At 41.4% G+C, this 72,089-nt stretch overlaps 2 protein-coding genes and 1 long non-coding RNA gene across 3 annotated transcripts in view; 2 read left to right on the plus strand and 1 right to left on the minus strand.

Moving 5' to 3' along the window:
• The first annotated feature begins 5,401 nt into the window (after positions 1 to 5,401).
• Positions 5,402 to 42,475, plus strand: entpd5b (ectonucleoside triphosphate diphosphohydrolase 5b). Its single transcript, XM_060917784.1, has 14 exons — positions 5,402 to 5,922; positions 17,384 to 17,646; positions 17,792 to 17,871; positions 20,769 to 20,912; positions 21,052 to 21,127; positions 21,721 to 21,756; positions 28,816 to 28,898; positions 32,235 to 32,314; positions 32,397 to 32,458; positions 32,573 to 32,674; positions 32,758 to 32,898; positions 38,183 to 38,239; positions 38,664 to 38,779; positions 42,262 to 42,475. Exons 2-14 carry the CDS (start codon positions 17,424 to 17,426, stop codon positions 42,343 to 42,345), a joined length of 1,284 nt encoding a protein of 427 aa, XP_060773767.1. The 5' UTR covers positions 5,402 to 5,922; positions 17,384 to 17,423; the 3' UTR covers positions 42,346 to 42,475.
• An 8,883-nt stretch (positions 42,476 to 51,358) lies between these two features.
• On the plus strand, positions 51,359 to 56,493 carry LOC132882989 (uncharacterized). The gene is made up of 3 exons (XR_009654268.1): positions 51,359 to 51,456; positions 52,036 to 52,144; positions 56,209 to 56,493. It is a non-coding gene; the product is annotated as an uncharacterized LOC132882989 (long non-coding RNA).
• An 8,137-nt stretch (positions 56,494 to 64,630) lies between these two features.
• znf410 (zinc finger protein 410) overlaps positions 64,631 to 72,089 on the minus strand; it is a 21,989-nt gene continuing 14,530 nt past the window's right edge. Inside the window, exons 9-12 of the mRNA XM_060917785.1 lie at positions 71,272 to 71,361; positions 65,157 to 65,276; positions 64,853 to 64,969; positions 64,631 to 64,767 (exon numbers count right to left, since the gene is read on the minus strand). Coding sequence (XP_060773768.1) covers positions 64,667 to 64,767; positions 64,853 to 64,969; positions 65,157 to 65,276; positions 71,272 to 71,361 — 428 coding nt within the window. The 3' untranslated portion in view covers positions 64,631 to 64,666. The remainder of the gene's footprint in view (positions 64,768 to 64,852; positions 64,970 to 65,156; positions 65,277 to 71,271; positions 71,362 to 72,089) is intronic.

Consider the following 72,089-nt stretch of genomic DNA (forward strand, 5'->3'; position numbering starts at 1 on the left):
GGAAAACCATACTGGGTGCCTGTGATCTTCGGGCCCTTAGATGGCACTGCATCACAGACAGGCATGCTTCTGTATTGGAAATCACAAAATGGGCTCAGGAATATTTCCAGAGAACATTATCTGTGAACACAATTCACCGTGCCATCCGCCGTTGCCAGCTAAAACTCTATAGTTCAAAGAAGAAGCCGTATCTAAACATGATCCAGAAGCGCAGACGTCTTCTCTGGGCCAAGGCTCATTTAAAATGGATTGTGGCAAAGTGGAAAACTGTTCTGTGGTCAGACGAATCAAAATTTGAAGTTCTTTATGGAAATCAGGGACGCCGTGTCATTCGGACTAAAGAGGAGAAGGACGACCCAAGTTGTTATCAGCGCTCAGTTCAGAAGCCTGCATCTCTGATGGTATGGGGTTGTATTAGTGCGTGTGGCATGGGCAGCTTACACATCTGGAAAGACACCATCAATGCTGAAAGGTATATCCAGGTTCTAGAGCAACATATGCTCCCATCCAGACGACATCTCTTTCAGGGAAGACCTTGCATTTTCCAACATGACAATGCCAAACCACATACTGCATCAATTACAGCATCATGGCTACATAGAAGAAGGGTCCGGATACTGAACTGGCCAGCCTGCAGTCCAGATCTTTCACCCATAGAAAACATTTGGCACATCATAAAACGGAAGATACGACAAAAAAGACCTAAGACAGTTGAGCAACTAGAATCCTACATTAGACAAGAATGGGTTAACATTCCTATCCCTAAACTTGAGCAACTTGTCTCCTCAGTCCCCAGACGTTTACAGACTGTTGTAAAGAGAAAAGGGGATGTCTCACAGTGGTAAACATGGCCTTGTCCCAACTTTTTTGAGATGTGTTATTGTCATGAAATTTAAAATCACCTAATTTTTCTCTTTAAATGATACATTTTCTCAGTTTAAACATTTGATATGTCATCTATGTTCTATTCTGAATAAAATATGGAATTTTGAAACTTCCACATCATTGCATCCCGTTTTTATTTACAATTTGTACTTTGTCCCAGCTTTTTTGGAATCGGGATTGTAGAAATCCCTTCTACCTTTGACAGTAAGACTCTGCCTCTCAAAGAAAGGTCTCTAAGTAACCACTGATTCAATTTTTTTCTAGTCTTTTCAATAATAGGGTTAAAGTTAACAGAAGACCTTTGAGAGTCATTTTTATCTATAGTGATACCTAAGTACATAACAGCATCTTTTACAGGAATGTTTGAAATAGAGCCAGCATTACATTCTTTTATAGCCAACAGCTCACATTTCTTTAAGTTCAGATGGAGACCTGAAGCCTTAGTGAATAAGTTTATGATATCAATGGCTAGAGGAACTTGTGAGCTGTCTTTTAAGAACAACGTTGTATCGTCAGCCAACTGACTAATAGTGAACGTTCGGTCAGCAATAGCGATGCCCTCCAAGTTGCTTAACTTGAGATGAGTACACAAAAGTTGGGCTGCCAGCAAAAACAAATAGGGCGATATAGGACATCCTTGTCTAATGCCTCACTGTACATTAAATCTCGCAGAAGATCCAAATTTAAGATTAATAGAACTATGAGCATTATTGTACAGGGTTCTGATGACATTACAAAAGTAATCCCCAAATCCAAATTTCTTCAGTGAATGAAAAAGAAAATGATGTTCCACCGTGTCAAAAGCCTTAAAAAAAATCTAAGAAAAAAAATGAGACTGTCATCTAAAATTAAGTGAGAGTAATCAAGTAAATCTAAGACCAATCTTATATTATCAGCAATATGTCTATTAGGGGGCGGCATGGTGGTGTAGTGGTTAGCGCTGTCGCCTCACAGCAAGAAGGTCCGGGTTCGAGCCCCGTGGCCGACGAGGGCCTTTCTGTGCGGAGTTTGCATGTTCTCCCCGTGTCCGCGTGGGTTTCCTCCGGGTGCTCCGGTTTCCCCCACAGTCCAAAGACATGCAGGTTAGGTTAACTGGTGACTCTAAATTGACCGTAGGTGTGAATGTGAGTGTGAATGGTTGTCTGTGTCTATGTGTCAGCCCTGTGATGACCTGGCGACTTGTCCAGGGTGTACCCCGCCTTTCGCCCGTAGTCAGCTGGGATAGGCTCCAGCTTGCCTGCAATCCTGTAGAACAGGATAAAGCGGCTAGAGATAATGAGATGAGATGTCTATTAGGCATGAACCCAGAATGCTCTTCATCAATAATGGAGGGCAGAACTCCTTTAATCCTCTTGGCAAAAATAAGAGCCATTATTTTTTTCACGGTCCAAATCCTGCGCTCTGATTGGCTGACGAGCGGGTCTGTATCCTACGGTATGGACCCCAGTTACGGACCCCGGTTATGGACCTGTGGCAACTCGCTCGTTTACAACAACAAACATAGTAGCATTTTTTGGTCAACATTTATCTTTTTTTAATAAGATTTATTTATAAGATTATCAAAAATCTTATAAATTTTTGTCAGCATTTCTCAGGAGAATAGCATTAATTTTACAGCATGGATAGCGATAGCGACAGTGTTCGCAGTGAAAGCGAGTTTTACTACCCTGAGGAAGACGAAATAAAAGAGAACATTTCAGGAGAAAGCTAAAAACCTGTAATTTGGAGCAAAAACATGGCTGAATCCTGAATGACTCATATTTGTATAAATAGGGGACTACATAGGCAGCAGAATGTAGTTTTTTTCCTGCCATGGAAGTACACTTGTGTAGTGGTTAGCACGGTCACATGGGTGGAACGGTGGTGTAGTGGTTAGCACGGTTGCCTCACAGCAAGAAGGTTCTGGGTTTGAACCCAGTAAGGGCCTTTCTGTGTGGAGTTTGCATGTTCTCCCCGTGTCTGCGTGGGTTTCCTCTGGGTGCTCCGATTTCCCCCGCAGTAATATGGGACCGCCTTGGGCTGAGGTGCCCTTGAGCGAGGCACCTAGCTCCCAACTGCTCCCTGGGCGCTGTTAGTATGGCTGCCCACTGCTCTGGGTATGTGTGTGTGTGTGTGTGTTCACTGCTGCAGATGGGTTAAATGCAGAGAGGAAATTTCACAAGTGTGTGATGAATAAAATTGTGCTTTCTTTCTTGTATACGAGGAGGAAGCAATTTGCATTACAGCCATGAATGAGGATTCAAAATAGCATTAATTTTACATCACGAATAGAGGTAACGACAGTGTTCACAGCGAAAGCGAGTTTTACTACCCTGAGGAGGACAAAATAAAATAAAACATTTCAGGAGAAAACTAAAAACCTCTAACTTGCTAACGCCGAGCAAAAACATAGCTGAATCCTGAATGACTCAATTTTGTATAAATAGGTGACTACATAGGCGGCAAAATGTAATTTTTTTTTTCCTGCCATGGAAGTGCACTTGTATACCGAGGAGGAAGCAATTAGCATTACAGCCGTGAATGAGGATTCAAAATGGCGGCTTGGCTCGGTTTTCCCTTTTGGGCGCTCTCGTTTTCTGTTAGAATTTGGTAAAGAAAAAAATAAATATATTATTTACCAGCTTAAGGTCGGTCCGTATGGTGAAATACCGTGACCTCGGCCTTGAATACTGACCTCGGCCCAGAGGACCTCGCTCAGTACTTTCAAGACCTTGGTCACGGTATTTCACGATATGGACCTCCCAGCTGGTAAATAACATTTATGTATTTTATAGTCATTGTTCAACAAGCAGATAGGATGCCAGTTATCAATAAAAAGCAGGTCTTTACGAGGTTTTGGTATAAGAGTTATTAACCCCTGAGTCATGCTCCATGGTAGAGTGTTGCCTGAAATACTTTCATTAAATACTTGTAATAAGAAAGGAGCCAACTGCAAAGAAAAAGTTTTGTAAAATTCCAGCATTAAACCGTCAGTTCCAGGTGATTTATTGTCTTTAAGAAGGCTTATGCAACTACTGACCTCCGTAAGAGATAAGGGAGAATCACAAATATCTCTGTCTGACTCATTCAGCTGGGGGATCTCATCTCATCTCATCTCATTATCTGTAGCCGCTTTATCCTTCTACAGGGTCGCAGGCAAGCTGGAGCCTATCCCAGCTGACTACGGGCGAAAGGCGGGGTACACCCTGGACAAGTCGCCAGGTCATCACAGGGCTGACACAGACACAGACAACCATTCACACACCTTCACATTCACACCTACGGTCAATTTAGAGTCACCAGTTAACCTAACCTGCATGTCTTTGGACTGTGGGGGAAACCAGAGCACCCGGAGGAAACCCACACGGACACGGGGAGAACATGCAAACTCCGCACAGAAAGGCCCTCGCCAGCCACGGGGCTCGAACCCGGACCTTCTTGCTGTGAGGCAACAGCGCTAACCACTACACCACCGTATATGAGTTCTGGTAAAACGTGGAACAAAATTTAGAGGTGCATTTTGGGTCATCAGTTACTGCACCATCAATGTTCAGTTGGTCGACGGTGTTAAGCTTAACACGGTATTTTTCTAGCTTAAAAAAACAAGCAGAATTTTGTTCTCCTTCCTTAAGCCACCGTCTTCGCGACCGGAAGTGGACTCAACTCAAGCGGTTTGTTTGGCTTAAATGACGTCACGCACCGAGCGGTCACGGAAATAGCCGACAGAAATTCGCCACGATCCGCGCTTACTTCTCATCTCATTATCTCTAGGCGCTTTATCCTGTTCTACAGGGTCGCAGGCAAGCTGGAGCCTATCCCAGCTGACTACGGGCGAAAGGCGGGGTACACCCTGGACAAGTTGCCAGGTCATCACAGGGCTGACACATAGACACAGACAACCATTCACACTCACATTCACACCTACGGTCAATTTAGAGTCCCCAGTTAACCTAACCTGCATGTCTTTGGACTGTGGGGGAAACCGGAGCACCCGGAGGAAACCCACGCGGACACGGGGAGAACATGCAAACTCCACACAGAAAGGCCCTCGCCGGCCACGGGGCTCGAACCTGGACCTTCTTGCTGTGAGGCGACAGCGCTAACCACTACACCACCGTGCCGCCCCCCCGCGCTTACTTATTTTAATTATTACTTATTAACAATACTTCTTGGGACCAGAACAAAATTACAGAGGTTTTTTTTTTAACATATAAAGTTTCAAATGTGCATTAAATGAAAACCGTTTCCTATGAGCTTTAAGTATGATGTAAGAACACCATTTCCCAGAATTCCATTGGGTTTTTCTGCGTCGCATGTTTTTTACGTAAGCCCGTTCGTTGTTTATCAACACGAAATAAAAAGCAATATTTATTAGTAGCGGATTTTTTTTACTACTACTACTGCTAATAATAATAATAATAATAATAATAAAAATAATAATAAAAGTGGCTTTGAGAATGCGTTGAATAAGTGGGCGGGATCAAGCGCTTTAACGGATTCAGCTGTAGCTGTCAATCAAAACTCCAAGCGAGTTGAATTTGCTGACTCATTGTTTTGTATCTGTGCCGCTAAAACTAACTAATGAGTCCAGAGTCAGCTAGTTTCATTTTACGCTACAGTATAGTATAGGAGAAAAGTGCAGCTTGTTAGTAGGTATTTCTAGCTAGCTCGTCATGTCATAGTTGCGTTTGCTAAGAATGTTTATAGTAAATAAACTGCAGGCACCAGTTATAGCAGCTAGCTAGTTAGCTAACATGCTAAAAAACACAGACTCATGATGTCTTGGTCAGCACAGTGAGATAATTTATCACCCACACAAGCGCCATCCTTTTGGTTTCACTTAACAAATAATCTTATTCATTTTCTCAACCAGCTCAACTTACTTCCTGGGAGGAATGTGGATGGTTTGTGTGTCTATAGTTTGCATCTCAGTGTAGTTTATTTACAACTTAACCTGAAAATGCTGCTGAAGAAGTGAGACGCCATGCCAGGGACATCACCAGGGTTAGCTTCCACTTATTACCTGGCTGTTTTACAGACAGTTTGGATTACACACAGGTATGCGCTCATTAAACCCTCTGGAGTCTTTCAGGCACTAAACTAATTCAAATGCACCTTCAGTGGTGCTTGAAAGTTTGTGAACCCTTTAGAATTTTCTATATTTCTGCATAATGATGACCTAAAACATCATCAGATTTTCACCCAAGTCCTAAAAGTAGATAAAGAGAACCCAGTGAAACAAGTGAGACAAAAAATATTATACTCGGTCATTTATTTGTTGAGGAAAATAATCCAATGTAACATATCTGTGAGTGGCAAAAGTATGTGAACCTCTAGGATTTGCAGTTAATTTGAAGGTGAAATTAGAGTCAGGTGTTTTCAATCAATGGGATGACAATCAGGTGTGAGTGGGCACCCGGTTTTATTTAAAGAACAGGGATCTATCAAAGTCTGATCTTCACAACGCATGTTTGTGGAAGTGTATCATGGCACGAACAAAGGAGATTTCTGAGAACCTCAGAAAAAGCGTTGTTGATGCTCATCAGGCTGGAAAAGGTTACAGAACCATCTCTAAAGAGTTTGGACTCCTCCAATCCACAGTCAGACAGATTGTGTACAAACGGAGGAAATTCAAGACCATTGTTACCCTCCCTGGGAGTGGTCGACCAACAAAGATCACTCCAAGAGCAAGGTGTGTAATAGTCGGCGAGGTTATAAAGGACCTCAGGATAACTTCTAAGCAACTGAAGGCCTCTCTCACATTGGCTAATGTTCATGAGTCCATGATCAGGAGAATACTGAACAGCAATGGTGTGCATGGCAGGGTTGCAAGGAGAAAGCCACTGCTCTCCAAAAAGAACATTGCTGCTCGTCTGCAGTTTGCTAAAGATCACGTGGACAAGCCAGAAGGCTATTGGAAAAATGTTTTCTGGATGGATGAGACCAAAATAGAACTTTTTGGTTTAAATGAGAAGCGTTATGTTTGGAGAAAGGAAAACACTGCATTCCAGCATAAGAACCTTATCCCATTTGTGAAACATGGTGGTGGTGGTAGTATCATGGTTTGGGCCTGTTTTGCTGCAGAACGGCTTGCCATCATTGATGGAACAATGAATTCTGAATTATAGCAGCGAATTCTAAAGGAAAATGTCAGGACATCTGTCCATGAACTGAATCTCAAGAGAAGGTGGGTCATGCAGCAAGACAACGACCCTAAGCACACAAGTCGTTTTACCAAAGAATGGTTAAAGAAGAATAAAGTTAATGTTTTGGAATGGCCAAGTCAAAGTCCTGACCTTAATCCAATCGAAATGTTGTGGAAGGACCTGAAGCGAGCAGTTCATGTGAGGAAACCCACCAACATCCCAGAGTTGAAGCTGTTCTGTACGGAGGAATGGGCTAAAATCCCTCCAAGCCGGTGTGCAGGACTGATCAACAGTTACCGGAAACGTTTAGTTGCAGTTATTGCTGCACAAGGGGGTCACACCAGATACTGAAAGCAAAGGTTCACATACTTTTGTCACTCACAGATATGTAATATTGGCTCATTTTCCTCAATAAATAAATGACCAAGTATAATATTTTTCTCATTTGTTTAACTGGGTTCTCTTCATCTACTTTTAGGACTTGTGTGAAAATCTGATGATGTTTTAGGTCATATTTATGCAGAAATATAGAAAATTCTAAAGGGTTCACAAACATTCAAGCACCACTGTATGAATAATAATAATAATATGGGCTGGCTTTTTTTAGTGGTCTATCAGATATATTCTATTCAGCTAGCATGATATTGAACTCTTCAGTATCTTGGTAGCTGAATGGAGTATATCTGATATACCACTCAAAGCCAGCCAATATTATTTAAATAATAACCTTGGCAAAGTCAAGGTTATTATTCAGCAATATTCACTGAGCCTGAGGTCGATAACTGTTTTAGTCTAAATACATAGGTGATTATTTTTAAAAAATCATTTATTTCAATCTTCAAAAGTGGCATGCAAATGTAATAAGGGCACGGCACAGACTCATCGTTATCTACGCCGAGTCACATAAAATACTTTAGTTTTGAAATCGATAAAATAAATCACAATTCCACCTTACCTTTGAATAGTTTTAGACTGAACTTCGTAGCATCTTTAGTGCTTTTAGGAACAGCATTTTCTTTCATAATTTGTAATTCTTCCTCACTTCTGGTGACAGCGATTGGCCGCCATTTTGCCGAGTCGCTTGAGGTAATTATCGAGAAATAGTCTGAATTTCTCGACCAATCAGTGCTCGTGAATTTCCTTTAATCACCTCTGTATTTATGCTAATTCTCGATAATCACCTCAAGCGACTCGGCAAAATGGCGGCCAATCGCTTTGTCCCTGTAAGTGAGGAAGAATTACAAATTATGAACGAAAATGCTGTTCTTAAAAGCACTAAAGATGCTACGAAGTTTGGTCTAAAACTATTCAAAGGTAAGATGGTACTGTGATTTATTTTATCTATTTCAAAACAAAGTATTTTGTGTGACTCTGTTTAGATAAGTGAGAAGTCTGCCCTGCGCCTTTATTACATTTGTATGCTGCTTTTGAAGTTTGAAAGAATTGATTTAATACGATTTTAACTTTTTTTTTTTTAAATAATCACCATTGTTTTTATAATAAAACAATTATTCGCCTCAGGCTCGGTGAATATCGGTGAGTAATAACCGAGATGAAGTTGAGATTATTATTCAGCGATATGCACTGAGCCTGAGGCGAATAATTGTTATTGTCATTATTCTGTTGAACTGCACACGGGTTTATTCCAAACATTAATAATCCTCAAACGAGTTAGGTATGCTCATACACATAATGCCAGCTTGTGAGTGGAAAGTAAAGGACTAAAACAAATGAAATAATTTAGTGGTGAATGAGTTTGTGGAGTTTATATATTTATCTTTTGCAGTTAAAAAGGTGAACAAGGAAGTTGATGATTCAGTTTGTCCCTTTATTTCACATCAGCGCTGTTCCGCTTATGAAAAACCCACTTGCAAGATCATGGAACATATCTCAAGAGGACAATGGTTCAAGGACAGGTTTAAGCTTTTTAAGAAATAATAATAGGTACCCTGTGGGTACATGTGGCTACTGCTTATACAGTGGTGCTTGAAAGTTTGTGAACCCTTTAGAATTTTCTATATTTCTGCATAAATATGACCAAAAACAACATCAGATTTTCACAGAAGTCCTAAAAGTAGATAAAGAGAACCCAGTTAAACAAATGAGACATAAATATTATATTTGGTCATTTATTTATTGAGGAAAATTATCCAAAATTACATATCTGTGAGTGGCAAAAGTATGTGAACCTTTGCCATAGCAATGGGATGGGATAAGGTTCTTATGCTGGAATGCAATGTTTTCCTTTCTTCAAACATAACACTTCTCATTTAAACCAAAAAGTTCTATTTTGGTCTCATCTGTCCACAAAACATTTTTCTAATAGCCTTCTGGCTTGTCCAATGATCTTCAGCAAACTGTAGACGAGTAGCCATGTTCTTTTTGGAGAGCAGTAAATAAAATTATTTTCTGCTGCCATGTCCATACAGTAAATATAGCATATATATTTACTCTATGAGACAGTAGCCACAAAAATGAAGCGTAATCCAAAAATGAATAATTTAAATATCACAGAAGTAGTTTTCGAAACTGAAACCTCCAAACCGAGGCCGACATACACACGCTGTCACCATGACCCAAACTCTTATTTCCCAGAAATGGCCTGGCGCTAGAGCTCAGTGGTCTCGATACTCTTTTTGACAACTTCCTGTAACAACTTGGAAGTGCATCACATCTACATCACGCGTGGGACCACTGGCCGAAGAAGGCGAGGAAAGGGGGACGGCCTGGAGTATATTTAAAAATAGGAACACACTTTCCCTCTGTAATACGCATAAACATGTCTGAAAGCAGGTGGCATGGTGGCGTAGTGGTTAGCGCTGTCGCCTCACAGCAAGAAGGTCCGGTTTCGAGCCCCGTGGCCGACGAGGGCCTTTCTGTGCGGTGTTTGCATGTTCTCCCCGTGTCCGCGTGGGTTTCCTCTGAGTGCTCCGGTTTCCCCCACAGTCCAAAGACATGCAGGTTAGGTTAACTGGTGACTCTAAATTGACCGTACAGTGGTGCTTGAAAGTTTGTGAACCCTTTAGAATTTTCTATATTTCTGCATAAATATGACCTAAAACATCAGATTTTCACACAAGTCCTAAAAGTAGATAAAGAGAACCCAGTTAAACAAATCAGACAAAAATATTATACTTGGTCATTTATTTATTGAGGAAAATGATCCAATATTACATATCTGTGAGTGGCAAAAGTATGTGAACCTTTGCTTTCAGTATCTGGTGTGACCCCCTTGTGCAGCAATAACTGCAACTAAACATTTCCGGTAACTGTTGATCAGTCCTGCACACTGGCTTGGAGGACTTTTAGCCCATTCCTCCATGCAGAACAGCTTCAACTCTGGGATGTTGGTGGGTTTTCTCACATGAACTGCTCGCTTCAGGTCCTTCCACAACATTTCAATTGGATTAAGGTCAGGACTTTGACTTGGCCATTTCAAAACATTAGCTTTATTCTTCTTTAACCATTCTTTGGTAGAACGACTTGTGTGCTTAGGGTCGTTGTCTTGCTGCATGACCCACCTTCTCTTGAGATTCAGTTCATGGACAGATGTCCTGACATTTTCCTTTAGAATTTGCTGGTATAATTCAGAATTCATTGTTCCATCAATGATGGCAAGCCGTCCTGGCCCAGATGCAGCAAAACAGGCCCAAACCATGATACTACCATCACCATGTTTCACAGATGGGATAAGGTTCTTATGCTGGAATGCAGTGTTTTTCTTTCTCCAAACATAACACTTCTCATTTAAACCCAAAAGTTCTATTTTGGTCTCATCCATCCAGAAAACATTTTTCCAATAGCCTTCTGGCTTGTCCATGTGATCTTTAGCAAACTTCAGACAAGCAGCAATGGTTTTTTTGGAGAGCAGTGGCTTTCTCCTTGCAACCCTACCATGCACACCATTGCTGTTCAGTGTTCTGCTGATGGTGGACTCATGAACATTGGCTAATGTTAATGTGAGAGAGGCCTTCAGTTGCTTAGAAGTTACCCTGGGGTTCTTTGTGACCTCACCAACTATTACACGCCTTGCTCTTGGAGTGATCTTTGTTGGTCGACCACTCCTGGGGAGGGTAACAATGGACTTGAATTTCCTCCATTTGTACACAATCTGTCTGACTGTGGATTGGTGGAGTCCAAACTCTTTAGAGATGGTTTTGTAACCTTTTCCAGCCTGATGAGCATCAACAACGCTTTTTCTGAGGTCCTCAGAAATCTCCTTTGTTTGTGCCATGATACGCTTCCACAAACATGTGTTGTGAAGATCAGACTTTGATAGATCCCTGTTCTTTAAATAAAACAGGGTGCCCACCCATTTCACCTTCAAATTAACTGTTAATCCTAGAGGTTCACATACTTTTGCCACTCGCAGATATGTAATATTGGTTCATTTTCCTCAATAAATAAATGACCAAGTATAATATTTTTATCTCATTTGTTTAACTGGGTTCTCTTTATCTACTTTTAGGACTTGTGTGAAAATCTGATGACGTTTTAGGTCATATTTATGCAGAAATATAGAAAATTCTAAAGGGTTCACAAACTTTCAAGCACCACTGTAAGTGTGAGTGTGAGTGTGTATGGTTGTCTGTGTCTATGTGTCAGCCCTGTGATGACCTGGCGACTTGTCCAGGGTGTACCCCGCCTCTCGCCCGTAGTCAGTTGGGATAGGCTCCAGCTTGCCTGCAACCCTGTAGAGCAGGATAAAGCGGCTAGAGATAATGAGATAAGATGAGATGTCTGAAAGCGATTTCTTTAGTCTAGTCCATTTATTTTGAATGGTGAACCAAATTGTATACACTCACTGGCCATTTTAATACGAATACCTGTATGCGCATGCGCAGTGCGTGATTGTTACACGATGACATAGTGGCTATATGAGGCAGTAGCCACAACAATAATAATAATAATGTTCCAAGCCATTTTCTAGCACAGCAGTGTCCATTTGTGGCTGCTAAACTGTTCAAAACCATGAGATTACATGTAATGTTATATTGCTACAGCCATATCAGGTTTGTCACCTAATTACACAAAACCTCAAGATGTTTACAACAGCTGGAAAGTGCTACCTTATCACAAATAAGCCACCCCTCGCTCACTCACCGTTAGCTACTTTAAGACTGTTTTGAATCAAAACCACCAAACACGGTTTCCATTTCAACAGATAAATGTACATCCTTAGAATGAAGCATGCATTAGTAACTAATACAAAGTTATATGCAAATAACACCATACTGATTAATAAACTGACTTGTTGGCTTGCTTGTTATAAGATAAAGTCTCAGTTGGTGTTCTACTGTTAAATTTACTGGGTAATAGAATCTCTATTTTAATACTAAACCTCTGTTTGTTTGGTTTTTTTAATTGTTAAATGTGCATTGTCTTGAGTTCCAGTGTATCGCAGTGTTTAATGCTCATTCTTTTGTCAGATTCCAAATGACTGATTTTGTTGGTTAAAATGAACACTTCATAACATGCCGTATTATGAACATAAAAACACAAAACGAACTTATGAGTTTAGTTTTTATTATGCCCCTGCTCCAAAGGAGGGGGGTATACTGGTTTACCTCTGTCCGTCTGTATTTCTGTCCGTCCGAAACACCCTTTTTCTCAGCAACCACAAATCATAGCTACTTGGTACCAAAATTCAGTTTGGGGTAGAGGTCTGCGCGGGTCGGATTTTTCAGTCCCGCCCGCGCCCGCATTGTGCAGTCCCGCCTGCGCCCGCAAAGAATTATGATTTTCAGTCCCGCTCCCGCTCCCACCCGCGCCCACAAAAAAATTACGATTTTCAGTCCCGCCCGCGCCTGCCATATTTTGTCCCGCCCCCGCCCGCAAATCCCACATGATGCAGATGTTCGCGTTATTTCTCAGGAAAGTTCTTGTCTTGACACAGCATGATGGTGCCCCGCCCCCTACTTTGAGTGGATTTGAGCATAAATATCTACAACTCACGTTCACGTTTGTTATTATTTATCTTGTTTCTGAATTCAGCATGTAGTGTCTCTAATAATAATAATTAGTGCTGTCAAGCGATTAAAATATTTAATCGCGAATCGCACATTTTTATCACATGAGAAACCATTGTAATTCTCTGATCAGCATAAAAAAGTGAATGGGCTTGCTTTGTACCAATATTGTTTTTTTTTTATTTTTATTGCAAAGCAGAGCTAGTAAGAGAAGTGAATTGATTTACTGCTTGAGTTAGTCTACAACTCTAATCAGAGAGACAGGTTACACAGTGACGGTAGGCTTGACTCAATGCTATCCCAGAAATCCTTCCTGTAATATGCAAATTTGGCCGCCTCTGATTGGACAGCCAAATTTGCATATTACAGGAAGGATTTCTGGGATAGCATTGAGTCAAGCCTACCGTCACTGTGTAACCTGTCTCTCTGATTAGAGTTGTAGACTAACGCAAGCAGTAAATCACTTCACTCATGGTTCTCTTGCTAGCTAGGTGTGAACTGCGAGTCATTAGAGTGATCAAAGGCTTTCCTGTTAGGGTGATCAGTGGCAAATTTAAGATGCCATTCCTCACTCAATCTAGCAATCTGACTCTCTCTGCAAATTTAGGCATCTTAAAATGTTTTTATTAATGCCAAATAAAATATCCAGCACAAATTATATATGATAGACATAAATTAATAATTTATAAATTTTATTTCAAACACGTTTTTAGTTAGCGGGACTGCAGCTTATCACCGCTCCCGCCCGCGCCGCATATGTGCACTCCCGCTCCCGCCCGTGCGCGCATATGTGCACTTCCGGTCACGCCCGCGCCCGCAATGAGCTTTCAAAATTTGTCCCGCGCCGCACTGCTTTGCGGCGGGTTCCGCGGGACTCCCGTGGGAGTGCAGGGCTCTAGTTTGGTGTTCTATACTGTGTATACCGTTTTCAGGTCTGTCGCACATCGACTTCCTGTTTACCAACTGAATGTATTTACGAAACATATAGTCTGGATTTACAAAATTTTCCTAACACTTTTCTCAGCAACTACAAATCGCAATTGCTTGATATTTGGTACCGAGCTTCAGCTTGGGGTTCTATACCGTGTGTACCATTTTCAGGTCTGTCGCACATCAACTTCCTGTTTACCGACTGAATGTATTAACGAAACATATTGGGTGGATTTACAAAAATTTCGTAACACTTTTCTCAGCAACTACAAATCATAACTGCTTGATATTTGGTATTGAGCTTCAGCTTGGGGTTCTATGCTGTGTATACCGTTTTCAGGTCTGTTGTACGGTACATCAACTTCCTGTTTACCAACTGATGTATTTACAAAACATATATAGCGTGGAGTTTACAAAATTTTCGTAACACTTTTCTCAGCAACTACACATCACAACTACTTTATCTTAGGTATCGAGCTTCAGCTTGGGGTTCTATACTGTGTATACTGTTTTCAGGTCTGTCGCAGATTGACTTCCTGTTTACCGACTGAATGTATTTATGAAACGTATAGCATGGATTTTGACGCTATTTCAAGAAGCAAAATGCTATTTCAAAATGACAGTTTACCAGGATGCTATTTGAAAACCCTGGGGAGAGACACGGCTCTTTACTTACTTGTTTCAGGGTTCATTATTTGTTGAATTCAACATTCATAAGAAGTGTCCTGTTCCTTCGATTGCATGCATTCTGATATAAGCAAGCGCGGGGGGTATACGTAAGTGAGCAGTAACTCACAGTTGATCTTGTTTTTTAAACAAATATGTATGGATGTGAAGTGGTCAGGAAATTTGTGGGTGATTCATCTACCATGCGATGACTGACTCACATTTTGTTGAAATTTGTCCTAAATTTTTACTTTCACAGCTTGTTAGGACACTTTAGTGTTTTACTCCTTGAATTTATCACCCATCTGTATCACCCATAATGTATATAATTCCATACGATACATTTATATATTATTTACTTATATTACATATGTCCAATAAAAGTAGCACGTGTTGTTCTATTTATCTGAATTACTGTATCTCGGTGGCTATTTGCACACTGATTTTTGCTTTATTATAAAAGCACTCCTTTATTTTTCTCCCAGAAACTCACTTGTTTTTAATTGTATGTTTGAGATTTTGTAAAAGTCGCTTAGGAGCTGTGATTTATGAATGAAACGACCACTGAAATCAGTTTGCCAGATTTCTAGCCCTAATTTCCTATAAGCTATGAGTTTCAAATCTGTCTGTGAAATGTCTTCCCCATTATGTGATGTATGAAACTAATTTGCTACACTAGAAGTGAGTTTGTTTCTGAGTCTGATTACATAATTGAACACATTTTGTACGTGTGTGTATACTGTATGTATCTAGTATCAGTCGAAAGTTTGGACACACCTCATTTGTAGGCTTTTCTGTAGTTTGATTATTTTCTACATTTGTAGAACAACACTGAAGACATCAAAACTATGAAATAACATATAGAACATATAAAAAGTGTTAAAAACAAAATATATTTTGTATTTTAGATTCTTCAAAGTAGCTAGCATTTACCTTTAAGACGCTTTGCACACTATCGGCATTATCTTAACCAGCTTCACGAGGTAGTCACCTGGAATGCTTTTCAATTAACAGGTGCCTCGTCAAAAGTTAATTAGTGCAATTTCTTGCCTTCTTAATGCGTTTGAGATCAAACAGTAAATAAAAACACAGTAAATAGCCCTATTCCACAGCTGTAGTAATCCATATTATGTCAAGAAACAATCAACTAAGTAAAGAGAAGCGGCATCCATCATTACTTTAAAGTGCTGATGACACGTTTTTGACATCTTTGGCGATGTTTTATAGCATAAAAAGTAATTCCCGATGATCCATATATTAATTCACGAAGGCGCCTATTTTACAAGTTATGATAAAAAACGCGGCTATTTGGGCAAATTTGACGGGGCTGCAGCACCCAGGAGACGAAAGAGGAGGAGGAGCTATATGACGTCAGCGAAAGAACCTTCCTCCTAACTTACCAGTTTGTTGTTGATGCGACAGGTGTTCAGTTTGTCATTATTAGTATTATTATTATTATACATTTTATTTATATATATATATATATATATATATATATATATATATATATATATATATGTATATATATATATATATATAATGTTAGTTATTATGCCTTCGCGTTGTGTTGCCGTCTTTTGCTCCAAAACCTACAAGGATGGGGTAAGTTTATTCAAGTTTCCCAGAGATCCTGAGCTGCATGCGAAGTGGGTGAGGCAAGTCAGGCGCACTCGTGACAAGTGGGAGCCCTCACCAACATCCGTCCTGTGCTCTGAACACTTCGATTTGGATTGTTTTGACACCCTTCCCAGCTTAAAAGAATCTCTTGGGTGTGCAGTTCAGCACAAACGTGTGTTACTACCATCAGCAGTGCCTACACAGTGTTGCCAGATTGGGAGGTTTCCCGCCCAGTTGAGCGGTTTCAAGTGCATTTTGGTGGGTTTTGAACATATTTTGGGCTGGAAAACGTCAGCAGTATCTGTTGCCAGATACTGCTGAAGTTTTCCAGCCCAAAATATGTTCAAAACCCACCAAAATGCACTTGAAACCGCCCAACTGGGCGGGATTCCTCCCAATCTGGCAACACTGCCAGTAATCCGGAGGGGGTCTACTAGTAGCTATGCCGGATCCAAAGACAGTCCTCCTGTCAGAACGTGTTGTGAAACGACATAAGATAAAGGTACATAGAGCTATAGATTCTACATGATAATCATAAATGTGATCATAAAGTCAGCGTGATATCAGTCATGTATTTGCTTGTGAAAGCTTGCGGCTTTCATGTAACTGCCGCCTAGCAACGAGAGGCAAAGGGTAAAGAGGGTAGGCTATCATAGATTATATTCGGAAGAGACCAACACAATTCTAGACTCCCAGAAGTGGAAGAGCTAGCACTAGAGAGTTCACCGGCGTTTTCATGCACCATTTCCATTGAGTAGAACCAGAGTAGAACAGCCAGTGAATCGCAGCGTGTTCTTCCGCTGACGTCACAGCATGGCCGCGAGCCACGGACCCAGTTTTCTTGCGCTGTGCAATTAAAAGTTGGATATTTGCGTAACAACAGCTTCTTTTCACGTAATTATAACAGAAATCTAGCATGTTTGCCATGTTGTATAGTTTATTTAAGAAATTGCATAGAGTCATGTTCGTGTCATCAGCCCTTTAAGACATGAAGTTTTTTATTTTAATTAATAAGAACCTATGAATGAGTCGATGTGTCTAGACTTGTGACTGAGACTGTATATCGAGCTGGAAAAAAAAATCCAGCCTTGCACTTACTCAGTGACACTTTTGTGGGCATGGCCTTGTGTTGCTTTATAAGCAGCACTAGACCCTGTGTGCTTGACGACTTCTCTTTTTGCTTTCTGAAAGCTTCCCTCGAAAGAGAGTTTGCTGAGGGATTTCGGCAAGCATGGCTCGTGTGCTGCATTTGCTCCTTTTATGGCTCTTGGTGAGAGGTTCTGAGTCCCAGGGTTCTATGAGCAGTGGACTGGATCTTGGGTCAAGCATCGAAAGGATTTTGCCCTCCGTTAGTCATCGTGCCAACGCCAGCCAAGCTTTTTACGGAATCATGTTCGACGCTGGGAGCACTGGAACACGGATCCATGTCTACAGCTTCATTCAGAGAGAGCCAAGTGAGGGGTTTACTAGTTTCCTTTACCTGTTAGATGGACTGAAAGAGAATATTTTATTCTTAATCGTCTCATGGTGGTGGGTTTTTTTTCTCTCTCTGTATGAATTTTAAGGCTAACTTGTTTTTTTGCTCTGTTTGCTTTCTAGACCGACTCCCCATTTTGGATAATGAAGTGTTTCAGTCTGTGAAGCCTGGTTTATCTGCTTACGCTGACATGCCAGAAAAAGTGAGAGAACCTTTTCACATGTTGACTTTTTCCTACTATGTCAGATTTAGTAAAGTTAATTTTTCAGGGTAATGAACCCGTGTCTGCGTGGGTTTCCTCCGGGTGCTCCGGTTTCCCCCACAGTCCAAAGACATGCAGTTAGGTTAACGTGGGGCGGCCTTGGGCTGAAGTGCCCTTGAGCAAGGTACCTAACCCCTGACTGCTCCCCGGGTGCTCTAGTGTGGCTGCCCACTGCTGTGTGTGTGTGTGTGTGTGTGTGTGTGTGTGTGTGTGTGTGTGTGTTCACTGCTTCAGATGGGTTAACCCTTTGGTGACTGACCCCTTGAAAATGGTTCCTCCAGGAACGATGACATTTCAGTTGTCAAGACAACGGAAAAACTAAAATACAAAAACAGAAAGATACGTCACAATGCTCTTGTGCACAAAACAAAATGCTCTTGTATTTTAGTTTTTCCGTTGTCTTGACAACTGAAACGTAATCGTTCCTGGAGGAACCATTTTCAAGGGGTCAGTCACCAAAGGGTTAAATGCAGAAGATGAATTTTACTGTGCTTGAAGTGTGCATGTGACAAATAAAGGCTTCTTCTTCTACATGTATATCAATCTCAATCCTTGCATAAAAAATGATGTAAGGAATAACACACAATAGACCATGCTGTTGTACAAAAATAACGTGCACCCGCAGGGCAATGCAACACGAGACAAGCCCAAAGCTGGAAAAAAAAAATTGTAAAATAGCGTGGTCTGGATTGTGTTGTTTTGCTTATTCCACAGCAATTTGCCAAAAATTGCAATATTTCATTTATTAATGAATAAGATCCTTAATACTATTGAAATTATCTTGCTGCATGGACAGATAATTTTACTTGACAAGGCATCTTGGAATAAGTTGGTTAAAATCTAGAACTAGTTTTAATCATCTGAGTTGGTGTCCTGTATTCTTCTAATAGGAAACGTTAGATCGTTTCAACTATATTCAAGATATTCTAACTTGTTAAGATATCATTTTTGCAGTGTAGAAGAATATAAGACACCAACTCTGAGATTATTAAAACTAGTTCTATATTGGAACCAACTTATTCCAAGATGCCTTGTCAAATAAAATTATCCATCCATGCAGCAAGATAATTTCATTAGTATTAAGGAATTTTCTCCTCAGATTCAGTTTTCAGTTTTTTTTGCAGTGTGTGAGCTACTGCTCACTTACGTATTCCCCCACTCTCACTTGTATCAGAATGCAAGCAGTCGAAGGAATAGGACACTTATTATGAATGTTGACTTCAACAAATAATGAACCCTGAAACAAGTAAGTAAAGAGCCGTGTTCTCCTCAGGGATTTCAAAGAGCATCCTGGTAAACTGTCATTTTGAAATAGCATTTTGCTTCTTGAAATAGCGTCAAAATCCACTCTATATGTTTCATAAATACATTCAGTCGGTAAACAGGAAGTTGATGCGTGACAGACCTGAAAATGGTATACACGGTATAGAACCCCAAGCTGAAGCTTGGTACCAAATATCAAGCAGCTGTGATTTGTGCTTTTTTTTCACCTTTTTTATTATTGGATAGGACTGTGTAGAGACAGGAAAATGAGCGGGAGAGAGAGACGGGGAGGGCTCGGGAAATGACCTCGGGCCGGAATCGAACCCGGGTCCCCGGATTTATGGTATGGTGCCTTATCCACCTGAGCCACGATGCCCCCAGCTGTGATTTGTAGTTGCTGAGAAAAGTGTTACGAAAATTTTGTAAATCCACACTATATGTTTCGTTAATACATTCAGTCGGTAAACAGGAAGTTGACATGCGGCAGACCTGAAAATGGTACACACGGTATAGAACCCCAAGCTGAAACTCGGTACCAAATATCAAGCAGCTGTGATTTGTAGTTGCTGAGAAAACTGTTAGGAAAATTTTGTAAATCCACACTATATGTTTCGTAAATACATTCAGTCGTTAAACAGGAAGTCGATGTGCGACAGACCTGAAAATGGTATACACAGCATAGAACCCCAAGCTGAAGCTCAATACCAAATATCAAGCAGTTATGATTTGTAGTTGCTGAGAAAAGTGTTACGAAATTTTTGTAAATCCACCCAGTATGTTTCGTTAATACATTCAGTCGGTAAACAGGAAGTTGACATGCGACAGACCTGAAAATGGTACACACGGTATAGAACCCCAAGCTGAAGCTCGGTACCAAATATCAAGCAATTGCGATTTGTAGTTGCTGAGAAAAGTGTTAGGAAAATTTTGTAAATCCACACTATACGTTTCGTAAATACATTCAGTCGTTAAACAGGAAGTCGATGTGCGACAGACCTGAAAACGGTATACACGGTATAGAACCCCAAGCTGAAGTTTGGTACCAAGTACCATGTGGCTATGATTTGTGGTTGCTGAGAAAAAGGGTGTTTCGGACGGACGGACGGACAGAGATAAACCTGTATTTTCTGCAGAAGAACCTCATTTGATCATAACCCGAGTTCTTGTTGTTGCCAGGATTCAGTCCTATTGATATCCAACTGGTTTCCAATATCCTGATGTGCTCTTAATTTCATACAGTAAAATTAGCTGAGCTGATTTATTTTTCAGTTACTGAAATTTATACACTTCTCTTGTAATAATATGTGGGTGAGAGTGTGTTTTTGCCAGTCTATAAGTGATCGTTCAAGGTTGTACTGTTTTTATTTCAGTTTTAAGGATGTATGAGTCACTTTAAATGACCTTCCATGAGTAACAGCTGTCATGTATATGAGTCGCAGAGGATGACTGGAAAATCATTCCTTTGAGAGTGGAAAAGCCTGTTTTATAAAAATACATGTGACTGTTGCAAAGTAGTACTAGTCAGGTGTGTGTGTGTGTGTTTTGTGTGTGTGTGTGTGTGTGTGTGTGCGCAGGCTGGGGACTCAGTGAGGCAGTTGCTGGAGGCTGCCAAGAGCACAGTGCCTCATGCGGAGTGGAACCGAACCCCAGTGATGCTGAAGGCTACAGCAGGACTGAGGATGCTGCCACCTGCCAAAGCTCATGCACTTCTCCAGGAGGTAAAGTAGGAACCCTGTATTATAGTTATCAGTTATCGCACTGTGGTTCTGTCTGTTCTTTTGACTTTGATTGATTAAAAGGGACTCTGGGTGATGATTTTTTTTTTTTTTTAACCTTGCATTGTGTGTTCTCCATCAGGTTCAAGATGTGTTTGATGACTCTCCGTTCTACGTGCCTGATGAGAGTGTAAGCATAATGAATGGAACAAGTGAAGGTATGTTGACTTTAGCCCAAACAGATTAGCCATCTTTAGCCTTTAAGTATGTGCTGAAGATGATTGATTTAAAGAAGTTTTGTTAGCAAAACACACTTGAGCAAAAGTACCATGTAATTACATTGTAAAAACAGGCTGTGCTCAATCCTAAACATCACCAGTGATGTCATGGACGTGTCTCGGATGTAAGAAACGCGTCTTACTTCTGAGACATTGCCGTGACATCACTGGTGATGTTTAGGATTCATCCATGAGCACAGCCTGTTTTTACAGTGTAATTACATGCTACTTTTGCTCAAGTTTGTTTTGAATGATCTGAATTGTAGTGTAGTTTTGATTAGACAGCAGTTTGACAATATCTATTAGTGTTTTTGGATGTTGTTTGGTTGCATAAGACTGCTGTTATGTATGCGAGATGTGGTTTCCACGGCTAGTTGAAACGTATATTTAGTATGACTTAATGTATAAAGCAAATCAGGTAAACAACTTGTTTTCTCATACCAGGATAGAAAAATAATAATGGACAGTCTTTTAGGAATACATAAGAATTAAACCACGAATTAACATGAAATCTCTTTCCTCTTTCTTTACAGGGGTTTTGGCCTGGGTGACTGTAAACTTTTTGACGGGTAACTTTTTTCTTTTTTTTGTGTGTGTGTGTGGACTCTAAGGCCCTGTCCACACGGCAACGGACTCAGGTGAATCCGGTAAAAATTTTTTATCGTTTCAGCTTGGCGTCCACACGGCACCGGCGTTTTGGGTGCCCCAAAACGATATTTTTTGAGAACGGTTTCCAGAGTGGAAAAATCTGGCAACGGCGCCGTTGCGAAGTCGTCTGGATGAGTAGAACGAATTTGTTTACGATGACGTCACAACCACATGACTAGAACAAGCAGCACTCACTCATTCACGCCAGGTAGAAGAAAGGGTTTATGCGCATGCGTCCTACTTCTTCTATTGTTCTGGTGTCTCCGATGGGACCGTCTTACAGCGCACGTAGAGGTGTGGCATGTGTATTGCATCGTTTTCAGCAAGCGTTGCGTTGCCATATGTACCTGATATTTTACTGATCCGCTGCCCATGTGGACGCGATATTTTTTTTACCCGCTAAAAAAAAAATCTCGTTGCCGTTGTCGTGTGGATGTAGCCTCAAGCACAAAAATTTAACAACTACTATTTAATCATTTTTTCATGCAATCAAAGCAAATGTGGCAAGGGTTTTTTTTGTTTTGTTTTGTTTTTTAAATTTCACTCTGATATTGTGAAATGAGGATGGGTTCCCTTTTGAGTCTGGTTCCTCTCGAGGTTTCTTCCTCATGTCGTCTGAGGGAGTTTTTCCTTGCCACCGTCGCGCTCATTGGGGATAGATTAGGGATAAAATTAGCTCATGTTTTAAGTCATTCAAATTCTGTAAAGCTGCTTTGCGACAATGTTTATTGTTAAAAGCGCTATAGAAATAAACTTGACTTGACTATTGTATGGAAACAAAAAGGAGACAAAGATTTAAATGTTAAAATCTACTAGAACACCTCCGTGAGAAATAACGCACTTCGGACTGTGGTGTTATCCGAAAATAATGTTGTGGAACGCCTGAAAGACTATTTAGTTTCTGTTATCACTTACGTCATATCAACGATAAACAGTCGTTTCCTGACCCACATCTCCTTTTCTCTCCCTTGAAGTTAATGAGACGAAAAAAACCCCACAGCTTTTTATTTTACCAGAAAGGGTAAACTCCTCTGCCCTGAAGGTTTTCCCATGCAGGGAGACTTTACAAAGCCCTGTGGTCTTTACACACAACACATTTCAGACTCCTTCCATAAACGTCTCCTAACAAAAAAAACTTCAGTACAGCAATTGTGTTTTTCTGTTGTTAAACAGCGTTTCTTCGTTAAACAACACTGTTTAAAAAAAAAAATGTTTACTTTTGGACTTGGATCATATGGCACATATGCCATACAGTGGTATGCAAAAGTCTGGGCACCCCTGGTCAAAATTGCTGTTACTGTGAACAGTTAAACAAGTTGAAGATGAAATGATCTCCAAAAAGGCATAAAGTTAAAGATGACTCATTCCCTTTATATTTTAGGCAAAAACAATTTTTTATTTTCATCTTTTACATTTTCAAAATGACAAAAAAGGAAAAGGGCCCGAAGCAAAAGTTTGGGCACCCTGCATGGTTAGTACCTAGTAAAGGCCAATTTATGCTGATAACCCAGTCCTCGCAGATAGCGTCTGCGTAGCCCCCCCCACCTTCGCAGACACTCTGCGCGCACCTCCCAAAAATTGTGACCACCGCAGAAGCCTCGCAGACAGCGTCACAGACAAGAGGGCTCTGATTGGTCCACTCTACATCCGCTGTACACGCACTTCCGCTTCCCTACTTTCCCGGTTTGGTTTGTTTTCACGACCGCCATTTTTAAAAACACGAGCGAAGATGGAGCAGCACGAAGAGCGGTTGATCGAGGAAGTGAGGAAGTACGTACATCTATACGACTCCAGTTCTAGTCATTATAAGTAACTGGAGGATAAACACTCCACTAACCACACCCACCAACTACTCCTAGCGATTTCGCGACTTCGCGCCCCCTTGCGTTGTGGCGGTGAATAACATCGCGCACGCCTATTACTCCCCGCTCAACGATAAATTACAACTGTCTGCGAAAAGCTATCTGCGAAAGCCTTGTCGCAAGAGCATGCAGAGGCCCTAACACCTCCTTTGGCAAGTATCACAGCTTGTAAACGCTTTTTGTAGCCAGCCAAGAGTCTTTCAATTCTTGTTTGAGGAATTTTCATCCATTCTTCCTTGCAAAAGTCTTCCAGTTCTGAGAGATTCCTGGCCCGTCTTGCATGCACTGCTCTTTTGAGGTCGAGCCACAGATTTTCAATGATGTTCAGATCAGGGGACTGTGAGGGCCAGGGCAAAACCTTCAGCTTGCGCCTCTTGAGGTAGTCTATTGTGGATTTTGAGGTGTGTTTTGGATTATTATCCATTTGTAGAAGCCATCCTCTTTTCAACTTCAGCTTTTTTACAGATGGGGTTATGTTTGCTTCCAGAATTTGCTGGAATTTCATTGACTGCATTCTTCCCTCTACCCGTGCCATTGGCTGCAACACAACCCCAAAGCACGATTGACCCACCCCCATGCTTAACGGTTGGAGAGGTGTTCTTTTCATGAAATTCTGTGCCCTTTTTTCTCCAAACAGACCTTTGCTTGTTGCTGCCAAAGAGTTTCATTTTAACCTCATCAGTCCACAGGACTTGTTTCCAAAATGCATCAGGCTTGTTTAGATGTTCTTTTGCAAACTTCTAACGCTGAATTTTGTGGCGAGGACGCAGGAGAGGTTTTCTTCTGATGACTCTTCCATGAAGGCCATATTTGTGCAGGTGTTGCTGAACAGTAGAACAATGTACCACAACTCCAGAGTCTGCTAAATCTTCCTGAAGGTCTTTTGCAGTCAAGCGAGGGTTCTGATTTGCCTTTCTAGCAATCCTACGAGCAGCTGTCTCTGAAATTTTTCCTGGTCTTCCAGACCTTGTCTTGACCTCCACTGTTCCTGTTAACTGCCATTTCTTAATTACATTTCGAACTGAGGAAATGGCAACCTGAAAACGTTTTGCTGTCGTCTTATAGCCTTCTCCTGCTTTGTGGGCTTCAACCATTTTCATTTTCAGAGTAGTAGGAACCTGCTTAGAAGAACCCATGGCTGCTGATTTTTGGGACTAGGTTAGAGGAGCCTGGGTATTTATAAAGCTTTGAAATTTGCATCACCTGGCCTTTCCTGACGATGAGTGTGAACAAGCCATAACCCTAACAAACTATTGGGCCTTTTCCACTACCCTTTTCCAGCTCACTTCAGCCCAACACGGCTTGCGTTTCGACTACCTCAGAGCAGCACGACTGAGCTCACTTCAGCCTTACTCAGCACCCAAAACTCGCACGGTTTTGGAGTGGGGCTGAAGTGAGCCAAACCGAGCCGAGTGGGGCTAGGGGCATGAGGAGACACTCCCCTGTGCACTGATTGGTGAGGAGGAGTGTCCTCACATGCCCACACATGCCCCGCGAGCACGCTGGGAACCACCATCTGTAAACACCGTAAACCCGGAAGAAGAAGAATTACGACAAATTATGCGCCTCGCCTCATCTATACGCTGTTGCCAGTATCTGTTGGCGTTGTCGGTGACAACAAACCACAGCACCAAGACCAGCAACACTAACGACTCCATGTCCTCCATGTTTATTGTTTACTATCCGGGTCGTGAGACTACCGCTTAAAAGGTCACTGATGTCACTGTTTGCGCCGCCTAACGACATCACGTGACGTCCACCCACTTTTGCTAACTCCACCCAGTGTGTCCACCCACTTCCAGCCAGCACGGTTCAGTGTGGTTGTAGTCGAAATGCAACTCCAGCAGCCCCACTCAGCTCGACTCAGCCCAACTCAGCTGCGTTGGTAGTGGAAAAGCCCCATAATTAAGGTCTGAGACCTTGGTCAAAGTGATCCGAGTGCTCAAATCTCCTAGGTTTCCCATACTTTTGCAAGTTACTCCTTTCCTTTTTTCACTCTAAAATTGTACAAAACCAAAATAATACACCGATACTGCTTAAAATGTTGAAAAGTGTGTTTCATCTTTAACTTTATGCCATTTGGAGATCATTTCATCTTCAACTTGCTTGACTGTTCACAGTAACAGTAATTTTGACCAGGGGTGCCCAGACTTTTGCATACCACTGTACATGTCCCTGTGTACGAGCTATTATTATAGAAACAGTGTATTAGAACGAGTGCTTTAACATAAACATGTTGTTATGGCTGGAACTATTGTCTGAGCCATCAGTCAAGTCACAGTCCCTTCCACGCCAGGATCTGGTCTTCCCACAGTCTCCTGTCCCAGTATGAACCAGCTCTTTGAGGCGCATGGGTGCGGCGCTGATCTCCGTTTCCATAGCCCTCGGCCTCTCGCCAATACAGCTAGGGTTACAGTGGGGGGCTAGTCCTCTGGTAACCGCGAGAGTTTGAGTTCCCTACTCGCATCTGTATTGCAGTGTGCCTTGCCAGATGGCAGTAGGTACCATTTTTGTAGCTACTGCCTCATAGAGATGAAGCGAGTCAGTAGCCACTATGTCATCGCGTTGTAAGAATGAGTGTAACAATAGCGTACTGCGCATACGCATAAGCATTACAATCACCAGAACGGCGATTCGTGATCTCACAATACGAACAGTTGATCTCACATTATCAAAGGTACACAAGAACGAGTGGCGAAGCCACTATGTCATCGTGTTGTAAGAATGAGTGTAACAGCAGCAAAACTTCGTAACCAATCAGCATTTATCCTGATCAAGTTCGAACACCCGTTCTCATCTCATCTCATTATCTCTAGCCGCTTTATCCTGTTCTACAGGGTCGCAAGCAAGCTGGAGCCTATCCCAGCTAACTACGGGCGAAAGGTGGGGTACACCCTGGACAAGTCGCCAGGTCATCACAGGGCTGACACATAGACACAGACAACCATTCACACTCACATTCACACCTACGGTCAATTTAGAGTCACCAGTTAACCTAACCTGCATGTCTTTGGACTGTGGGGGAAACCGGAGCACCCGGAGGAAACCCATACGGACACAGGGAGAACATGCAAACTCCACACAGAAAGGTCCTCGCCGGCCACGGGGCTCGAACCCGGACCTTCTTGCTGTGAGGCGACAGCGCTAACCACTACACCACCGTGCCGCCGAATACCCATTCTACTTCTTGATAAACTTCGTAACCAATCAGAACCAGAAATGAAATAAGAGAAACCTGGTTATAACGTCATAGTATCGGAAGATAATTGGCAGATAAAAAGATAAACGAAATTCACCTCATGGTTCGCCAAGGCTACTGATTCGATATCAAGTACACTACCGTTCAAAAGTTTGGGGTCACCCATTAGTGCTAATGAGCACATTTTGTTTCACAAGTGTAGTGTAAAGACTCTAAAATAAAAAATTAAATAAAAAAATTCAAGTGAATAGCAGAAGTTTGATATCGGCTTTTCAATATATCTGCCAAAAAGCTCAAAAAAAACAAACAAAAAGAAAACAACCAAACTTACAAATCTTTCATTTGACCTTTCAGAAGGACCAAACAAAAGCTGTGATAATCAAAAGGTAAATTTTCTTAAAATAAACACAACTTACACTACCGTTCAGAAGTTTGGGGTCACTTTGAAATGTCCTTATTTTTGAAAGAAAAGCACTGTTCTTTTCAATGAAGATCACTTTAAACTAATCAGAAATACACTATCCATTGCTAATGTGCTAAATGACTATTCTAGCTGCAAATGTGTGGTTTTTGGTGCAATATCTCCATAGGTGTATAGAGGCCCATTTCCAGCAACTCTCACTCCAGTGTTCTAATGGTACAATGTGTTTGCTCATTGCCTCAGAAGGCTAATGGATGATTAGAAAACCCTTGTACAATCATGTTAGCACAGCTGAAAACAGTTGAGCTCTTTAGAGAAGCTATAAAACTGACCTTCCTTTGAGCAGATTGAGTTTCTGGAGCATCACATTTGTGGGGTCGATTAAATGCTCAAAATGGCCAGAAAAATGTCTTGACTAGATTTTCTATTCATTTTACAACTTATGGTGGTAAATAAAAGTGTGACTTTTCATGGAAAACACTAAATTGTCTGGGTGACCCCAAACTTTTGAACGATAATGTACTTGATATCGAATCAGTAGCCTTGGCGAACCACGAGGTGAAATTCGTTTATCTTTTTATCTGCCAATTATCTTCCGATACTACGACGTTATAACCAGGTTTCTCTTATTTCGTTTCTGGTTCTGATTGGTTATGAAGTTTATCAAGAAGTAGAACGGGTATTCGGCGGCACGGTGGTGTAGTGGTTAGCGCTGTCGCCTCACAGCAAGAAGGTCCTGGGTTCGAGCCCCGTGGCCGGCGAGGGCCTTTCTGTGTGGAGTTTGCATGTTCTCCCCGTGTCCGCGTGGGTTTCCTCCGGGTGCTCCGGTTTCCCCCACAGTCCAAAGACATGCAGGTTAGGTTAACTGGTGACTCTAAATTGAGCGTAGGTGTGAATGTGAGTGTGAATGGTTGTCTGTCTATGTGTCAGCCCTGTGATGACCTGGCGACTTGTCCAGGGTGTACCCCGCCTTTCGCCCGTAGTCAGCTGGGATAGGCTCCAGCTTGCTTGCGACCCTGTAGAACAGGATAAAGCGGCTAGAGATGATGAGATGAGATGAGAACGGGTATTCGAACTTGATCAGGATAAATGCTGATTGGTTACGAAGTTTTGCTGCTGTTACACTCATTCTCACAACACGATGACATAGTGGCTTCGCCACTCGTTCTTGTGTACCTTTGATAACGTGAGATCAACTGTTCGTATTGTGAGATCACGAATCGCCGTTCTGGTGATGCGCAGTGCGCTATTGTTACACTCATTCTTACAACGAATGTTAATCTCTGGACATTGAAATAAAACGACTTTGAATTTCAAGGAGGTGAATTTAAAAGAAATAGATACAGATATAATTTGAAGTCATTTTTCAATGCTGTTTCAGTGAATTCAGTGGTGTTCAAATTCAAATCTTTGTATTGTTTTTACTTCCATAATATTATACCTCATGTCTAAGATGGCAGTTATCAAGTGAAAAACGTTTTTTTAATTCTACTTTTAGGTCACCTTTACCCCAACATAAGGAGGTCAGTAGGGATTTTGGATTTGGGTGGAGGATCAACACAAGTCACCTTTCTTCCCAAAGTGAGTGAGTGCGTCTCTTGTGCATAGTATGTTGTTCATGATATCGTATTATACAGCAGTTAGTTCTGGTCCACTAATTTAACTGATTTTGTGGCGTTCCATGAGTGCTTATATTTAGTATAACCACACTGTTTTTCATTGTGTGCATCAGATCATAAAATTCCACTTTCTAGTTTGAAAGCGGTTACTATAGTTGTCTTAGCAATATTATCACCAGACATGGCAAATGATACTTTCAGGAATATAACTTTTAACTTAAAATATGAAAGCCCGTTAGATGAAGGTGGAAAGTAAGAAGGGATGCCAGTTTAACCGGAAGCACCTTTAATGGGAATGGACAATCGAACGTGAGCCAGCCAGCTGATGTAAAGTATAAAGTAATTGTGGTTTCTTCAGGATCTGTTTCCACTAGCGGAGCAAAAATAAACAAAATGGTTGGCTATTCTTGGGTTTCACGTGACGTCACATCCGTCTCATTAGTTATTCAAAACTTTAGCTGGTGGTCAACCAAAGTTCAGTTGGCAAAGCGTTTGTACGGAGAAGGTGCATTGCTCGCATGAAAAATGCCTTACGCTTGCATTGTTTTAGGTTGTTCGAATCGATCAAACCGTGAAACTGATAAAAGTTTCTTCAGGGTTCCCCGTGAACTAATAAAAAAGGGTGAACGAACACAGGATTTCACAAAAAGATGTTGAGAAAGGTGGCTTTTGAACCTCTCACTGAAATCGAAGGGAGTCGAGTAGAAGCATGCTCGAGTTTGCAGTGATCACTTGGTGAAAGGTTTGTATTTCCTTCTCAGCTCTGTCCTTAGTGTTTTCCAAGTATTTTTCTTGCTATGTGTCGTTATTTTATGGTACTTTTTTTTTTTTTTAAGTCCCAAAGCACTAAAGTCCCCAGCTGTTTCTTTGTTTACTCCTCACTCGAAGGCCACCATATTGAAAACAACGCGTCTCGCTTTCTTTAACAGGGTGGCCTAGCGGTCTTTTCAATGAGTCTTTCAGCAAGTGTACGCGATCAAAATAACCACGAATAATAAAGTCCATATGCACAAAGGTCGCAACAAAATTCTTACCCAGCCGTACAGTTACAATGCGCCGTGATCACTTCTCTGTCTTGTTTAACTAAGATCCAGGTCTTTAAAGGGGTTTCTGATGATCTTTGTGAATGATTTAGCTGAGAGATAAGAGCCAACACAAGTGAGAATCAAGCGAGCTGTTGTTTGTTTACACTTCAACTTGCAGCGCTTCGTTGTAAAGATGCAAACGAAAAGCTTTAAAAAAAACATACTTACAGTACACGGGCAAAAACAATCCAGGATTCATTCGGCAGAGACTTGATCCCGAGGTCCTTTACCCAGCCACATACAAAAAAGTTGTAAGCCTCCATACTCTTCCACGCTTTCATCTGTTTTGCGGTGTAGAAGGACGTCTGCAACACCAGATAGTTCGAGATGTCGGGGAACTCGACTGAAGGGTAGTTTTCGAGATCGTATGACAAATCCTTCTTTCCCAGACTGTAGGGGTCGATTCCATTCACATAGCAATCTTCTGAATATATCTAAAGTGAGCAGTGGCTTCTAGATTACGAGCATACTCTTGATAGCTTATCACTAGTTGTTTGCACTACAGCAGCCGTTTTGGTTTGCTCGACCACCAGCTGTTTTACTGGAAGTGAAATCGCTAAGAAAAGTCACATGACTGAAACCCAAGAATACTGTGTCTGAAATGTCAGTTACTCAATATTAATGATTTGTTTATAGAACTGTTGTATAAAGGTAATATCGCACGAGTAAGAGTGCGGTTATACTGAATATCGGCACCAGGGCTTTGAACCGGTTCAAGGAACGAAAACGAAAACCGGGAACTTTTTCTATTTCACATGGAACAGAAACGAAACCAGAAACTTTATTATTTTTTATGTTCCGGAACAGAAACGCTTATTAAAAATAATGGTAACCGGTTAATACCGTTTTTTATTTCGTTCCTCAAAGTTTCCGTAGCCTACAAATAAAAAAGTCATTCTTCTCCTGCGCAAGTTTCTATGACCCGCTGGGGTTCACTTCCTGTGTGACGTTCGCTGACTGAATGGAGAGAGCGGGAAGGTGGACTACTATCACGTCTCCACGTGATAATAAGTGAGTAAGTGCATTACTGAGTGTCTGAGCAAAGAAGAGCCTGAACGTTGCAGCCTCCCTATTGGCTGTTTGTAAAAATGTATCAATTGTTGCCCTTCCCACGGGAATCATCGCGGGCTCGAGAGACGAGACCTGACGAGTTAGTTCGTTGGTAGCAGAACAAAATGTCTGGACACAAATCGGGTTTTCAGAAAAGGAAAGAAAATAAACGGAGGGTCGAAAATACAAAAAAGGAGGCAGAAAATGCAAAACGAGTTTTAAGGTAGGACAAATGGTTACTTTTTAAGGCAGCCCGCCGTGGCTGCAGGCTTTCAGTTGTGTCATTGAATGGTTACTTTTTTGAGGCAGCCTGCCGTGGCTGCCTGCAGGCTTATTTATTATAGCCCATTTAGTTAAAATAGTTGATATAAAATGTTTATAGTTATGTGATGGTTGTCCTGATTTAGACCGGTGTTTTTTTTGTTTGTTTTTTTTTTGGGGGGGGGGTTGCACGATGTTGCACCCGGGTCCAGATTAGGGCAGAACCGGCCCTGGCTACATTTCAGGTGTAGTTTGTTTTATGAATGTATGTACTTGCATAGATGTGTACTTGGCCTTCCAATATGGCGCCTAACAAAATCTCGCGGCGCGGTGACGTCATGCGGTAGCCCTCTATAGGGCCTGACTAGCCTTTGGTAACACACTAAACGAATTATCTTTCATTTTTGGCACTTTTTCTGTTTGTGTAGATGGGAAGACATACTGAGAATCCAAATCGCCAACATTTGAAATAATAATTGTTTTGAATTATTTCTTGTCTTATTTAATGAAGGTTGTAATAGAATTAGCCTACATTTGGCTTAAGCTGGATGAGACAGAGACATAATTTTATAGCCATTTGTTAAACAGCTGACAGGGAACATAATTAACCGTTCCAGGAACGAAATTTTTTTTTGTTCTAACCGGTTCGGGAACGTCTATTTAATGGTGGAACCCAAAACCGGAAACGTTAAAATTCCGTTTCTGTTCGGAACGAACCAATAGGAAAAAAATTCTGGTTCAAAGCCCTGATCGGCACAGCTGTGATTAGCTACGGCACGTGCCCTTGGCCGAATCACAGCCATGCCTATATTTAGTATAACCACACTCTTACTCGTGCGATATTGTTTAAACGTACCTTCACCCCTTTCAGTAAACATGACCTCTTTCATATTTGTTTATAGAAAACAACGGAGAGATTTCCTGCTGATTACACAGCAAGATTGAGTATGTTTAACACAACATATAAATTGTACACTCACAGGTAACTGTCTTTAAAAATCGTCTTGCGTTTTAGAAATGTTGTAAAATATGAAAGAATGTGCTATTAAAGTGCCCATTTGTAGTTATTCAGGGAATGGAATCAAAGCTGCTCAGCTTGCTGCTATTGGTGCTTTGGGCTCAAAAGGTACAGCAGAGAAGTAGCATTTTTGGGTGTATCCACTGTTTCATACCAGTAGATGAGACAATATGAGGCATTGACCATTAGGTACCATTTTGCATTTTTGTGATACTGTTCCAGCTCCAAAAGGGAAGGTGTTTCAGAGTTCCTGCTTGCCTAAGAATTACAAAGGGAAAATTAGCTTTGGAGGGGTAATATACAAAGTCAGCGGAAAGCCAGGAGGTAAAATGCATTCATGGCACGTCTCTTTAAAAAAAAAACTTAGTCCTGATAGTGTTTACTATGCACTACTCTTCACTCTGCAGGTTCTACTGGGTACAAGAGCTGTTACAGAGAAATGCTAAAGGTTGTGAAAGGCGTCATACAGGAGCCAGAGGATATGGAAGACAGCTGGATTTACGCTTTCTCTTACTACTTCGACCATGCTGTTGAGGCTGGCCTTGTTGGTGAGAAAAACTAGTCGCACTGTGTTATAGGGCATTCCCCATTAAAGTGACACCAGAACGTCAATCAAATTCTTTCAGAAGTACAATTATAGAGCAGTTGAGGTCAGTGGGGCAGCGAACAGTGACATGGCAGAGATGCCTACTAGTACGGATTGGCCGTATTTTGTACGGAAAAGTTACGTAAATACGATGTTACGGCAAACAGTGTTATTCTGTACGGAATTATTATAAAGTCTTAAAAAATTCCAGTGAGTTGTTTTTAAATGTCCAAGCGACTTTTTCAATCCATGCGTGATTCACGGCTAGGCTATTTATTTTTACGACAACCACACATGCTATGTGTGACATGCGCAGATTCCGCACATGCTGTGTGTGACATGCGCAGATTCCGCACATTTGTTCGCGCTATTTTTGATACGGTAGAATGGCCGTGCATTACACCCAGTCAAAAGGGCAATGGATACGCGCACTGCAAACTGTGTAGAACTGACATTAACATCACTCATGGTGGTCGCGATGACTGCACGCGGCATGTCAACTACAAAAAAAAACATATGGAGTATGCTGAAATGGCGAGTCAGGCGGAAAGTAAATCTGGGGGGATCCAGCAGTTTTTTACGAAATCTGTGGATGAAAAGACACGGAACATGACACGTGCTGAAGCGGTGATGGTTGACCTGTGCTTGGAGTTGAACTTACCGATTAGTGCCATGAAATGTGAGTTAAACTTATTCAGTTTCTTTTTACATGTATGATTTTTATTCACTGAAATATCAAACACTGGCTGTACTTCTTTAATTCAAAGTCTTTTCAGTGTTGCAAGTGCAAATGTACATGTAGTATGATCAAAAACAGAATTTTCTGATTAGTGGTGTTGGGATTGTGGCAAAAAATTGATCATTCCACTGTTTTAAATGCAATTATAAATGTCATTTTATTCAATGTCTCTTCTGAAGCATTATGCTGAAGTATTTATATATTGGGACATTAAGATAACAATGTCGGACTCTCTTTGGCATGAAATAAGAAAAATTTTTTAAATTTTATTAGAATCCCTTAACAGGTAGAACATTTTGCCAGGCAGTATAATACTTTTGAGGAGTTACATTCAATACCAATGATTGGTAGTCAACCGTAATGTCTGCAAACAGGGAACACTATTGTATTTATAAAAATGTGATCTATTGTATGCTCTAGAAACTTGTTGAGTGGAAATTCAGTTGAGATGGCTGCTCGCGTTTTGTTTATTCAATTCACACAAAACAGTTCTTTTTAATAATTTAAATGTTAAACATATTGGTATATACACCTCTTTATAATGGAAATGCGCATAAATTAATGTTACTGAAAGTCATTCCAAAATACTGAAAAATGTTTTCAAGAATACTGAAATTCAAAATTTGGGGTAGGCATCTCTGGACATGGTAACTAAGGTGAATGGGCCAGTAGTAGCTCTAGTAAATGGGGCAGTGGCAACTCTGGGGACCGGGCAGGGCTCAACATTAAGGACTGCCCAATTGCCCGGGACAAGTGGAACATGCATTCGGGCAAGTGTGATATGTCCCCTGACATGCCCGACCGGGCAAGTTGGAATGAGCATATATTACAAACTAGCACCATAAAAATTCAGCTTTTTGATCTTTTATTTCAGTTCCTAAAAGTGTCCCTCACTACGTATCCGCCATTATGCCTTGGCTGTTTTCTTAGTCTCAGTTTCATTTACTGCTTTGCAAGTTATTTTATATCCCCCCCGCTGTTGTAGTATGGTACACGCACTGTTTACGACCCCTTGTGCATGACGTCACACATCACATGATAATTACAGCTGGGGTCAGACAGACACCGTCTTTCATGCGAGCAAGGGTTAATCTGTCTTCAATATGGTTAATTTTTGCGCTGCTTTTGCTTGTTCAAACAGAGAAATAGATAAAAGGCGTTACCGTCTCGCCGCTATCAAGAAAAATGTTAACAAATGGAAGCAAATGCTTCAAGAACAACGAGGAAATGAGCGGTTAAAGAATACAAGGAGAGGAGCTCAGCCTGAAAACTCCAGAGAAATTCTCGAGTGTATTTAAAATGTATTTTACAAAAACAAAATTGGAAGTGAGGATGGAAGAGTTTGCTTAAGAATCTGGTTTTATTTTTTTTCTGCTCGCATTCGAATTAGCGCCTTCATGAAAGTGTTTGATTTTCTTACAGGTGAAGCAGCTTCCTCGGTTTCAAACAACTCGGGCATAAAAAACTCAACAAAGAACGACATACGCGATAAATCCTGAAAGAACAGAACAGATTAAGAGCAGAGAGAGCTGGAGCTTTGTTTCTGTTATCAGAAGAACACAGTCCTGTGCAAAATATTTATATATCAGGGGTTTTTTTTTTTTTGGTTATATCATCCACCTCTAGGTTTATTTTAAAAAAAAAAAACAACCCGCACTGCGTCATGACAGACTGGCTGCAGTGATTCAGTTATAGGTTGCCAGGTCTGTATAAAACACCCCTAACCTACACACTAAACAATTTTAAACTCAAACGTTATCCTGCCTGTCATGACACAGTGCAGGGTTTTTTTTCTTTAAACCTAGAGGTGGATGATATAACAAAAAAAAAAAGATGTATACAGTAAATATTCTCAAACGCATTACTGTTAAAGTCTTGGCACCCTATTGTTTTCTTCATACAAACTTTGTTATAGATTTCTATTTAATGATTTCTACATTATCGAGTAATGAACCTACAGTCTGAGGGAGTTCTACACAAACACACTGAACTTTACAACAGCTGCATGCATATGAAATGAAAATAAATGGACTAAGGCAGGAACAACTATTTTGGATAAAATTGTTATTGTCTGTTACAAGTAAAAAGTAATTAATAATCAAACTTAATAATAAACTTAATCAATAACCAAACTTCAACTCAATGTGTGATCATCATTTTATGTTCAAATTCACAACTATTCTACGGTTTTCCTAAAAAAAAAAAAGTAGTGTAAGTGATATTTTTTGGGGGGGCAAGTGGGTTTAAAAGTTAATGTCGAGCCCTGTCGGGGAAATAGACCCCTTGTGCATGACATCACACATCACGTGATAATTTCACCTGGGGCTCAAACAGATGCCCTCTTTTGTGTAAGCGAGGCTTAATCTGTCTTCAGTATGGCTCATTTTTGCGCTGTTTTTGGTTGTTCAAATAAATAAAAGGTATTACCGTCTCCCTGCTAACAAGAAAAATGTTAACAAAGAGAAGTGCATTCTTCAAGAACAACTAAGAAATTAATGGTTAAAGAGAATACGATGAAAGGAGCTAAGCCTGAAAACAAGATGAGAGGAGCTAAGCCTGAAAACACACACAGACTGAACTTTACAACAGCTGCATGCATGTGAAATAGAAATAAATCAACTCAGGCAGGAAAAACTGTTTTGGATAAAATTGTTATTGTCCATTACACACTGAGCAAACCGTGTGACCCAAGTGTGCCTTTTGAGTAGAGAATAAATGAAGAGGGAACTGAACATTAACCGTTTATTGAAATTATTATGACAAGGGTGATTTATAGTTACTGTATGACTATAGCTACAAGTGGAATGTACTGATTCTGTTAGCGTTTGTAATTATTGTACCATCCACTATTAGATAAAATTAAAATCTTACAATATTGTTTGAAAGTCAAGATTTTATTTTACAAAGAACACTTAAGATATTATTTTAACAATAATAAGTGTCATTGTATAAATGATAGAGTGTAAATAGCTGTGTAATTAGATGTCCGTGGAGTTGCTGAGTCATGGAGGGTCGGGAATACCATCCAGCCCACAGTTCAGATCGGAGTCCTTTTGAGAGGAAATGCTTTGGCTTTTGCAACATTCTGTTCCCAAAAGCTGATATCGGGGGAAAAAATCTTTACACACAGAAGGTTTCCTTGCTTCTCCAGTGTTTTTTTTTTATACAGTTCTTCCGTGCTGGGACTCTTTGGGGGGGGAATAAGAAGGTAACAATAACGCTAGGCCACAAATCTGCACCGTCACTCCAATCGTTTCGAGGAATTTTGTATGGATGAGAACTGCTAATAAACTCTAATTTCCACGTTATATCTATCCTTTGCTTCTTTCTGACTAAGATTATCCAAGTAATCCGGTAGTAGAGCTTTTTTAGCTGTAGTTTTCTTCGGACAACAGCAACACGCATCGGACATCTTCAGTATGTAAATAAAGTTCGCTTGTCCTCCAGATCGAGGGTAGCGACGGTTGCTAATGTAAATGTGACGTCAGTGCAAGGGAGCTGTAGTAGCACAGTCAGCATGAAGTTTATATCCCTGCCAGAGAGCAGTACTGGGGCATGAGAAAGTCTTTAACAGTTACTGTGTTCTTGCCTGAACAGTTGGTTCTGCCAGGTGAATGAATAAGGGCAATAAAGCCCAAACCAATTAAAGGAGAACTGAAGTCATTTTTAAACTTGCTTTATTTCTTAATTAACGTGTTATTCAATTATGTTTTCGTTTTTAATAACCTTATATGGTGACTCGTATTGGCAGCTAATCGCAATTAAATATTATACTTATCGGCCTATTCAGTTTTTAGCCGTGTTGAGTTTAGTTCGTTTGGTCCACGGCAGGCGTCGCTTATCCGCACGATCTTCACAAGACTTGTGCGAGACTTCGAAACATCAAATGTCAGCCAGGTGTCAGTGCCGCCATTTTGAAAACTGTTTTCCAAACGAAGTATTGCACAAAAACGAGTTTAAATGACGATTACTGCCTACTTTTTTTCAAACTTTCCTGATTGCTATCAAAACAAACAAAACTTCCGGCTTGATTACGTCAGCATTCGAAAGAGGGCGCACGCGTCTTTTGACAACGTTGGCAGATGTCGGTCACTTTGATTTCCGCTGTACGTTTTACTTCCGTCCTACGATGTCTCGCACAGGTCTCAACGAATCTCGTTTACGGCCGTCGCTTTGACATATGGACTGATGTATTACAGAGCATATTTCAAACACTCATAACCTACTATAGCAGCGACAAAATAGCTGTCAAAAACGCATTCCTATATTTAATAAAATGAGAAATAGAATTTTGATGATAAATCTGCCTTCAGTTCTCCTTTAACTGTAAAAGACTACATACAATACGTTGCTAAATTATAGAAATGGCTATTGTATTACTTGATCATGATATCCTGTTTAAAATGGTTATTTGTCTTGCTTGTATGATTATTTGCAGTTGGAGTCCTGTAAGTGTTTAATCTGGCACTAACCGCTCTGTTGAAATGCATTCACCCATCTGTTACAGATGAAGCCAGAGGCGGGGCTGTGCAGGTTCGGGACTTCAGGAGAAGAGCCAAGGAGGGTGAGGGACTAGGGTATCTCCAGTCACACACTGTTTACTGCTGTTAGGGATTTCGAAATTGTTAAATGGGTTGTTTTGAAAATCAACTTTGATGCTTTGATGTTCAAGAGCTTATTGAAGAGGGAATTGCTGAATATTGCCGCAACTAATGCAGACTGAAATATACAAATGAGTCAGGATGTTGGAGGCCATAACAAATCCCCACATCGATGGTGTTTATTATTTAGCTGAGTGGCATACAAATAATTTCTAATCAGCTTAGATCAGAGAAATGGTCTGATTAACAAATTAATGAGCAGTGGAGTCGCTGTAGTTCTGCAGTGCCAATTACAGTCATAACTGACAGAAGTTAGAACCATTTTCCTCAGCATTCCAGAAGTGCAACTGCTTGGATTTTACAGGATTTTGTTTGTTTGTTTTATAGTGTGCAACAAAATGTCCATGTATAATCCTGACTATCCCTTCCTGTGTATGGATCTTACATACATAACCTGTCTTCTGAAGTCTGGGTATGGCTTTGAGGAGGAAACAATCCTGGAGGTAATGTTTTGGCAGGAACACACTGGCTACGATCAGACTGATGTCTGCATTTACTCATTTACTATAGCCAGAAATGACTGGTTTTAAATATCTTAAACATCTATGAATGTCGAGTGAATTGCTTTCAGGTCAAAATGTTCAATATAGTTAATTTTATTTAATACTAAGATTTGAACAGTTCTGACTCCCGGACTGTAAAATACAGCTTGCTAATTCAGTTGTTGCTAATTCAGTAAAATCCAGAATGGCATTATAATTGTAATTTGAGAGACATTGAGCGATATGTAAAACCATGCCTTGGGTAATTTAATGTGTGAATGCTTCGAAGGATAGAACTGTTGTTCAGGTTTACAGCAAGAGGGTTAAAGGAGAACTGAAGGCAATTTTTTTTTTATCATCAAAATTCTATTTCTCACTTTATTAAATATAGGAATGTATTTTTGATCGCTATTTTGTCGCTGCTACAGCAAGTTATGAGTATTTAAAATGTGCCATGTAAAGCCTAGGTCACAACCGGACGTACGATTTTTTGGCCGTGCGATTTTTGGCGTTTCCCAAATCACGGCGTTTTTTTTTTTGCTCATGGAGAAAGACGCACGTTGGCCGTAAGTTTATCTTGCAACCTGAAAAAAATATAAGCGCCCGTAGAGTTTGTTTGACATGACAAAGAACCTCTGCGGCTCGAAAATCAGCACGTCACACGCGCGCCCTCCGTGCGTTTCACGCGCGCCCTCCGTGCGTTTCTTGCGTTTTTCGCACATAGACCGGCCGTAGGAGCACGTACGGCCGGTTGTGACTGAGGCTTTATATATCAGTCCGTATGTCAAAGCAATGGGTGTAAACGAGATTCGTTGAGACCTGTGCGAGACATCGTAGGACGGAAGTAGAACGTACAGCAGAAATCAAAGTGACCGACATCTGCCAACGTTGTCAAATCAAGTTTATTTCTATAGCATAAGTTTATTTCAATGTCTATCCCCAACAGACATTGTCGCAAAGCAGCTTTACAGAATTTGAATGACTTTAAACATGAGCTAATTTTCATCTCCTCTCGTTATCTCTAGCCGCTTTATCCTGTTCTACAGGGTTGCAGGCAAGCTGGAGCCTATCCCAGCTGACTACGGGCGAAAGGCGGGGTACACCCTGGACAAGTCGCCAGGTCATCACAGGGCTGACACATAGACACAGACAACCATTCACACTCACATTCACACCTACGGTCAATTTAGAGCCACCAGTTAACCTAACCTGCATGTCTTTGGATTGTGGGGGAAACTGGAGCACCCGGAGGAAACCCACGCGGACAACATGCAAACTCCGCACAGAAAGGCCCTTGCCGGCCCCGGGGCTTGAACCCGGACCTTCTTGCTGTGAGGCGACACCGCTAACCACTACACCACCGTGCCACCCCGAGCTAATTTTATCCCTAATCTATCCCCAATGAGCAAGCCTGTGGCGACAGTGGCAAGGAAAAACTCCCTCAGACAACATGAGGAAGAAACCTCGGGAGGAACCAGACTCAAAAGGGAACCCATCCTCATTTGGGTGACAACAGACGTGATTATAACATTAACAGTTTTAACATGAAGTCAGTTTCGTTGATGTTATAACTTCAATTGATGGAAACTTGAGTGCAAAACTGTTCATGACAACTGCAGTCCTTAAGTTATCAAGTCAACTGTAGTCCTCAGCCAAAAGACGCGCGCGCCCTCTTTCGAATGCTGATGTAATCAAGCCGGAAGTTTTGTTTGTTTTGATAGCAGTCAGGAAAGTTTGAAAAAAGTCAGCAGTAATCGTCATTTAAACTCGTTTTTGTGCAATATTTCGTTTGGAAAACAGTTTTCAAAATGGCGGCACTGACACCTGGCTGACACTTCACGTTTCGAAGTCTCGTGAAGATCACGCGGATAAGCGACGCTTGCTGTGGACCAAACGAACTAAATTCAACACGGCTAAAAACCGAATAGGCCGATAAGGATAATTTTTAATTGCGATTAGTTGCCAATACGAGTCACGATATAAGGTTACTAAAACCGAAAACGTAATTGAATAACACGTTAATTAAAAAATAAAGCAAGTTTAAAAATGACTTCAGTTCTCCTTTAAAGGTCCCATGGCATGGTGGTTTGTTGATACTTTAAACGGGCTCGTGGAGGTTTCCGGATGTTATATCTGCAGTCTTTCTCGAAATGAACCCTCGGCACGTAAATATAGCCTCCTGGGAGAAAGCCCCATTTCAGCGCTTTTCCCAGTGCGTCGTTTTGCTAATAAGAAGCATGGAGGCGGGGAAGGGTAGAGGGTGGGGGCGGGCCATGGGGGGAGGGGCTTGACCAAGCTGCACACACACATACTCGCTGCTATCAGCGCCTGTAGCCACGCTGCTAAGACAAAACCCCGTTCTCCCTCGGACTCCTTTTGTAAACTCAACGTGACACAGAGAACAGAGAGTGAGAGTGTTCGGAGTGGTAGTTTACAAACGTATAATACCCTAGGCTTGAACACGCACTCCATAACCAAAGAGGATAGAAGCAGCAACTACAGCAACATAGCGCTTATCTAACAGAAGACATGCATTGCGGAGCAATAGTCAAACATAAGCTCATAAGTTACAGTCAATTTCCAGACTAAACTCAGTTTAACAGAGCATGCTGCATGCTTTTTAGTTTTGTAGTGCAGAGTACCTGGCTAACTGCAGGAAGCGGTTAGCTGCACAGCTAATGTAGCCATTGCTAGGCTAACGCACCGATTTTAAAACACGGCAAAACGACCAGTTATACACTTACTTGTTCGGTGTTTGTGGCTGATGCGGCAGGGATGCTTGGTACGGACCCAGGCTTCAGTGACAGTTGATGTGCAAAACCTGCCCTGTACTGTCCCAAGTTGTGGAAACATTCATCAGGAAAATGCTTCCGACAAACATACACCGTCTTAGGTAGACTCGACGGCGTATTATTGAAGTAAATAAAATTAAGCCACTGCGTCTTCAGGGGCTCTCCCGTCGGCAGTAAAAACAGACTCTTTTCTGTGTTGTCACATCCATGTACAGCGCAATTTCCATGTTTCGCTCGCTTAGGTGATGCCATGTTGTTGTGTCCTCTATGGTCTCCTCACTACAACTGGGCGGGCAATCCATACAGTGGGTGGGAATCCAGAGGGGGGGTGTGGGGATCATCTCCCTTGCTGACGTAGTAAAGGGAAGAGTTTATCAACGCGCCGTTTTGACGCGCCATTCTCAAATGTTGGGCATAGTTTGGTTTACACATTATGAAATTTCTAGCCACTGGGGTGACTTAAGAAGGTCAGAGGAACTCATTTTAACATTAAAAAACCTCAGAAAGTGAAAATTTCATGCCATGGGACCTTTAACATAGTTCAAGTATAGGTTATTTCTATGATCTGTGTACATGTGAGAATAATTTCCATGGTCTAATACAGAAGACTCATCACTAATGTCGTATTTCTTTTCTTTCTTTTTTTAATAGTTGACCAAAAAGCTGAACAATGTGGAGGCCAGCTGGGCTTTAGGAGCCACTCTCAGTTACTTTCAACACTTTAGCATTGCCTGAGAAAAAGCCAAGAATCAGCTCCTTTTTCTAACAGTTCTGTCCTTTTTCTTAATCATCTCTCATAGTGGAGTCACATGGCTGTTGTACTGAACTAAATTTTGTCCCTTACAATAAAGATTTTGTGATTTGGCCTTTATGCGTTTTTTTTCCCTTTCTTTTTAATATACTGTGATGGTATATTTCAGGGGATCCAGAGGTATCCCTGGTGTTGTGTTGTGTGGTTTTTTTTTTTTTTATTTATTTTTATTTTAAAGCTATGGAATCTTAGTTAATAACAGAAATTCCTTTACAGGTTTATTTTTCAAGACTTTCAGACTTTAACAAAATGAGTATATTCTATGATTTCACTCATCATGATTTTCCATTCAGGTCTAACATACCGCTATAAAATGTTTTCATTTCTTTAGCCTTAGGAAATTGTATATCCTGCTAAGTCGTAGTCTTAAATGTACAGATGCTATTGTTGCTCATCTGGAATCTAATAGTAATATTATTAAGTCTTTTTTTTAATACCAGTGTTGTAGTCGAGTCACTAAACCTCAAGTCCAAGTCATTAAAGAAAATTTTGAGTCAAGTCTGAGAACAAGACTCCAACCGCACCATTTGACGGTGTCTGTTGCTGCCTTTATGTGAAAGTGTCTCTGCTGCTGTGTTGGACTAACGTTCCTGCCCCACTGACTGCCCCATTTTAGTTAACAGGCTACAGATAAAAAGCTTGTTCATCGCTCAGCAAGCTCCGCCCACTATCAACAGGGCAAATAACATGAGAGAGGGTTAACACTAGCTAGTTCATCGCTCAGCAAGCAAGCCCCGCCCACTATCAACACAGCAATGAACATAGCGTGTCACTTCCTTCTCTGGGTGGAGTCTTACCAAATGACGATTGAAGTTCGAGGTTGTCTCCGTCGTCTCCTCGATAGTTCTTCTACATATGGAACACATAGCAGTGCATTTTTTCCCCACTGCACAAGAAGTCTGTATAAGAGCCATTCCACCGAATCAGTGCCATTTCCGTCCCTAGAAAATTATATGTATAAATGCACATAAAAATGTACTTTAAAATACATTTCCTTATTACGCAGAATGTCCTGCACATTGATCTGATTTCAAATTTAAGATATATAATTGTAAGGATTAATAAAAACTACCTAAAACACTGAAAAATAGCATGTGTTAGCTGTCCCCACACTCTAATTTTATACTTAACTATGAAATATTATGATTAAAATCCTTCAGAAACAATATTTCTTTTGCACTGTTGTGTGACTCCATATCCTATCCATGGTTTAAATATATTTTTTTCATAAGAAATCCACAATATCTTAGTTAAAATACACATTTTAGTCGTGCCCCTGGGTTTTCACTCAGTCCTGTTACCCAAACATATTACCCCATCTGACAAATTTGGAACATTCCATAAATCACATGCTCAACAGGAAGTTACATCATTTGTATCTTCTGAAGGCCATGGGAAGACCAAAAGTTAGTTCTCTCATTTACTTTTCTGTATATTTGATGATTTTTTAATTTTGACTGATAAGGTCAATGTCAACATACTGTCCTGTTACTTAAATTATTTCTTAGATGATATTTATTTTAAAAATACAGATTTTTGGTAAATCACTAGAATGTGCTAAGCGTGGTCATGCTATTAGCGATGACACCATAGGTGGCTTAATTCCATGTATTAGCTAATCCTAGGCTAAAAACTCAGTCCTGTTACTTTCAGAGTTTTGGTAACAGGACTGAAAAAAATGCAGCCATCTTTGACTTCCAAACCTTGTAACGTAGCCTGAGGTTGACCAATACACATTTTGAATAGTTAAATGTGTGTTATTATAATCAGTGTTGAAAAGATGTAACAAATTAAGTTTAATTTGGGAGTGGTACAACAAGCAAATGGCACCCATTTGGTGGAATGTCCCATAAACAAAGCGGACGATCCTAGGGGCTTCTCTCCAGGCATTTTAGCGCCATTAACGTTAGTTTGTTCCTGAACTTGGCGTATGAACAGGTGAATGTGCATTCTGTTGCACAAAATTATTATAAAAATTAAAGGAACAGTCCACCGTACTTCCATAATGAAATATGCTCTTATCTGAATTGAGACGAGCTGCTCCGTACCTCTCCGAGCTTTGCGCGACCTCCCAGTCAGTCAGACGCGCTGTCACTCCTGTTAGCAATGTAGCTAGGCTCAGCATGGCCAATGGTATTTTTTGGGGCTGTAGTTAGATGCGACCAAACTCTTCCACGTTTTTCCTGTTTACATAGGTTTATATGACCAGTGATATGAAACAAGTTCAGTTACACAAATTGAAACGTAGCGATTTTCTATGCTATGGAAAGTCCGCACTATAATGACAGGCGTACTAACACCTTCTGCGTGCTTCGACAGCGCATTGATATCTGAGCTCCGTATCAATGCGCTGTCGAAGCGCGCAGAAGGTGTTAGTACGCCTGTCATTATAGTGCAGACTTTCCATAGCATAGAAAATCGCTACGTTTCAATTTGTATAACTGAACTTGTTTCATATCACTGGTCATATAAACCTATGTAAACAGGAAAAACGCGGAAGAGTTTGGTCGCATCTACCGGTAACTACAGCCCCAAAAAATACCATTGGCCATACTGAGCCTAGCTACATTGCTAACAGGAGTGACAGCGCGTCTGACTGACTGGGAGGTCGCGCAAAGCTCGGAGAGGTACGGAGCAGCTCGTCTCAATTCAGATAAGAGCATATTTCATTATGGAAGTACGGTGGACTGTTCCTTTAAGGTAAATATAAATATGCCAAATTATTATGGCATTTTACAAAAAATAAAGGAAAAATCAGAGTCCTCGTCTCCAATTTACGAGTCTGAGTCATTAGTGCTCAAGTCCAAGTCGAGCCACGAGTCCTTAAAATTAGGGCACGAGTCGATCTCGAGTCCTACAAGCCTGTTTAATACATTATCAACAAATGAAATGGAGGCCATACAGATAGCTATCTGTATATAGTATTGTTTTTGCAACACATGGAAAGCTGGCGTTGACTAAAAGGTAAATAAATTACTCCTATCTTTAGTTATGCTATGTGGCAGCACATACGTTTTTATACAGCTATGGGAATTATTTGATTCAGTTAGTCAGGTCGAGGATAAGTAACGTTATGTGGCAGTAAAATGAAGTCAGATAACTACCTGAATGGAACTGGATGACCAGGTTATCCTTTCAATGGATTTTTTTTTTCCTGATGGCCTGGGCATAATCCAGAACAACAATCAGGCTCAAAGTATGGAAGAGTCATTCAGGGAGTATGAGGAATTTTCGCACATGAATTGGCTATCACAGAGTCATGACCTTTGAACAACATTGAAAGTTTTGGGGATGTGGTGGAGAAGACTATGGAGTGGTTCAAGTCTCCTGTCATCAATGTAAGATCTTGGTGAAAATAAATGTTGTGACTTTGCATAATAATTTGCATAATGCCAGAGCAAATATGCGATGTAATCAAAGCTAAAGGCAGTTTACAGCTTTATTGTGTGTGTGTGTATAAACGCACACACCCTGATCAGCCATAACATTATGATCACTGACGGGTAAAGTGAATAACCTTGATTGATTATCTCATTACAATGGCACTTGTCAAGCGGTGTGATATATGAGTCAGCAAGAGAAGAGTCAGTTCTTGAAGTTGATGTGTTGGAAGCAGGAAAAATGGGCAAAAATAAGGATCTGAGTGATTTTGTTAAGGGCCAAATTGTGATTGCTAGATGACTGGGTCTGAACATCTCCAAAATGGCACATCTTCCTGGTGTGCAGTGGTTAGTACCAAACAAAAGTGGTCCAAAGAAGGACAACCGGTGAACCGGCAACAGGGTCATGGATGTCAAAGGCTCATTGATTCGCATGGGACACAAAGGCTAGCGCTTATGGTCCAATCCCACAGAAGGGATGTAGCACAAACTGCTGAAAAAGTTAATGCTGGATAAAACAGAAAGGTGTCAACATTAGCTTTTTCAACATGAGTGAGCACAGCGCACATATATATGTGTGTGTGTGTAGACATACACATACACACAATGTAGGAAATAAGGCCGGACCGGCGGGCATTTACCGGTAATTTTTGTATTTGTCCGTCTGTATTTCCAAAGCATAGGACCAGATAGCCGATAAAAAATAATTTGAATGTATCTGGCTGTATTTTAAAAGCATCAAACTGATTGGCTCATGAAAAATTGTAATCTACTTCTAATTTTCTTCCAAATCTTACACTGGATGAATACATTGTCGTAAAACGGGAGCCTCCACAGGCCCGACTTTAAAAATTCATAACTCTGCCATCGAAGGTCGTGGCCCCGTCAAAATTTACAGGCACCTCTCTCTCCCCGAGTGGCACACTAAATAAGATAATAATAATACACTCCGTATTCACTGTTGTTTTTATTGCACGATGCAGTTGAACTAGTGTTTTAGGGTTGACAGTATCTGATTGATCCAGTCAGGTGATCGAGTTCAGTTTACACAAAACTTTGCAGTACAGCATTATGTTAAGTACCAAACTGCCAATCAGTGGTTATGATGGTGATGATATTATTATGTGCATTTTTTTTTCATTAAGAATGGACAGTCATCATCATATGCTTTGTAGGATGTAGATTTATATTTTACTAGTTTGTATTTTCTTCTCTTTTCTAAGTTCTAGTCCAGCAGACTTTAGTCTGAATGCCAAATGATATCACCATGTCTAGTTTTGAGTCATTTTGTTACAGAGTTACTTGGAATCTCGGACTCAAAATTTTAACTCTATTATGTAAGAATAGTTGTATTGTTAATTAATACTTGGGCGGCATGGTGGTGTAGTGGTTAGCGCTGTCGCCTCACAGCAAGAAGGTCCGGGTTCGAGCCCCGTGGCCGGCGAGGGCCTTTCTGTGCAGAGTTTGCATGTTCTCCCCGTGTCCGCGCGGGTTTCCTCCGGGTGCTCCGGTTTCCCCCACAGTCCAAAGACATGCAGGTTAGGTTAACTGGTGACTCTAAATTGACCGTAGGTGTGAATGTGAGTGTGAATGGTTGTCTGTGTCTATGTGTCAGCCCTGTGATGACCTGGCGACTTGTCCAGGGTGTACCCCGCCTTTCACCCGTAGTCAGCTGGGATAGGCTCCAGCTCGCCTGCGACCCTGTAGAACAGGATAAAGCGGCTAAAGATAATGAGATGAGATGAGATTAATACTTTTCTTATAGACTTATTATAAACATAGTATAAAAATAGTCATTGTTGACATAACGTTTCATGAGTGTTATTATCGTACCTATATATGAGGCCCGGTAAGTTGTAACCAACTGGAGCATCCTTGCACCCCAGTGATATTTTTTTCTAGACATGGAACTGGCCTGTGTGTGCTACTGTTTTCTTGGGTAGAACTTGAGGCATGTTTTTCTTGAATCTTCTGACATTTTCTTGTAAATTATATTCAATTTGTAGTGTAATTAGCAACTAATGTCTGGTGTAATTTGGCCTTTAAAGATCACAAAAATGTGCCTGGAAATAGCTGAGAAGCCATCTCCAGGCATCTAAAGCCCTTCAGCTTCCGGAGCCCGAAGGTGGGTGTACACACACACACACACACACACACACACACACACACACACACACAGGGCTCCCGCTGGCGCTCCTCACGCTCGTCATTGACAAACATAATCCATCAGTGATGAAGAGAAAATTACTAGCAGTCATCACAGTGCGAATGTTTGTCATCTTTATCAGAAGTCATCTTTTATAGAAATCCCTCCACAAATCCTTCCATTTGCTGAAATCCAACCCCAGTGAAGAGATGGCGGGAAGCCAGAGTGTAAACAATGAGCACATGCTTGTGAAAAATAAAAATTAACGACACATAATGACCAAATGAGCGCCAAACTTTTGACCAATCACAGTGCGTCTTAATCTGCCTGGCGTGGTGGTGTAATTATCCCTGCATGATCCAAACAATGGCGCAGTCTAAGGTGACGAAGTTTTTTGAGCGGCCTTCTTCAAGCACTGAAGATGATTCAAGGGCTGAAACAGCCACAGGGGAGGCACACTCAGAGCCCCGACCGTCCCCGAGCACATCAGACAGTGTCAGTTATACAGGGGCTGGTTTAAAAAACATAAAACCAACGTAAACGTGCTGACAGCTGGTAGGAGACTGAAGGGAGTTGTGTTCCCATGGCTGAAAAACGCTGCGTCATTCTGTGTTCTATTTGGAGTGTGTCACTGCTGCTTGTTCCAAGATTATTCTCGAATCCAGAAAATAATACTTAGGGTTGGTCACAGTGAGGTTCCACCTGTTTTCTTTCTGTTTGTGTGCAGGCATTAATGGAAGCGACAAGGATGAAGAATTCAACACTGATCCATCGAAAAGCTCCAACAATGCTCATACCGCAGTGGCACCCACCATGGAAGCTCTACCGGGTGAGGAAAACTCAACTCAACTCAACTTTATTTATATAGCACTTTAAAACAACCGTAGTTGAAAACAAGGTGCTGTACATAAAGACATAAAACAATTAAAAGCAATGAAATAAATAAAACAGACAGTAGAACAGTTGCTTCATTGTTTTTAAAAGCAATTAGAAACAATAAAACAATAAATAAAAGCAAACCATAAAACACTAAAACAAGAGCAAAATCTCATGCGGAGTTAAAAGCCAAGGAGTAAAAATGGGTTTTAAGACTGGTTTTAAAAATGGACAGTGAGGAGGCTTGCCTAATGTGCAATGGTAGCTCGTTCCATAATTTTGGAGCAGCAGTGGAGAAAGCTCTGTCCCCTCAGTCTCAGGAGGGAGGGACAGAGAGGGAGATGGAGAGAGAGGGAGAGAAAGGGAGAGAGACAGAGAGGGAGATGGAGAGAGGGAGGGAGATGGAAAGAGAGGGAGAGAGAAATGGAGAGAAAGGGAGAGAGAGAGACAGAGAGGGAGATGGAGAGAAAGGGAGACAGACAGAGAGGGAGATGGAGAGAAAGGGAGGGAGGGACAGAGAGGGAGATGGCGAGAGAGAGAGAGGGAGATGGAGAGAAAGGGAGACAGACAGAGAGGGAGATGGAGAGAAAGGGAGACAGACAGAGAGGGAGATGGAGAGAAAGGGAGAGAGAGACAGAGAGGGAGATGAAGAGAAAGGGAGGGAGACAGAGGGAGATAGAGAGAAAGGGAGGGAGACAGAGAAGGAGATGGAGAGAAAGGGAGGGAGACAGAGAAGGAGATGGAGAGAGAGGGAGATACAGAGGGAGATGGAGGGAGAGAAAGGGAGGGAGACTGAGAGAAAGGGAGAGAGAGACAGAGAGGGAGATGGAGAGGAAGGGAGAGGACGACACAGGGAGATGGAGAGAGAGAGGGAGATGGAGAGAAAGGGAGAGAGAGACAGAGATGGAGAGAAAGGGAGAGAGAGACGGAGATGGAGAGAAAGGGAGGCAGGGACAGAGAGGGAGATGGAGAGAAAGGGGACAGAGAGGGAGATGGAGAGAAAGGGGGAGAGAGAGGGAGATGGAGAGAAAGGGAGGGAAGGAAGGACAGAGAGGGAGATGGAGAGAAAGGGAGGGAGAGATAGAGAGAGAGGGAGATGGAGAGAAAGGGAGGGAGAGATAGAGAGAGGGAGATGGAGAGAAAGGGAGAGAGAGAGGGGGAAATGGAGAGAAAGGGAGAGAGAGAGAGGAAGATGGAGAGAAAGGGAGATGGAGAGAAAGGGAGGGAGGGATGGGGAGAAAGTAGGAGCTTTGAGTGGATGACGATCTAAAACTTCCATTTTTTATGATTTAAACTGCTCAACAAAGTAGACGTATCGGATTTTCTTTCCAGATTCTGAATCTGTATCTTCAAGAAAAGGAGCGAACATTACTGTGAATGATTTTACACTGCAAGTGTCTTCTGCTCGATACGTGGCCTAAATACTGCACACACACACACACCGTCCCCCGTCTAGGACACTAATATGAATTTCTGTGACAAAAAGCGCTTAAAATTTCCTCTTTAATCTTTATTTAATCTTTATGGATGAATGTGAAATGTTGTGTAGCAGTTCTCGTCTCATCTCATTATCTGTAGCCGCTTTATCCTGTTCTACAGGGTCGCAGGCAAGCTGGAGCCTATCCCAACTGACTACGGGCGAAAGGCGGGGTACACCCTGGACAAGTCGCCAGGTCATCACAGGGCTGACACATAGACACAGACAACCATTCACACTCACATTCACACCTACGCTCAATTTAGAGTCACCAGTTAACCTAACCTGCATGTCTTTGGACTGTGGGGGAAACCGGAGCACCCGGAGGAAACCCACACGGACACGGGGAGAACATGCAAACTCCACACAGAAAGGCCCTCGCCGCCCACGGGGCTCGAACCCGGACCTTCTTGCTGTGAGGCAACAGCGCTAACCAGTACACCACCGTGCCGTCTTGTGTAGCAGTTGTGGGTTTTTTTGTTTGTTTGTTTGTTTTGCGTGTGTGTACGTGTTACAGGTGATCAGTGGCCATCTGGGCTGGGTCAGGTGTTTAGCTGTGGAGCCTGGAAATCAGTGGTTTGTTAGTGGATCTGCAGACAGGACCATAAAGGTATGGGTTCTGAATCTCATCTCATCATCTCTAGCCGCTTTATCCTGTTCTACAGGGTCGCAGGCAAGCTGGAGCCTATCCCAGCTGACTACGGGCGAAAGGCGGGGTACACCCTGGACAAGTCGCCAGGTCATCACAGGGCTGACACATAGACACACAACCATTCACACTCACATTCACACCTACGGTCAATTTAGAGTCACCAGTTAACCTAACCTGCATGTCTTTGGACTGTGGGGGAAACTGGAGCACCCGGAGGAAACCCACGCGGACACGGGGAGAACATGCAAACTCCACACAGAAAGGCCCTCGCCGGCCACGGGGCTCGAACCCGGACCTTCTTGCTGTGTGGTGACAGCACTAACCACTACACCACCATGCCGCCCTAAGCATAGTCTTAAAACAGGATATTTAATATAGACTGTCATTTGTGTTTTTTGTAGGTTTGGGACATTAGAACTAAAAATAACGTCCACACTCTGACTGGCCACACCAACACAGTCACCACGGTGAAGTGTCAAAGTGTCGAGCCTCAAATAATCACAGGTAAACATCTACTTCCTCTCGTTACATACGTCTCTTTTAGTACAATGAGGTGACTGTTTGTGTTCAAATGTAGATTTTAGAGCAGGGATGTGTGATGAGATTGTGAGATGTTATGTCATAATACGTATCGCTGGTATTCAGTAATAATTTTTCTACAAATATCATTCTTGTGGCTGTTCAAGAACGGATTTCCACTGCTTTGGTTCTGTTACTAAAATGGCTAAAGTTATGTGACTGCTTTTAAGGACAAATTCTGTGTAAAGATCCTGAGAGACTGAATGATAAAATAGAAATATGTAAATCTTTCACTTAAAGTGGTGAAAATGTGGGTTAATGGTTCAAAACGCCAGCTGGTATCGTCTCTGTGGTGTGAAGAGTCGAAGAACATGCTGTGCTAAACCTGTTGAAATAAAGAGTCTTGTTTATTCGACATTTTAAGGCTGGGTTTTTTTGAGATGGAGAGGGAAATGGAGAGAAAGGGAGATAGAGACAGAGAGGGAGATGGAGAGAAAGGGAGAGAGAGACAGAGACAGTTTAATACTCATTAAACTGGTTGTTTTTGTTGCTGCGGTGTTCCAGGGAGCTATAACACCACCATCAGACTGTAGGATCTGATCACTGGGAAGATGAGAGCCACGCTGACCAATCACAAGAAGTCTGTGGGAGCACTGGTGCTGCATCCGTGACAGTAAGCATCACATTAATGAGACCAGTGTTGTAGTCGAGTCACTAAATCTCGAGTCCGAGTCCAGTCTCGAGTCCCCAGTGTTCAAGTCCAAGTCATTAAAGAAAATTTCGAGTCGAGTCCGAGAACAAGACTCCAACCGCACCATTTGACGATGGCTGTTGCTGCCTTTATGTGAAAGCGTCTCTGCTGCTGTGTTGGACTAACGTTCCTGCCCCACTGACTGCCCCATTTTAGTTAACAGGCTACAGATAAAAAGCTTGTTCATCGCTTAGCAAGCCCTGCCCACTATCAGCAGAGCAAATAACATGAGAGAGGGTTAACACTAGCTAGTTCATTGCTCAGCAAGCCCCGCCCACTATCAACAGAGCAATGAACATAGCATGTCACTTCCTTCTCTGGGTGGAGTCTTACCAAATGACGATTGAAGTTCGAGGTTGTCCCCGTCGTCTCCTCGATAGTTCTTCTACATATGGAACATGTAGCAGTGCATTTTTTTCCCACTGCACGAGAAGTCTGTATAGGCAAAGCGGACGATCCTAGCGGCTTCTCTCCAGGTATTTTAGCACCATTAACATTAGTTTGTTCCTGAACATGACATATGAACAGGTGAATGTGCATTCTCTTGGATAAAATTATTATAAAAATTAATATAGATATAAATATCTTAAGCCAAATTATTATGGCATGTTACAAAAAAAATAAAGAAAAAATCAGAGTCCTCGTCTCCAGTTTACGAGTCCGAATGCAGTTAATGTACGAGTCCAAGTCACGAGTCCTTAAAATGAGGGCACGGGTTGGACTCAAGTACTACAAGCCTGAATGAGACAGAAAAACATGGATATATTAATAATAATGTTATCAGTTTGTTATCAGATATTTGTAAAATATCTATATGTTGGCAATTACCACTGTGTGGAAATGATTTATCTCAGCAAAAACATGGCAAATTAATTATTCACAGCTATTATTATTATTATTATTATTATTGGCAGGGTGATATTTATACTTACATTTAATTTTTATAATAATTTTGTGCAACAGCAAGAAGGTCCGGGGTTCGAGCCCCGTGGCTGGCGAGGGGCTTTCTGTGTGGAGTTTGCATGTTCTCCCCGTGTCCGCGTGGGTTTCCTCCGGGTGCTCCGGTTTCCCCCACAGTCCAAAGACATGCAGGTTAGGTTAACTGGTGACTCTAAATTGACCGTAGGTGTGAATGTGAGTGTGAATGGTTGTCTGTGTCTATGTGTCAGCCCTGTGATGACCTGGCGACTTGTCCAGGGTGTACCCCGCCTTTCACCTGTAGTCAGCTGGGATAGGCTCCAGCTTGCCTGCGACCCTGTAGAACAGGATAAAGCGGCTAGAGATAATGAGATGAGATGAGAATTTTGTGCAACAGAATGCACATTCACCTGTTCATACGCTAAGTTCAGGAACAAACTAACGTTAATGGCACTAAAATGCCTGGAGAGAAGCGGCTAGGATCGTCTGCTTTGCTTTACAGACTTCTCGTGCAGTGGGAAAAAAATGCACTGCTATGTGTTCCATATGTAGAAGAACTATCGAGGAGACGACGGGGACAACCTCGAACTTCAATCGTCATTTGGTAAGACTCCACCCAGAGAAGGAAGTGACACGCTATGTTCATTGCTGTGTTGATAGTGGGCGGAGCTTGCTTGCTGAGCAAAGAACTAGCTAGTGTTAACCCTCTCTCATGTTATTTGCCCTGTTGATAGTGGGCGGGGCTTGCTGAGCGATGAACAAGCTTTTTATCTGTAGCCTGTTAACTAAAATGGGGCAGTCAGTGGGGCAGGAACGTTAGTCCAACACAGCAGCAGAGACGCTTTCACATAAAGGCAGCAACAGACACCGTCAAATGGTGCGGTTGGAGTCTTGTTCTCGGACTCGACTCGAAATTTTCTTTAATGACCTGGACTTGAGGTTTAGTGACTCGACTACAACACTGGTATTAAAAAAAAAAAAGACTTAATAATATTACTATTATATTCCAGATGAGCGACAATAGCATCTGTACATTTAAGACTACGACTTAGCAGGATATACAATTTCCTAATGCTAAAGAAATGAAAACATTTTATAGAGGTATGTTAGACCTGAATGGAAAATCATGATGAGTGAAATCATAGAATATACTCATTTTGTTAAAGTCTGAAAGTCTTGAAAAATAAACCTGTAAAGGAATTTCTGTTATTAACTAAGAATCCATAGCTTTAAAATAAAAATAAAAATAACTAAAAAAACCCCACACAACAACACACCAGGGATACCTCTGGATCCCCTGAAATATACCATCACAGTATATTAAAAAGAAAGGAAAAAAAACGCATAAAGGCCAAATCACAAAATCTTTATTGTAAGGGACAAAATTAAGTTCAGTACAACAGCCATGTGACTCCACTATGAGAGATGATTAAGAAAAAGGACAGCACTGTTAGAAAAAGGAGCTGATTCTTGGCTTTTTCTCAGGCAATGCTAAAGTGTTGAAAGTAACTGAGAGTGGCTCCTAAAGCCCAGCTGGCCTCCACATTGTTCAGCTTTTTGGTCAACTATTAAAAAAAGAAAGAAAAGAAATACGACATTAGTGATGAGTCTTCTGTATTAGACCATGGAAATTATTCTCACATGAACACAGATCATAGAAATAACCTATACTTGAACTATGTTAAAGGAGAACTGAAGTCATTTTTAAACTTGCTTTATTTTTTAATTAACGTGTTATTCAATTACGTTTTCGGTTTTAGTAACCTTATATCGTGACTTGTATTGGCAACTAATCGCAATTAAAAATTATCGTTATCGGCCTATTCGGTTTTTAGCCGTGTTGAATTTAGTTCGTTTGGTCCACGGCAGGCGTCACTTATCCGCGCGATCTTCACGAGACTTCAAAACGTGAAGTGTCAGCCAGGTGTCAGTGCCGCCATTTTGAAAACTGTTTTCCAAAAGAAATATTGCACAAAAACGAGTTTAAATGACGATTACTGCTGACTTTTTTCAAACTTTCCTGACTGCTATCAAAACAAACAAAACTTCCGGCTTGATTACATCAGCATTCGAAAGAGGGCGCGCGCGTCTTTTGGCTGAGGACTACAGTTGACTTGATAACTTTAGGACTGCAGTTGTCATGAACAGTTTTGCACTCAAGTTTCCATCAATTGAAGTTATAACATCAACGAAACTGACTTCATGTTAAAACTGTTAATGTTATCATGTCTGTTGTCGCCCAAATGAGGATGGGTTACCTTTTGAGTCTGGTTCCTCCTGAGGTTTCTTCCTCATGTTGTCTGAGGGAGTTGCCACCGTCGCCACAGGCTTGCTCATTGGGGATAGATTAGGGATAAAATTAGCTCATGGGCGGCACGGTGGTGTAGTGGTTATCGCTGTCGCCTCACAGCAAGAAGGTCCGGGTTCGAGCCCCGTGGCCGGCGAGGGCCTTTCTGTGCGGAGTTTGCATGTTCTCCCCGTGTCCGTGTGGGTTTCCTCCAGGTGCTCCGGTTTCCCCCACAGTCCAAAGACATGCGGGTTAGGTTAACTGGTGACTCTAAATTGACCGTAGGTGTGAATGTGAGTGTGAATGGTTGTCTGTGTCTATGTGTCAGCCCTGTGATGACCTGGCGACTTGTCCAGGGTGTACCCCGCCTTTCGCCCGTAGTCAGCTGGGATAGGCTCCAGCTTGCCTGCGACCCTGTAGAACAGGATAAAGCAGCTAGAGATAATGAGATGAGATTATTATTGGGCAGCTTGTATCTGAGGCGCTGTAACTTCGTTCCTTCCTGTTTAGTGTAGATACACGTTCGCCTCAGTATCTCCGGACAACATCAAGCAGTGGAAATTTCCGGAAGGGAACTTCATCCAGAATCTGTCGGGACACAACGGCATCATTAACACGCTCACAGTGAACTCAGATGGAGTTCTGGTTTCTGGATGTTTGCACTTTTTTCTTTCCTCTCCCTTTGGCTTATAGCTAGACATTGAGTTATGCACGATCATCTCAGGAATGAAAAATATCATTTTATAACATCTTTTCACTCCTTCTTTTTCTCCCTGTTCAGCCGATAATGATGGGACAGAAGGACGGGGTACAATTTCCAGCAGATCCACACGGCCGTGCAACCCAGCTCTCTGGACAGTGAGTCGGGGATTTTCTCCTGCGTGTTTGATCACTCCGGGAGTCGTTTGATCACGGCTGAGGTGGACAAAACCATCAAAATGTACAAGGAAGACGACATGGTGATGCACTGTTTAAAAAAAAAGAGAGAAAAAAAGGCTTCTCCAACTTAAAAATGTTTAGTGACCCATTGCACCTAAAATTTTTGGTTGGCTCAGTGGAAGTTGTGTAAGCCTCTTGTTGTTGTGCTAATGACGTCTTAATGTATACTCAAATTGAAATATAATATTCTGTCAATTAAATGTTCTATGTTGACCAAATGAGAGTTATTCAATTTTGAATTGGAAAAGCCATTTCTGTTTAGCTTCCATAATTAGACAAATAAACATCTTAAAGTTGATTAGGGTACAAGTTTTGCATTTTACTCAAAATTCAAATAAATTGCAGACAATATTTGGTAAACTTTTAATCTGTATGAACTTTTCAAGCATGTTAAAGGGTTAAGTGCAACATTTCATCTGTATTCCCATCTCATTATCTGTAGCCGCTTTATCCTGTTCTACAGGGTCGCAGGCAAGCTGGAGCCTATCCCAGCTGACTACGGGCGAAAGGCGGGGTACACCCTGGACAAGTCGCCAGGTCATCACAGGGCTGACACATAGACACAGACAACCATTCACACTCACATTCACACCTACGGTCAATTTAGAGTCACCAGTTAACCTAACCTGCATGTCTTTGGACTGTGGGGGAAACCGGAGCACCCGGAGGAAACCCACGTGGACACGGGGAGAACATGCAAACTCCACACAGAAAGGCCCTCGCCGGCCACGGGGCTCGAACCCGGACCTTCTTGCTGTGAGGCGACAGCGCTAACCACACCACCACCGTGCCGCCCTAAGTGCAACATTGTACATAAAATATACAACTGCTGCACTGTAGTAACAAAATATGTAATGTCACCTATCCATCCATCCATCATCTGTAGCTGCTTATCCTGTGCAGGGTCGCAGGCAAATTGGAGCCTATCCCAGCTGACTATGGGTGAAAGGCGGGGTACACCCTGCACCACAATGTTGCCAGGTCATCACAGAGCTGACACATAGAGACAAACAACCATTCACACTCACATTCACACCTACTGTCAATTTAGAGTCACCAGTTAACCTAACCTGCATGTCTTTGGACTGTTGGGGAAACCAGAGCACCCGGAGGAAACCCACGCGGACACGGGGAGAACATGCAAACTCCACACAGAAAGGTCCTTGTCGGCCATGGGGCTTGAACCCAGAACCTTCTTGCTGTGAGGTGACAGTGCTAACCACTACACCACCGTGCCGTCTCCCTAAAGGTAACAACTTTATTGGAAAATCAAATGTCTGCTTTAAAAAAAATTAAAATATACTGATAACTTCAGTCAAAAGGTCAGGGGCGTTGCTCAACATAAACCTCTACTGGGGCCTTAAGTGTACCTTTACTATACTTAAAACAAGTTCCCAGTGGAGCTTCAAAGTAGCCTTGTCTTTTGGAAGCTCTGAGATGTCATGTAGATTATAAAGTTCATTGTTGAAATCAGGGTCTTCATATTGGATAACAAAATCCAATATCGCTCATCTCTCATATATACACACACCATTCTCAGAAAAGTAATGCAATAAAAACAAAAATTCATGTGAACCTTTATTTAACTGACAAAAGTACAAAGAAAAGATTTTCAATAGTTTTACTGACTGACTTAATTGTATTCTGTAAATATAAACAAATTTGATGTTAAGTTAATATTTGATTCCTGCAACACACTCAAGAAAAGTTGGGACAGATGCGTTATTACCATCTCTATTACATCAACTTTCCTTTTAATAACACTTTTTAATCATATGGGATCTGAGGATACCAATTGTTGCAGTTTTGCGATTGGAATTTTTCTTGCTGGGTACGACACGGCAGCTGCTCAACAGTCCATGGTTGCTGTTGTCTGATTCTCCTCTTCATGATGCGCCATACATTCTCAATAGGAGACAGACCTGAATTGGCAGCAGGCCAGTCAAGCACACGCACTCTATGTCTACGAAGCCACGCTGTTGTAACCCGTGCAGGATGAGGCCTGGCATTATCCTGCTGAAATCAGCATGGACTTCTCAGGAAGAGACAGTGACTTGATGGCAACATATGTCTCTCTAAAATCCCAGTATACAACTCTGTGTCAATGGTAGGTTCACACACATGCAATTCACCCAGAGATCACCTTTCTCTGATAACAAACTGGATGGTCATGTTCACCTTTGGCATAGAGAACTTGTCATCTGGCTTTGCTGAATACAAGCTGAAATGTGGACTCATCTGACCACAGCACATCTTTCAGTCCATCTGAGATGAGTTCAGACCCAGAGAAATCAGCATTCTTTCTGCATACAATTGATAAATGGCTTCCTCATTGTGTAATACAGTTTCAGGTTGCATTTCTGGATGCAGCGGTGGACTCTGTTAAGTGACAGTGGTTTTCCGAAGTACTCCCAAGCCCATGTGGCTATATTTGTCACATTAGCATGACAGTTTCTCAGGCAGTGGCACCTGAAGCCCCGAAGGTCGAACACATTCAACAGTGGTTTCCAACCTTGCCCTTTACAATCTCCGAATTCTCTGAATCGTTTCACGATATTATGTACTGTAGATTTTGAAAGACCTAAAATATCGCATTGAGAAATGTTCTTTTTGAATTGACCGACAGTTCTCTCACAAATTTTGGTACAAAGAAGTGAGCCACGACCCATCTTTGCTTGCAAAGACTGAGTCTTTGGTGCTGCTCTTTTTAACCCAGTCATGTTACCAATTAACCTGCTTCTTGTGGAATCTTCCAAAATGGTGTTACTTGAATATCCTATATATAATCTTTTCAGTTTTGAGTGTGTTGCAGGCATCAAATTCTTTGTTTATATTTATAAAAAGTTGTTCAGTAAAACTACTGAAAATCTTTTCTTTGTACTTTTGTCAGTTAAATACAGGTTCACGTGAATTAACAAATCACAGATTTTTGTTTTGATTGCATTTTGGAAAATATCCCAACTTTTCTTGACGTGGGGTTTGTATGTTTGTTTGTATAAACTAATAGTTTAAGTGTCCTCAGTTCCCAAACACTTACGGAGTGTTTTTAATCCGACAGATACGTCTTGGCCAACTCTCAGGCCAGCAACTCAACGTTCTTATCAGTCAAGCAGAAATACAGTGGAAGTTATATGACAATTGTAGCAAAATTGTTCAGCTTTTTATATTGTGTGCGTTTGTTTCTACGTGCAATATTGAAAATGCAATATTTCTATTAGATGCCGGAATGAAATTCCTAAAATGCAGCGTTTCATTGCAGCCTGTAAAAGGTAGTAAACATTGTCCCCACTGGCAAAACAGAAAATAGTTTTTCAGATAGACATTTTAGTCTTACAGTTATAGGTCTATATTAAACTGCTTCCGAAAGAACACATGGATTATTTATCTATCCATCCATTCATAACCCTTCAGACAATATATTTAATGTTGAAACTGATAATTTTTTTTTTGGGGGGGGAGGTGTAAATATCCACTCATTCTGAATTTGATGCCTGTGACGTTCCAAAAAATTGGGACAGGAGCAATTTTACGCTGTGTTGCATCAACTTTTCTTTTAAAACACTCAGTAAATGTTTTTAATTTTATCTACTCTATAAACAAGCGCACCGCCAGAACTGTTGCTTATGCACAGTGAATTTCCGTCTCTCTCACACACTTAACCTTGTGTGAATCATCTACAGCACTTAGTCATATGCATATTTTGCTCTAATCCCCCCACCGAAATGTGCCTTGCTCGTGTAAGCTTCCAAATATTCAGTATAATTGTTATTTAAAAAAAAAATAATAATCTAATCACAATTGTTCTAGTGAGCCTGCCAAAGGTCAATTTTCTGTCTTAAATTTTGATAGATCAATTTATTTTACAGTAAAAACAACCACCACAAACACCACAGAATTACCAGAGATACACCTTCGCAAACTGGAAGTGTTAACACATAGACTTGGCATTCAGAGCACTGAGTGAAAGAAAAGGCTACCTTTTGCATTTCTGTGCCATGCGCTCTCAAATTAAAATTCCTACTCGACACATTGACTTGTGGGAAAATACAGCTTAATAAATACTGAAGCTGGGCGGCACGGTGGTGTAGTGGTTAGCGCTGTCACCTCACAGCAAGAAGGTCCGGGTTCGAGCCCCGTGGCCGGCGAGGGCCTTTCTGTGCGGAGTTTGCATATTCGCCCCGTGTCCGCGTGGGTTTCCTCCGGGTGCTCTGGTTTCCCCCACAGTCCAAAGACATGCAGGTTAGGTTAACTGGTGACTCTAAATTGACCGTAGGTGTGAATGTGAGTGTGAATGGTTGTCTGTGTCTATATGTCAGCCCTGTGATGACCTGGCGACTTGTCCAGGGTGTACCCCGCCTTTCGCCCGTAGTCAGCTGGGATAGGCTCCAGCTTGCCTGCGACCCTGTAGAACAGGATAAAGCGGCTAGAGATAATGAGATGAGATGAAATACTGAAGATCAACTCTCATTTGTGGTTGTTTATTAGCCTGCTGCTAAAGAAAAGCTACCTTGCTGGATAATGAGCGAAGTTTTTAACAGAAATCTTATGTGATAATGGTTGTGTTCACAACCTCATTTGAAGCCACAAATCTTTAATTTCCCTGACTATTAGATGGACGGTGCAGTGGTTAGCACGGTCAACGGGGGCCTTTCTGTGTGGAGTTTGCATGTTCTCCCCGTGTCAGCATAGGTTTCCTTCGGGTGCTCCGGTTTACGATACAGTCCAAAGACATGCAGATTAGGTAAAATACCCAGGCACTGGGGTTGCACAAGCCAGTGCATATTTGACGCTGGTCCCAAGCCTGGATAGACTGGGGAAGGTTATATCAGGAAAGGCATCCGGTGTAAAACCTATGCCAAATCAAATATGAAGAAGAACTTTATTCATCACACGCTTGTGAAATTCCTCTCTGCATTTAACCCATCTGAAGCAGTGAGCGCACACACACCCAGAGCAGTGGGCAGCCATGCTAACAGCACCCAGGGAGCAGTTAGGAGTTAAGTGCCTTGCTCAAGGGCACCTCAGCCCAAGGCCATCCCATATCCTACCTAACCGCATGTCTTTGGACTGTAGGGGAAACCGGAGCACCAGGAGGAAACCCACACTGACATGGGGAGAACATGCAAACTCCACACAGAAAGGCCTTCGCCAGCCGCTAGGCTCAAACCCAGAACCTTCTTGCTGTGAGGCAACCGTGCTAACCGCTACACTACCGTGCCGCCCAAAATGTGTGGAACAGATCCTCTGTGGTGAACCTGAACATACAGGAGCAGCCGAAAGAAGAATAATTCTTCAGTCCCAGTCACTCTGGTGAGAAAATGTTGCCCGCTCAATCGAATATATAGAATTTAATTATTTATTACATTAAAGTTTAGGATTATCAGAGTTTACTTGCTTTAATACCAGCAAGCGATTAGAGAGGGAGCGAGGAAAGGGAGACTGACAGCAGACTACAAGGAGCAGGTCTGATAGAGGTTAGTAGTCAAGAAGAGTAAATGTAATTTCTAGCCTTCAACTGAGACTCTGTCATTCTATGAATATTTTATGAAGAATTTAAAGGATCTTGCAGATTTAACAATGTTAGTTTTGTTACACCTTATACATTATTCTCTTTCTGATTGCACCAACTTAGCTTGAACAAATCTGTTGGATGTGTAAATGAATGACATTTTAGGACCAGTGACTTGCATAAGAAAGGAGATATTCTTGGTCATAAAGCCTTTGCTCGGTCACTGCTGTAGGCTGATGCATAGCATTTATATCAGTAGATCCATGCTCAATAGAAATTCTGATGAGATCTACTGTCAGGCCTTATGCTCTTCAGTTTAAAAGTAATGACAGAGATGGTATGAATTCTTAATTTTTATCCATAAGGAGGGAAGCATGCCCTTAGTGCCCCCAATCATAAATGTCTCATGACCTCCCGGATCATCAAGAAGGCATCTGCACCACTAAATGCCACAGAAATGACTAGGATTCTCCAGACACAGCTAAACAGTATAAGCACACAACACATACCTGATGGATATCTTAGGCCTATAACTACAGTGGTGCTTGAAAGTTTGTGAACCCTTTAGAATTTTATATATTTCTGCATAAATATGACCTAAAACAACATCAGATTTTCACACAAGTCCTAAAAGTAGATAAAGAGAACCCAGTTAAACAAATGAGACAAAAATATTATACTTCATTTATTTATTGAGGAAAATTATCCAATATTACATATCTGTGAGTGGCAAAAGTATGTGAACCTTTGTTTCAGTATCTGGTGTGACCCCCTTGTGCAGCAATAACTGCAACTAAACGTTTCCGGTAACTGTTGATCAGTCCTGCACACCGGCTTGGAGGAATTTTAGCCCATTCCTCCGTACAGAACAGCTTCAACTCTGGGATGTTGGTGGGTTTCCTCACATGAACTGCTCGCTTCAGGTCCTTCCACAACATTTCGATTGGATTAAGGTCAGGACTTTGACTTGGCCATTCCAAAACATTAACTTTATTCTTCTTTAACCATTCTTTGGTAGAACGACTTGTGTGCTTAGGGTCGTTGTCTTGCTGCATGACCCACCTTCTCTTGATATTCAGTTCATGGACAGATATCCTGACATTTTCCTTTAGAATTTGCTGGTATAATTCAGAATTCATTGTTCCATCAATGATGGCAAGCCGTCCTGGCCCAGATGCAGCAAAACGGGCCCAAACCATGATACTACCACCACCATGTTTCACAGATGGGATAAAGTTCTTATGCTGGAATGCAGTGTTTTCCTTTCTCCAAACATAGCGCTTCTCATTTAAACCAAAAAGTTCTATTTTGGTCTCATCCGTCTACAAAACATTTTTCCAATAGCCTTCTGGCTTGTCCACGTGATCTTTAGCAAACTGCAGATGAGCAGCAATGTTCTTTTTGGAGAGCAGTGGCTTTCTCCTTGCAACCCTGCCATGCACACCATTGTTGTTCAGTGTTCTCCTGATGGTGGACTCCTGAACATTAGCCAATGTGAGAGAGGCCTTCAGTTGCTTAGAAGTTACCCTGAGGTCCTTTGTGACCTCGCCGACTATTACATGCCTTGCTCTTGGAGTGATCTTTGTTGGTCGACCACTCCTGGAGAGGGTAACAATGGTCTTGAATTTCCTCCATTTGTACACAATCTGTCTGACTGTGGATTGGTGGAGTCCAAACTCCTTAGAGATGGTTTTGTAACCTTTTCCAGCCTGATGAGCATCAACAACGCTTTTTCTGAGGTCCTCAGAAATCTCCTTTTTTCGTGCCATGATACACTTCCACAAACGTGTTGTGAAGCTCAGACTTTGATAGATCCCTGTTCTTTAAATAAAACAGGGTGCCCACTCACACCTGATTGTCGTCCCATTGATTGAAAACACCTGACTCTAATTTCACCTACAAATTAACTGCTAATCCTAGGGGTTCACATACTTTTGCCACTCACAGATATGTAATATTGGATCGTTTTCCTCAATAAATAAATGACCAAGTATAATAATTTTGTCTCATTTGTTTAACTGGGTTCTCTTTATCTACTTTTAGGACTTGTGTGAAAATCTGATGTTTTAGGTCATATTTATGCAGAAATACAGAAAATTTTAACGGGTTCACAAACTTTCAAGCACCATCGTATGGCGAGATCATTGGTAAAATGAAAAAACGCTTTCAGACACTACTCTGTCGCACAATTAAACCGTGCCAGATCAGTCGGCTGGTGGGTTTTCAAAATAAACAACACATGCATGTATTTTTGTGATAAATCCATATTATACTGAGTGTATTCCCAACATTCATCAATACAAAGCACCTGCATCTTTCAGTTTTTTTAAATCAAGGCTGAATCCTTTCTTCTTTGCCACTGCCTTTTAATAAATCAGATTTGAGACTTTTGATTTCTTTCAGCGTGACTGCAATGCATGATGGGATATATTGCTTTGGTTAGTGACCATCGTTGTATACTACTTTTTGTGATTCATTGTGGGATACTCCGAGTGCACAATATAGGGTGTAATAATCCTAATGCTTCGGACAGCACTACAAAATGGTGTCCTTACTATATAGTGCGCTATATAGGGAGTAGGGAGCGATTTCAGACACACGGAATATTTTCCAGATTGTTCAATTTACCTGTGCTTATGAAGGTCATTAAAAACAAAAAAAAAACAAAACCAGGTGACCAAAATGCAGCTTTTGCTCTTTTTTTCTTGAGCATAAATCAGATGATTACATCAAATAATGAGGTCACGTACATTAATGCGATTCTTAATAATTATTTTATTTACAAATACTACTAGAGCAATGCCACCACATCCTCCCCATAACTGTGAGCTCCAGCTGTCATGTTGACCAAGTCATGAGGTGGAGACAGAACCACTATGGGGTCTGCAGGACCTGCAGCACAAAAAGACAAAGCTCTTAGATAGTGATATTATGAGATTCCTGGAAGGTAGTGTATATTCAGACGAACAGTGCGTACCTTGTGCCCTCAGCATCGCATGATGAAGATTAACCGGCTCCACAGTCGTCATAGTTACCATGGAGTCAGTGGCAGCACCATCAGCCTCTAGCAAGCTGCTATGAGTCAGTGCCTCACCTGTCAATCAAACCCAGAACTAAATCTGATAAACTGAAAAGCTCTCCAGCCTAACATTTCTTTTCCTCTTCTGTGATACTCAAGCAGATTACTGAGGTGTAGAAATGTGTATAGCAGATATCTGTAACAGCCTGGTGCTGTGAAAGACTATAGACTCCATAATAATTCCTCAGTCACATCCTGGTACCTGTTTCTCTGCTTTCAGACGCGAGCGCGTCCTCTCCGTGTCGCTTCCTCATGTGGACGTTTCTGCTGCCGCTCTGAGAGAACATCTTCCCGCATATGGAGCACTGATGGGGCTTCTCCCCTGAAAATGCAAAAGCAATGCTGTTAATCGAATTGGCATGTGAGCTACTGGTATCACGTGCAGTCAGATCTGATTTAAAGGAGAACTGAAGGCAAATTTTTTATGATCAAAATTCTCTCTCTCTCATTTTATTAAATACAGGAATGCATTTCTGACAGCCGTAAACGAGATTCGTTGAGACCTGTGCGAGACATCGCAGGACGGAAATCAAAGTGACCATCTGCCAACGTTGTCCAAAGACGCGCGCGCCCTCTTTCGAATGCTGACGTAATCAAGCCGGAAGTTTTCCGTGTCCAAAATCGCTCCCTGCTCACTATATAGGGCACTATATGGTGGGGACGCCATTTTGTAGTGCTGTCCGAAACCTTAGTGAGGATTATGTGGGAAATGCGCTCAGTAAAATATCACAAAAATACATGCATGTATTTATTATTTTGAAAACCCACCAGCCGCCTGATCTGGCACGTTTTAATTGTGCGACAGTAATGACGTAAATACCAGCATGACGGGCTCGTCCTTATCCTGTCGTCTTTTCAACTCTTCTCTACTCCATGTTGGTTCGAAGTCGTATGGAATAATCTCCATGTCACGTACGCGAGGGAGGCGGATGTATGTGCAGAAGTATACAGTTTAATAAAGTGAAGAATATACTAGTGCATCTCAAAAAATTAGAATACCATGAAAAAGTTCCTTTTTTTCATAATTTAATTCAAAAAGGTAAACTTTCATATATTCTATATTCATTACATGTAAAGTGAAATATTTAAAGCCTTTTTTGTTTTAATTTTGATGATTATGGCTTATAGCTCATGAAAATCAGAAATCCAGTATCTCAAATTATTAGAATATTCCCTAAGATCAATCAAAAAAAGGATTTACAATACAGAAATGTCCAACTTCTGAAAAGTATATTCATTTATACACTCAATACTTGGTTGGGGCTCCTTTACCATGAATTACTGTATCAATGCGGTGTGGCATGGAGGTGATCAGTCTGTGGCACTGCTGAGGTGTTACTGAAGCCCAGGTTGCTTTGATAGTGGCCTTCAGCATATCCGTATTTTTGGGTCGGGTGTTTCTCATCTTCCTCTTGACAATACTCCATAGATTCTCTATGGGGTTCAGGTCAGGCAAGTTGGCTGGCCAATCAAACACAGTAATATCATGGTCAGCAAACCATTTGGTAGTAGTTTTGGCACTGTGGGTAGGTGCTAAGTCCTGCTGGAAAAGGAAATCAGCATCTCCAAAAAGCTCATCAGCAGATGGAAGCATGAAGTGCTCTAAAATCTCCTGGTAGATGGCTGTGTTGACTTTGGACTTGATAAAATACAGTGGACCAACACCAGCAGATGACATGGCACCCCAAATCATCACAGACTGTGGAAACTTCACACTGGGCTTCAAACACCTTGGATTCTGTGCCTCTCCACTCTTCCTCCAGACTCTAGAACCGTGATTTCCAAATTAAATGCAAAATGTACTTTCATCTGAAAAGAGGACTTTGGACCACTGAGCAACAGTCCATTTCTTTCTCTCCTTAGCCCAAGACACTTCTAACATTGTCTCTGGCTCAGGAGTAGCTTGATATTAGGAATGCGAAAGTTGTATCCCCTTTCTTGAAGATGTCTGTTCGTGATGGGTCTTGATACACTGACACCAGCCTCAGTCCACTCCTTGTGAAGCTCTCCCAAGTTCTTGAATCAACTTTTCTTAACAATCCTCTCAAGACTGCAGCCATCCCTGTTGCTTGCGCACCTTTTCCAGCCACCCTTTTCAGCAATGACCTTTTGTGGCTTACCCTCCTTGTGGAGGGCATCAGTGATCATCTTCTGGACAACAGTCAAGTCAGCAGTCTTCCCCATGATTGTGGTTGTGTGTACTGAACTAGACCGAGAGATACACTGTGTTCATACTGTTTTACTCAAACTTGAAATGAAATATTCTAATATTTTGACATGGGTTTTTTATGTTTTTGTACTGTATGCCATACTGAATAAAATTAAAATAGAAAAATGCTTGAAGCATTTTAGTTTGTGTGTAATGAGTCTATAATATATAACTTTCACTTTCTTAAATAACTGATGGAAAATGTTGAACTTTTTCACAATATTCTAGTTTTTTGAGATGCACTAGTATATACACAGGCAAACAATCCAAAACGGCAGGCTAGATCAAAAACAAGAATACAGGCAAAAGGGTCGGTCAAGGCACAAACAGTACATCAAAGGCTAAGCGAGGACAAGAACGAGAAACAGGCACAAGGATCGTGAAGCAGGAAATCAAGACAAAGAGTAGAAAGGCTCGGTAATGCGTACATGCGTATCGTAATACTTCGTGATGCGAATGCATCAGCACAGCCCTTAAATAGGCAAACACACAGTTCCTTAATTGAGCTCAGGTGTGCCTTGTTCACGGTGCGTGTGCTGGAGTCCACTCGGCATGCCTTCAGGTGCACGCGCCACAGTGTGCAGGACTGACACTCCATCACTGATGAAGCTGGCAAATCTTGAAATTAATCTAAATTGGAATGATCTGACCGCTGTGTAAACAGTTTTCAAAATGGCAGCGCCGACACTTCACGTTTGAAGTCTCGTGAAGATCGTGCGGATAAGCAACGCCTGGCGTGGACCATACGAACTACATTCAACATGGCTAAAAACCGAAAATGCCGATAAGTGTAATGTAAGAGGTCAATACGAGTCACGATATAAGGTTAATAAAACCGAAAACGTAATTGAATAACACGTTAAGAAATAAAGCAAGGTTAAAAATGACTACAGTTCCCCTTTAACATGGATTAGAGGCCTGTCTTTCACCTCCTGAACATAAACGTGTAAGTAACATCTCTGCATTGCAAACAGGAAGGACACTATTGAAGAAAAACTACAACCCCGATTCCAAAAAAGTTGGGACAAAGTACAAATTGTCAATAAAAACGGAATGCAATAATTTACAAATCTCAAAAACTGATATTGTATTCACAATAGAACATAGACAACATATCAAATGTCGAAAGTGAGACATTTTGAAATTTCATGCCAAATATTGGCTCATTTGAAATTTCATGACAGCAACACATCTCAAAAAAGTTGGGACAGGGGCAATAAGAGGCTGGAAAAGTTAAAGGTACAAAAAAGGAACAGCTGGAGGACCAAATTGCAACTCATTAGGTCAATTGGCGATAGGTCATTAACATGACTGGGTATAAAAAGAGCATCTTGGAGTGGCAGCGGCTCTCAGAAGTAAAGATGGGAAGAGGATCACCAATCCCCCTAATTCTGCACCGACAAATAGTGGAGCAATATCAGAAAGGAGTTCGACAGTGTAAAATTGCAAAGAGTTTGAACATATCAGCTACAGTGCATAATATCATCAAAAGATTCAGAGAATCTGGAAGAATCTCTGTGCGTAAGGGTCAAGGCCGGAAAACCATACTGGGTGCCCGTGATTTTCGGGCCCTTAGACGGCACTGCATCACATACAGGCATGCTTCTGTATTGGAAATCACAAAATAGGCTCAGGAATATTTCCAGAGAACATTATCTGTGAACACAATTCACCGTGCCATCCGCCGTTGCCAGCTAAAACTCGATAGTTCAAAGAAGAAGCCGTATCTAAACATGATCCAGAAGCGCAGACATCTTCTCTGGGCCAAGGCTCGTTTAAAATGGACTGTGGCAAAGTGGAAAACTGTTCTGTGGTCAGACGAATCAAAATTTGAAGTTCTTTATGGAAATCAGGGACACCGTGTCATTCGGACTAAAGAGGAGAAGGACGGCCCAAGTTATCATCAGCGCTCAGTTCAGAAGCCTGCATCTCTGATGGTAGGGGGTTGCATTAGTGCGGGTGGCATGGGCAGCTTACACATCTGGAAAGACACCATCAATGCTGAAAGGTATATCCAGGTTCTAGAGCAACATATGCTCCCATCTAGACAACGTCTCTTTCAGGGAAGACCTTGCATTTTCCGACAATGCCAAACCACATACTGCATCAATTACAGCATCATGGCTGCGTAGAAGAAGGGTCCGGGTACTGAACTGGCCAGCCTGCAGTCCAGATCTTTCACCCATAGAAAACATTTGGCGCATCATAAAACGGAAGATACGACAAAAAAAGACCCAAGACAGTTGAGCAACTAGAATCCTACATTAGACAAGAATGGGTTAACATTCCTATCCCTAAACTTGAGCAACTTGTCTCCTCAGTCCCCAGACATTTACAGACTGTTGTAAAGAGAAAAGGGGATGTCTCACAGTGGGAAACATGGCCTTGTCCCAACTTTGAGATGTGTTGTTGTCATGAAATTTAAAATCACCTAATTTTTCTCTTTAAATTATACATTTTCTCAGTTTAAACATTTGATATGTCATCTATGTTCTATTCTGAAAATATGGAATTTTGAAACTTCCACATCATTGCATTCCGTTTTTATTTACAATTTGTACTTTGTTCCAACTTTTTTGGAATCGGGGTTGTATTCCAGATATTTGACCTTACTGTGACTCTGACTCTGTTTGGTCAATTCCAAAATCTCATTACTTCATCTCTGGATTACAAAGATATTTCCACATAAATTCTACTAACATTCAACCACTCGTTCTTGAGAAATCACTTTAATGAAAATCTCACATGTATGGACTGAAAAGCTAGTGGTGGAGGTATTTTTAAAAAAGGGGGGGGGGATGAGAGGAAATTACTTTACAGCTGTTATAAAATAAGTGCTAGTGGGAACTAACTTGTTTAACAGACAAGCTGCAATTAAATGCAACTATTAACAGATTTTAAACAAAAAAAAAAGTATAATACGTCATTCTATAATATATAAAGAATTTGCTGAGGTGTAAAAGGAACAAAACACGCTGAGACATGCTGTTATTGGAAAATAATCACCTTTGGTGTGTGACTTGTTTTCCTATAACAGCACACATCTGTTTATTTTTTTTTGTGACATGAAAACTAAAGTGTGACCAAACACAGCACAAGTGCTACACTGTACTAGGGATGGCGAAAACTAAAAAAATCTTGACCGACCACCGAACCTCATTAGCCGGTTAAAGTCGGTTAACCTATGAGTTTAACAGGGATGCAAACGGCGCGCCTTTTGGCGGATGCCGCCTTTTTCACGGCTGAATCGTGCAGATCCGATTTTTTTTTTTTAGGGGGGGCGTTGGAGTGTCTGAGTAATTTCAACGGCATTTGCTTATTTAGTAATTTTAATACAGAATTTACTCTGATGAAATTATTCAGACACTCCAACGCCGCCCCCCCCAAAAAAAATCGGATCTGCACGATTCAGCTGTGAAAAAGGCGGCATCTGCGCCTTTAGTTTGTGTGGAGAGATATGATCTGCAATAACATGCATTGTTGGCAACAGACCGAAACATACTTTCAGAATGCACTGGCCAAGGCAGGACTAAACTCGATGTGCCTTCTAATAATAAAAAAAAAATAAATAAAAAAAAAAAATAAAAAAAAAATAAAAAACCACACAATAGTAATTTGTAAGCTAAAAAGCCCGTGTCTACACTTTTCTCTCGCCGAGTGGCAGCTGTCTTCAACTGGGGCGGGAGGGCGGGACATGACTGAATGGGTGTTTCTGATTTGTCAGCTGTCTTCCTTACACCGCATGGCATGCCCCAAGCGTTTACAACACAGAATTCCAGGTTCTCCGCTCCAAAATCGGCAGCTTCAAAACGATTGATTTTTTTTTTTGTTTAACCGACAACCAAAAAAAATTAAACGGTTGACGTTGATTCGGTCAACCACCGGTCAAACGGTCATCGGTTAACATCCCTACACTGTACAATTAAAAAAAAAAAAAAAAAGGGCTGCAAGTATCAATGTGTACTTATGGACATGCATTATATGTTTAGAGAAAAATAAGACAAGAAAATATTTATTAAAAACACGCACATATGCACCAAGGCAAATATAAATATTCAAAAAAATGTTAAACACTGTGCATGTGTAAAAAATTTAATTTAAAACATACCAGAGTGAACCAACATGTGTTTGCGGAGACTTGAGTACTCTGCAAAAGAACGTCCACAGTTGTCTACTTCACAGAGAAAGGGCTTCTCACCTGACACACATGGCAAGAGGGAAAGAAAAACACAAAATCTATATGTTAATGAACAAAAGTAGAACAAGAGTGCTCTGAGAGCACAATATCCCCCGCTGGCAACTGTGCCATAACTCTGGTAAAATGCAACTGAATTGAATTAAATTGGAATATGCATATTACCGACATATAACAAAGAATCCTGTCAAGTTTCGTGAAATTCCTCCATAAATTGTGAGAGGAGTTGATTTCAGAATGCGAGTACCCTTCCCGGGACAGACATCACCATGACATAATCCCCCTTCGGGCCTTTCAGCCAGTGGGAGATAAAAATTGTGAGGGAAGTTGATTTCAGAAAGCAAGCACACCTTGATGAAATTGCCAAAGTACAAGTTTATTAATGATCAAGGGCATAACTCTGGTCAAATTTGCCCAAATTAAACAAAATTTCAACATGCGTATAACTATCATATAACAAGGCCTTTTGCCAAGCTTCAAGAAATTCATCCAAAAATTGTGAGAGGAGTTGATGTCAGAAGGCGAGCACACCTTCATGAAATTGTGAAAGTACAAGGTTGCTAATCAAGAGCTGCAACTCTGGTAAAATGCGACCGAATTGAACAAAATAACAACATGCATACTACTAACATAGAACAATGCCTTTTGCCAAGTTTCGTGAAATTCCTCCACAAATTGTGAGAGGAGTTGATTTCAGAAGGAAAAAACACTCATGAAATTGTCAAAGTATA

Source organism: Neoarius graeffei, chromosome 3 (assembly GCF_027579695.1).
Source record: "Neoarius graeffei isolate fNeoGra1 chromosome 3, fNeoGra1.pri, whole genome shotgun sequence".
Lineage (NCBI taxonomy): Eukaryota > Metazoa > Chordata > Actinopteri > Siluriformes > Ariidae > Neoarius > Neoarius graeffei.

What these genes read in the sequence shown, in the direction of transcription:
- entpd5b (XM_060917784.1), top strand. Translation starts at nt 17,424, where the DNA reads ATGGCTCGTGTGCTGCATTTGCTCCTTTTATGGCTCTTGGTGAGAGGT. An exon ending in ACGCTGACATGCCAGAAAAA is followed by an intron (nt 17,872 to 20,768) that starts GTGAGAGAACCT and finishes GTGTGTGCGCAG; the next exon opens with GCTGGGGACTCAGTGAGGCA. An exon ending in AATGAATGGAACAAGTGAAG is followed by an intron (nt 21,128 to 21,720) that starts GTATGTTGACTT and finishes CTTTCTTTACAG; the next exon opens with GGGTTTTGGCCTGGGTGACT.